This window comes from Pelophylax lessonae (genome assembly GCF_965119305.1).
Source record: "Pelophylax lessonae genome assembly, chromosome: 11".
Taxonomy (NCBI): domain Eukaryota; kingdom Metazoa; phylum Chordata; class Amphibia; order Anura; family Ranidae; genus Pelophylax; species Pelophylax lessonae.
The window spans coordinates 111292012-111362644 of NC_138778.1; positions in this window are offsets into that span (position 1 = coordinate 111292012).

Here is a 70633-nt window from a genome sequence, read left to right on the forward strand (position 1 = left end):
CCCCGGTTGCGTGTCTCCAAGCCCTTCCAGAGGGCCCCGGTTGCGTGTCTCCAAGCCCTTCTAGAGGGCCCCGGTTGCGTGTCTCCAAGCCCTTCCAGAGGGCCCCGGTTGCGTGTCTCCAAGCCCTTCCAGAGGGCCCCGGTTGCGTGTCTCCAAGCCCTTCCAGAGGGCCCCGGTTGTGTGTCTCCAAGCCTTTAAAGAGGGCCCCGGTTGCGTGTCTCCAAGCCTTTAAAGAGGGCCCCGGTTGTGTGTCTCCAAGCCTTTAAAGAGGGCCCCGGTTGCGTGTCTCCAAGCCTTTAAAGAGGGCCCCGGTTGCGTGTCTCCAAGCCTTTTTTTTAGAGGGCCCCGGTTGCGTGTCTCCAAGCCCTTCCAGAGGGCCCCGGCTGCGTGTCTCCAAGCCCTTCCAGAGGGCCCCGGCTGCGTGTCTCCAAGCCCTTCCAGAGGGCCCCGGCTGCGTGTCTCCAAGCCCTTCCAGAGGGCCCCGGTTGCGTGTCTCCAAGCCCTTCCAGAGGGCCCCGGTTGCGTGTCTCCAAGCCCTTCCAGAGGGCCCCGGTTGCGTGTCTCCAAGCCCTTCCAGAGGGCCCCGGTTGCGTGTCTCCAAGCCCTTCCAGAGGGCCCCGGTTGCGTGTCTCCAAGCCCTTCAAGAGGGCCCCGGTTGCGTGTCTCCAAGCCCTTCAAGAGGGCCCCTGTTGCGTGTCTCCAAGCCCTTCCAGAGGGCCCCGGTTGCGTGTCTCCAAGCCCTTCCAGAGGGCCCCGGTTGCGTGTCTCCAAGCCCTTCCAGAGGGCCCCGGTTGCGTGTCTCCAAGCCCTTCCAGAGGGCCCCGGTTGCGTGTCTCCAAGCCCTTCCAGAGGGCCCCGGTTGCGTGTCTCCAAGCCCTTCCAGAGGGCCTCGGTTGCGTGTCTCTAAGCCCTTCCAGAGGGCCCCGGTTGCGTGTCTCCAAGCCCTTCCAGAGGGCCCCGGTTGCGTGTCTCCAAGCCCTTCCAGAGGGCCCCGGTTGCGTGTCTCCAAGCCCTTCCAGAGGGCCCCGGTTGCGTGTCTCCAAGCCCTTCCAGAGGGCCCCGGTTGCGTGTCTCCAAGCCCTTCCAGAGGGCCCCGGTTGCGTGAAAAGCAGAAACTGTTGGCTGCTACAGCAGAAGCAGGTGCCTAATCTCATGCACTAGCCAGGCCCAGGTAAAGGTGGCACAGTGGTGCATTTTGGTTATCCTTACTATTGGGATTACTTGTGTGTGGTTTATTGTGCCTTCCTCTCTAGGTGTCAGGGTAAAGGAAGCCTGCTGCTGAAGTGCGCTACAGCTTGGGGGCAGCTTTGCATTGGTGAAAGTTCTCGGAGCTCCTTCTATTTGCGGTCGGAGCTCCTTCTATTTGCGGTTGATTGACCTTGCATGGGGAGCTTGGGTGGTCACATAGCAAGTGTGGGTCAATTGTTGCTGGAGCCCACTTAAAAAGGGATTGTATTTGTTTCCCTTTGTTATTGTTTAAGGTTAAAGCAAATAAAGCTCTCCTGATAAAAGGAAGTGAAAAAAGCCACTTATAGTAGAACTACAAACAAAACCTTCTTTTTGTATAGCGTAAGCCCATCAGGGATGCCCGTGTCCAGCCTATCAGGAGTGCCCGGGTGCCCGTGTCCAGCCCTTCCAGAGTGCCCGGGTGCCCGTGTCCAGCCCTTCCAGAGTGCCCGGGTGCCCGTGTCCAGCCCTTCCAGAGTGCCCGGGTGCCCGTGTCCAGCCCTTCCAGAGTGCCCGGGTGCCCGTGTCCAGCCCTTCCAGAGTGCCCGGGTGCCCGTGTCCAGCCCTTCCAGAGTGCCCGGGTGCCCGTGTCCAGCCCTTCCAGAGTGCCCGGGTGCCCGTGTCCAGCCCTTCCAGAGTGCCCGGGTGCCCGTGTCCAGCCCTTCCAGAGTGCCCGGGTGCCCGTGTCCAGCCCTTCCAGAGTGCCCGGGTGCCCGTGTCCAGCCCTTCCAGAGTGCCCGGCTGCCCGTGTCCAGCCCTTCCAGAGTGCCCGGCTGCCCGTGTCCAGCCCTTCCAGAGTGCCCGGCTGCCCGTGTCAGCCCTTCCAGAGTGCCCGGCTGCCCGTGTCAGCCCTTCCAGAGTGCCCGGCTGCCCGTGTCAGCCCTTCCAGAGTGCCCGGCTGCCCGTGTCAGCCCTTCCAGAGTGCCCGGCTGCCCGTGTCAGCCCTTCCAGAGTGCCCGGCTGCCCGTGTCAGCCCTTCCAGAGTGCCCGGCTGCCCGTGTCAGCCCTTCCAGAGTGCCCGGCTGCCCGTGTCAGCCCTTCCAGAGTGCCCGGCTGCCCGTGTCAGCCCTTCCAGAGTGCCCGGCTGCCCGTGTCAGCCCTTCCAGAGTGCCCGGCTGCCCGTGTCAGCCCTTCCAGAGTGCCCGGCTGCCCGTGTCAGCCCTTCCAGAGTGCCCGGCTGCCCGTGTCAGCCCTTCCAGAGTGCCCGGCTGCCCGTGTCAGCCCTTCCAGAGTGCCCGGCTGCCCGTGTCAGCCCTTCCAGAGTGCCCGGCTGCCCGTGTCAGCCCTTCCAGAGTGCCCGGCTGCCCGTGTCAGCCCTTCCAGAGTGCCCGGCTGCCCGTGTCAGCCCTTCCAGAGTGCCCGGCTGCCCGTGTCAGCCCTTCCAGAGTGCCCGGCTGCCCGTGTCAGCCCTTCCAGAGTGCCCGGCTGCCCGTGTCAGCCCTTCCAGAGTGCCCGGCTGCCCGTGTCAGCCCTTCCAGAGTGCCCGGCTGCCCGTGTCAGCCCTTCCAGAGTGCCCGGCTGCCCGTGTCAGCCCTTCCACAGTGCCCGGCTGCCCGTGTCAGCCCTTCCACAGTGCCCGGCTGCCCGTGTCAGCCCTTCCACAGTGCCCGGCTGCCCGTGTCAGCCCTTCCACAGTGCCCGGCTGCCCGTGTCAGCCCTTCCACAGTGCCCGGCTGCCCGTTTCCATGCCCTTCCACAGTGCCCGGTTGCCTGTGGTGTGGGTGTGCACTTGAAGCCCCCTGTGTCAAGAAGGTTGACCACCACTGCCTTAAATAATGCTCTTAAAAAGCTGGGGGTCTATCGGATTCAAGCTTCTGGTTCATGTTGTCTCTTCTTCCATTCAGCTCTTTAATAGGTTTCTGCAGTTCATCCATGGACCATGGCTGGAAGGTGTGTGTGCATGGACTTAAGAAGCATTGAACAAATATTGGCATTGAGCTCTTTGTTTTCATCCAGCATCGGGTATCATTAACCTTTTACACTTCCCCATTCGTCTATCAGTACTGCACCTGGAGAGAGAGTTGCTGCACACAAATTCCCAGGAAACACCACAGCAAGCCTTGAAGTTCTACGTCTTCCACTCTTCCACCATGCCCTCGGTTATGGTGTTTCCTCCACTATGGAGGCACTACAGGCAACTTTTGTAGTGGGGGCTATGCTCTCACTGGAGGGGGGGTGGTAGTGGTGGCCTTACCCAGGGTTTTTTCTGACCATCTCTGCACCCTCCCTCCTGTCAGATGATGGGGGTGTTGCAGTGCCTTTTTTTTTCTCCACCAGCCAAGGGGAGCAGTGGCCAGCGTGGTTGTCTGTGCCTGTGTGCTCTACGCTGTTCAGTTATATGGGCATTTCATGCACCCCAGGACTTACAAGGTGATTCCTGCAGTGCAGGGAAGCCGCTGTGGTAGTGGAAGCTTGCCGGGTCCTGGCCACTTTACATTCTCAGTATTCCGCTGCACTGTGCAGCATGGAGAAAGCAGAAACTGACTGCTGCGGCGGAATCAGGTGCCTCATCTCATGCACTAGCCAGGCCCAGGTAAGGGGGGTACAGTGGTCCTTACTATTGGTATTTTTTGTGTGGTTTATTGTGCTTTCTTCTTTAGGTGTCGGGGTGATGGAAGCCTGCTGCTGAAGTGTGCTACAGCTGGGGGGCTGCTCTGCATTGGTGAAGGTTTTCGGAGCTCCTTCTTCTCTCCTCTATTTGCGGTTGTTTGACCTTGCATGGGGAGCTTGGGTGGTCACATGGCGGGTGTGAGTCAATTCTTGTCTTGCTGGAGCCCACTTAATATGGGATTGTATTTGTTTCCCTTTGTTATTAAGGTTAAAGCAAATAGAACTCTCCTGAAAAAAGGAAGTGCTCTTCCTGGAAAAAGCCAATTAAAGTAGAACTACAAGCAAAACTTTCTTTATGTATAGAGTAAGGGGGGGTTTATAACCTCAGTCAGATATTTATTTGCCATCTGTCCATTTGCCAAGATTTTCCTAAACTTCCTGTCCCGTAGCCAAACTTAGTGAGAAGAAATCCCTGCAGATTGAGGGGTTTCCCTGGGGACTGCCAGGTCACCAGAACTAGTGTCCCTACTGTAATATTTCCCGTTTATTTCTTTTATGAGGACAACCCAAACTTTAGGATTTTTTTACTTTCAATGATACCACCTGTCTCCAAGCCCGCCAGAGGGCCCGGGTGCCTGTCTCCAAGCCCGCCAGAGGGCCCGAGTGCCTGTCTCCAAGCCCGCCATAGGGCACGAGTGCCTGTCTCCAAGCCCTTCCAGAGGGCCCCCGGTTGCGTGTCTCCAAGCCCTTCCAGAGGGCCCCGGTTGCGTGTCTCCAAGCCCTTCCAGAGGGCCCCGGTTGCGTGTCTCCAAGCCCTTCCAGAGGGCCCCGGTTGCGTGTCTCCAAGCCCTTCCAGAGGGCCCCGGTTGCTTGTCTCCAAGCCCTTCCAGAGGGTCCCGGTTGCGTGTCTCCAAGCCCTTCCAGAGGGCCCCGGTTGCGTGTCTCCAAGCCCTTCCAGAGGGCCCCGGTTGCGTGTCTCCAAGCCCTTCCAGAGGGCCCCGGTTGCGTGTCTCCAAGCCCTTCCAGAGGGCCCCGGTTGCGTGTCTCCAAGCCCTTCCAGAGGGCCCCGGTTGCGTGTCTCCAAGCCTTTAACGAGGGCCCCGGTTGCGTGTCTCCAAGCCTTTAAAGAGGGCCCCGGTTGCGTGTCTCCAAGCCTTTAAAGAGGGCCCCGGTTGCGTGTCTCCAAGCCTTTAAAGAGGGCCCCGGTTGCGTGTCTCCAAGCCTTTCCAGAGGGCCCCGGTTACGTGTCTCCAAGCCCTTCCAGAGGGCCCCGGTTGCGTGTCTCCAAGCCCTTCCAGAGGGCCCCGGTTGCGTGTCTCCAAGCCCTTCCAGAGGGCCCCGGTTGCGTGTCTCCAAGCCCTTCCAGAGGGCCCCGGTTGCGTGTCTCCAAGCCCTTCCAGAGGGCCCCGGTTGCGTGTCTCCAAGCCCTTCCAGAGGGCCCCGGTTGCGTGTCTCCAAGCCCTTCCAGAGGGCCCCGGTTGCGTGTCTCCAAGCCCTTCCAGAGGGCCCCGGTTGCGTGTCTCCAAGCCCTTCCAGAGGGCCCCGGTTGCGTGAAAAGCAGAAACTGTTGGCTGCTACAGCAGAAGCAGGTGCCTAATCTCATGCACTAGCCAGGCCCAGGTAAGGGGGGCACAGTGGTGCATTTTGGTTATCCTTACTATTGGGATTACTTGTGTGTGGTTTATTGTGCCTTCCTCTCTAGGTGTCAGGGTAAAGGAAGCCTGCTGCTGAAGTGTGCTACAGCTTGGGGGCAGCTTTGCATTGGTGAAAGTTCTCGGAGCTCCTTCTATTTGCGGTCGGAGCTCCTTCTATTTGCGGTTGATTGACCTTGCATGGGGAGCTTGGGTGGTCACATGGCAGGTGTGGGTCAATTGTTGCTGGAGCCCACTTAAAAAGGGATTGTATTTGTTTCCCTTTGTTATTGTTTAAGGTTAAAGCAAATAAAGCTCTCCTGATAAAAGGAAGTGAAAAAAGCCACTTATAGTAGAACTACAAACAAAACCTTCTTTTTGTATAGCGTAAGCCCATCAGGGATGCCCGTGTCCAGCCTATCAGGAGTGCCCGGGTGCCCGTGTCCAGCCTATCAGGAGTGCCCAGGTGCCCGTGTCCAGCCTATCAGGAGTGCCCAGGTGCCCGTGTCCAGCCTATCAGGAGTGCCCGGGTGCCCGTGTCCAGCCCTTCCAGAGTGCCCGGGTGCCCGTGTCCAGCCCTTCCAGAGTGCCCGGGTGCCCGTGTCCAGCCCTTCCAGAGTGCCCGGGTGCCCGTGTCCTGCCCTTCCAGAGTGCCCGGCTGCCCGTGTCCGCCCTTCCAGAGTGCCCGGCTGCCCGTGTCAGCCCTTCCAGAGTGCCCGGCTGCCCGTGTCAGCCCTTCCAGAGTGCCCGGCTGCCCGTGTCAGCCCTTCCAGAGTGCCCGGCTGCCCGTGTCAGCCCTTCCAGAGTGCCCGGCTGCCCGTGTCAGCCCTTCCAGAGTGCCCGGCTGCCCGTGTCAGCCCTTCCAGAGTGCCCGGCTGCCCGTGTCAGCCCTTCCAGAGTGCCCGGCTGCCCGTGTCAGCCCTTCCAGAGTGCCTGGCTGCCCGTGTCAGCCCTTCCAGAGTGCCCGGCTGCCCGTGTCAGCCCTTCCAGAGTGCCCGGCTGCCCGTGTCAGCCCTTCCAGAGTGCCCGGCTGCCCGTGTCAGCCCTTCCAGAGTGCCCGGCTGCCCGTGTCAGCCCTTCCAGAGTGCCCGGCTGCCCGTGTCAGCCCTTCCAGAGTGCCCGGCTGCCCGTGTCAGCCCTTCCAGAGTGCCCGGCTGCCCGTGTCAGCCCTTCCAGAGTGCCCGGCTGCCCGTGTCAGCCCTTCCAGAGTGCCCGGCTGCCCGTGTCAGCCCTTCCAGAGTGCCCGGCTGCCCGTGTCAGCCCTTCCAGAGTGCCCGGCTGCCCGTGTCAGCCCTTCCAGAGTGCCCGGCTGCCCGTGTCAGCCCTTCCAGAGTGCCCGGCTGCCCGTGTCAGCCCTTCCAGAGTGCCCGGCTGCCCGTGTCAGCCCTTCCAGAGTGCCCGGCTGCCCGTGTCAGCCCTTCCACAGTGCCCGGCTGCCCGTGTCAGCCCTTCCACAGTGCCCGGCTGCCCGTGTCAGCCCTTCCACAGTGCCCGGCTGCCCGTGTCAGCCCTTCCACAGTGCCCGGCTGCCCGTGTCAGCCCTTCCACAGTGCCCGGCTGCCCGTGTCAGCCCTTCCACAGTGCCCGGCTGCCCGTGTCAGCCCTTCCACAGTGCCCGGCTGCCCGTTTCCATGCCCTTCCACAGTGCCCGGTTGCCTGTGGTGTGGGTGTGCACTTGAAGCCCCCTGTGTCAAGAAGGTTGACCACCACTGCCTTAAATAATGCTCTTAAAAAGCTGGGGGTCTATCGGATTCAAGCTTCTGGTTCATGTTGTCTCTTCTTCCATTCAGCTCTTTAATAGGTTTCTGCAGTTCATCCATGGACCATGGCTGGAAGGTGTGTGTGCATGGACTTAAGAAGCATTGAACAAATATTGGCATTGAGCTCTTTGTTTTCATCCAGCATCGGGTATCATTAACCTTTTACACTTCCCCATTCGTCTATCAGTACTGCACCTGGAGAGAGAGTTGCTGCACACAAATTCCCAGGAAACACCACAGCAAGCCTTGAAGTTCTACGTCTTCCACTCTTCCACCATGCCCTCGGTTATGGTGTTTCCTCCACTATGGAGGCACTACAGGCAACTTTTGTAGTGGGGGCTATGCTCTCACTGGAGGGGGGGTGGTAGTGGTGGCCTTACCCAGGGTTTTTTCTGACCATCTCTGCACCCTCCCTCCTGTCAGATGATGGGGGTGTTGCAGTGCCTTTTTTTTTCTCCACCAGCCAAGGGGAGCAGTGGCCAGCGTGGTTGTCTGTGCCTGTGTGCTCTACGCTGTTCAGAGTTATATGGGCATTTCATGCACCCCAGGACTTACAAGGTGATTCCTGCAGTGCAGGGAAGCCGCTGTGGTAGTGGAAGCTTGCCGGGTCCTGGCCACTTCACATTCTCAGTATTCCGCTGCACTGTGCAGCATGGAGAAAGCAGAAACTGACTGCTGCGGCGGAATCAGGTGCCTCATCTCATGCACTAGCCAGGCCCAGGTAAGGGGGGTACAGTGGTCCTTACTATTGGTATTTTTTGTGTGTGGTTTATTGTGCTTTCTTCTTTAGGTGTCGGGGTGATGGAAGCCTGCTGCTGAAGTGTGCTACAGCTGGGGGGCTGCTCTGCATTGGTGAAGGTTTTCGGAGCTCCTTCTTCTCTCCTCTATTTGCGGTTGTTTGACCTTGCATGGGGAGCTTGGGTGGTCACATGGCGGGTGTGAGTCAATTCTTGTCTTGCTGGAGCCCACTTAATATGGGATTGTATTTGTTTCCCTTTGTTATTAAGGTTAAAGCAAATAGAACTCTCCTGATAAAAGGAAGTGCTCTTCCTGGAAAAAGCCAATTAAAGTAGAACTACAAGCAAAACTTTCTTTATGTATAGAGTAAGGGGGGGTTTATAACCTCAGTCAGATATTTATTTGCCATCTGTCCATTTGCCAAGATTTTCCTAAACTTCCTGTCCCGTAGCCAAACTTAGTGAGAAGAAATCCCTGCAGATTGAGGGGTTTCCCTGGGGACTGCCAGGTCACCAGAACTAGTGTCCCTACTGTAATATTTCCCGTTTATTTCTTTTATGGGGACAACCCAAACTTTAGGATTTTTTTACTTTCAATGATACCACCTGTCTCCAAGCCCGCCAGAGGGCCCGGGTGCCTGTCTCCAAGCCCGCCAGAGGGCCCGAGTGCCTGTCTCCAAGCCCGCCATAGGGCACGAGTGCCTGTCGATAAGCCCTTCCAGAGGGCCCCCGGTTGCGTGTCTCCAAGCCCTTCCAGAGGGCCCCGGTTGCGTGTCTCCAAGCCCTTCCAGAGGGCCCCGGTTGCGTGTCTCCAAGCCCTTCCAGAGGGCCCCGGTTGCGTGTCTCCAAGCCCTTCCAGAGGGCCCCGGTTGCGTGTCTCCAAGCCCTTCCAGAGGGCCCCGGTTGCGTGTCTCCAAGCCCTTCCAGAGGGCCCCGGTTGCGTGTCTCCAAGCCCTTCCAGAGGGCCCCGGTTGCGTGTCTCCAAGCCCTTCCAGAGGGCCCCGGTTGCGTGTCTCCAAGCCCTTCCAGAGGGCCCCGGTTGCGTGTCTCCAAGCCCTTCCAGAGGGCCCCGGTTGCGTGTCTCCAAGCCCTTCCAGAGGGCCCCGGTTGCGTGTCTCCAAGCCCTTCCAGAGGGCCCCGGTTGCGTGTCTCCAAGCCTTTAAAGAGGGCCCCGGTTGCGTGTCTCCAAGCCTTTAAAGAGGGCCCCGGTTGCGTGTCTCCAAGCCTTTAAAGAGGGCCCCGGTTGCGTGTCTCCAAGCCTTTAAAGAGGGCCCCGGTTGCGTGTCTCCAAGCCTTTCCAGAGGGCCCCGGTTGCGTGTCTCCAAGCCCTTCCAGAGGGCCCCGGTTGCGTGTCTCCAAGCCCTTCCAGAGGGCCCCGGTTGCGTGTCTCCAAGCCCTTCCAGAGGGCCCCGGTTGCGTGTCTCCAAGCCCTTCCAGAGGGCCCCGGTTGCGTGTCTCCAAGCCCTTCCAGAGGGCCCCGGTTGCGTGTCTCCAAGCCCTTCCAGAGGGCCCCGGTTGCGTGTCTCCAAGCCCTTCCAGAGGGCCCCGGTTGCGTGTCTCCAAGCCCTTCCAGAGGGCCCCGGTTGCGTGTCTCCAAGCCCTTCCAGAGGGCCCCGGTTGCGTGTCTCCAAGCCCTTCCAGAGGGCCCCGGTTGCGTGTCTCCAAGCCCTTCCAGAGGGCCCCGGTTGCGTGTCTCCAAGCCCTTCCAGAGGGCCCCGGTTGCGTGAAAAGCAGAAACTGTTGGCTGCTACAGCAGAAGCAGGTGCCTAATCTCATGCACTAGCCAGGCCCAGGTAAGGGGGGCACAGTGGTGCATTTTGGTTATCCTTACTATTGGGATTACTTGTGTGTGGTTTATTGTGCCTTCCTCTCTAGGTGTCAGGGTAAAGGAAGCCTGCTGCTGAAGTGCGCTACAGCTTGGGGGCAGCTTTGCATTGGTGAAAGTTCTCGGAGCTCCTTCTATTTGCGGTCGGAGCTCCTTCTATTTGCGGTTGATTGACCTTGCATGGGGAGCTTGGGTGGTCACATGGCAGGTGTGGGTCAATTGTTGCTGGAGCCCACTTAAAAAGGGATTGTATTTGTTTCCCTTTGTTATTGTTTAAGGTTAAAGCAAATAAAGCTCTCCTGATAAAAGGAAGTGAAAAAAGCCACTTATAGTAGAACTACAAACAAAACCTTCTTTTTGTATAGCGTAAGCCCATCAGGGATGCCCGTGTCCAGCCTATCAGGAGTGCCCGGGTGCCCGTGTCCAGCCCTTCCAGAGTGCCCGGGTGCCCGTGTCCAGCCCTTCCAGAGTGCCCGGCTGCCCGTGTCCAGCCCTTCCAGAGTGCCCGGCTGCCCGTGTCCAGCCCTTCCAGAGTGCCCGGCTGCCCGTGTCCAGCCCTTCCAGAGTGCCCGGCTGCCCGTGTCCAGCCCTTCCAGAGTGCCCGGCTGCCCGTGTCCAGCCCTTCCAGAGTGCCCGGCTGCCCATGTCAGCCCTTCCAGAGTGCCCGGCTGCCCGTGTCAGCCCTTCCAGAGTGCCCGGCTGCCCGTGTCAGCCCTTCCAGAGTGCCCGGCTGCCCGTGTCAGCCCTTCCAGAGTGCCCGGCTGCCCGTGTCAGCCCTTCCAGAGTGCCCGGCTGCCCGTGTCAGCCCTTCCAGAGTGCCCGGCTGCCCGTGTCAGCCCTTCCAGAGTGCCCGGCTGCCCGTGTCAGCCCTTCCAGAGTGCCCGGCTGCCCGTGTCAGCCCTTCCAGAGTGCCCGACTGCCCGTGTCAGCCCTTCCAGAGTGCCCGGCTGCCCGTGTCAGCCCTTCCAGAGTGCCCGGCTGCCCGTGTCAGCCCTTCCAGAGTGCCCGGCTGCCCGTGTCAGCCCTTCCAGAGTGCCCGGCTGCCCGTGTCAGCCCTTCCAGAGTGCCCGGCTGCCCAGGTAAGGGGGGTACAGTGGTCCTTACTATTGGTATTTTTTGTGTGTGGTTTATTGTGCTTTCTTCTTTAGGTGTCGGGGTGATGGAAGCCTGCTGCTGAAGTGTATAAAAGGAATAGGGGTGATGGCGCTGCCTATATAATTTAGATATAATAAAAATGTAATAAGCTGTGATGCAAAGTGCCTTAAGCTAAAAACAATAATGTGTAATATTCAAACAATAATATATTCCATAAAAACTTCAATTAAGTGCAAGTGCAAGGTATAAAAGTGCCTGCAGAAAGATTGGAAAGTGACTGGTGCAATAATTGTATGAGCAATAAATAATATTTAACATGCAATATTAATGTGCTAAAAAATATGGTGCTATATAAAGTGAGCTGTTCCACTCATACCACGTGTTGATATGGGGAATAAAAAAGTGCCAAGAGAGCAAAAAATAGAAAAAAGTTATTATTTTAAAAAAATACAGCTTGCAATGTCCAATAAGGAAAGATCCAGTAGAAAAGTCTATATCATGTGCGGTGACTTCAAAGGCAATAAAGGTGACAGCACTCGGAACAAACCGACACTCAGGTGAAAAGGTGACCCCGTGGTGGGTGGTAAGGTGCTGGGATTCCTTTGATAAAATTGCACACTTACCAGAGACACCCACCCCACACAGGGGTATAGAGCGGGTGTATTTATGGGTCTGGCAACCTAGCGGTATCCTCCTATCCCTGGGTGGAGGGCGTGTGCCGAGGATCAGGCTGGTCCTGGTGTGGATGTACCCTAGGATGGTCCCCTGTGTGCCTTCCTGCCTAGGTATGTTCCGAGGGATCCACTCAGCTCCACTCCCGATATTTAAACCTGTTTCTCCTGATCCTCATTCCTCATGTCTGCATTAAGGACTTACAAGGTGATTCCTGCAGTGCAGGGAAGCCGCTGTAGTAGTGGAAGCTTGCCGGGTCCTGGCCACTTCACATTCTCAGTATTCCGCTGCACTGTGCAGCATGGAGAAAGCAGAAACTGACTGCTGCGGCAATATCGGGTGCCTCATCTCATGCACTAGCCAGGCCCAGGTAAGGGGGGTACAGTGGTCCTTACTATTGGGATTTTTTGTGTGGTTTATTGTGCTTTCTTCTTTAGGTGTCGGGGTGATGGAAGCCTGCTGCTGAAGTGTGCTACAGCTGGGGGGCTGCTCTGCATTGGTGAAGGTTTTCGGAGCTCCTTCTTCTCTCCTCTATTTGCGGTTGTTTGACCTTGCATGGGGAGCTTGGGTGGTCACATGGCGGGTGTGAGTCAATTCTTGTCTTGCTGGAGCCCACTTAATATGGGATTGTATTTGTTTCCCTTTGTTATTAAGGTTAAAGCAAATAGAACTCTCCTGATAAAAGGAAGTGCTCTTCCTGGAAAAAGCCAATTAAAGTAGAACTACAAGCAAAACTTTCTTTATGTATAGAGTAAGGGGGGGTTTATAACCTCAGTCAGATATTTATTTGCCATCTGTCCATTTGCCAAGATTTTCCTAAACTTCCTGTCCCGTAGCCAAACTTAGTGAGAAGAAATCCCTGCAGATTGAGGGGTTTCCCTGGGGACTGCCAGGTCACCAGAACTAGTGTCCCTACTGTAATATTTCCCGTTTATTTCTTTTATGGGGACAACCCAAACTTTAGGATTTTTTTACTTTCAATGATACCACCTGTCTCCAAGCCCGCCAGAGGGCCCGGGTGCCTGTCTCCAAGCCCGCCAGAGGGCCCGAGTGCCTGTCTCCAAGCCCGCCATAGGGCACGAGTGCCTGTCTCCAAGCCCTTCCAGAGGGCCCCCGGTTGCGTGTCTCCAAGCCCTTCCAGAGGGCCCCGGTTGCGTGTCTCCAAGCCCTTCCAGAGGGCCCCGGTTGCGTGTCTCCAAGCCCTTCCAGAGGGCCCCGGTTGCGTGTCTCCAAGCCCTTCCAGAGGGCCCCGGTTGCGTGTCTCCAAGCCCTTCCAGAGGGCCCCGGTTGCGTGTCTCCAAGCCCTTCCAGAGGGCCCCGGTTGCGTGTCTCCAAGCCCTTCCAGAGGGCCCCGGTTGCGTGTCTCCAAGCCCTTCCAGAGGGCCCCGGTTGTGTGTCTCCAAGCCTTTAAAGAGGGCCCCGGTTGTGTGTCTCCAAGCCTTTAAAGAGGGCCCCGGTTGCGTGTCTCCAAGCCTTTAAAGAGGGCCCCGGTTGTGTGTCTCCAAGCCTTTCCAGAGGGCCCCGGTTGCGTGTCTCCAAGCCCTTCCAGAGGGCCCCGGCTGCGTGTCTCCAAGCCCTTCCAGAGGGCCCCGGCTGCGTGTCTCCAAGCCCTTCCAGAGGGCCCCGGTTACGTGTCTCCAAGCCCTTCCAGAGGGCCCCGGTTGCGTGTCTCCAAGCCCTTCCAGAGGGCCCCGGTTGCGTGTCTCCAAGCCCTTCCAGAGGGCCCCGGTTGCGTGTCTCCAAGCCCTTCCAGAGGGCCCCGGTTGCGTGTCTCCAAGCCCTTCCAGAGGGCCCCGGTTGCGTGTCTCCAAGCCCTTCCAGAGGGCCCCGGTTGCGTGTCTCCAAGCCCTTCCAGAGGGCCCCGGTTGCGTGTCTCCAAGCCCTTCCAGAGGGCCCCGGTTGCGTGTCTCCAAGCCCTTCCAGAGGGCCCCGGTTGCGTGTCTCCAAGCCCTTCCAGAGGGCCCCGGTTGCGTGTCTCCAAGTCCTTCCAGAGGGCCCCGGTTGCGTGTCTCCAAGCCCTTCCAGAGGGCCCCGGTTGCATGTCTCCAAGCCCTTCCAGAGGGCCCCGGTTGCGTGTCTCCAAGCCCTTCCAGAGGGCCCCGGTTGCGTGTCTCCAAGCCCTTCCAGAGGGCCCCGGTTGCGTGTCTCCAAGCCCTTCCAGAGGGCCCCGGTTGAGTGTCTCTAAGCCCTTCCAGAGGGCCCCGGTTGAGTGTCTCTAAGCCCTTCCAGAGGGCCCCGGTTGCCTGTCTCCAAGCCCTTCCAGAGGGCCCCGGTTGCGTGTCTCCAAGCCCTTCCAGAGGGCCCCGGTTGCGTGTCTCCAAGCCCTTCCAGAGGGCCCCGGTTGCCTGTCTCCAAGCCCTTCCAGAGGGCCCCGGTTGCCTGTCTCCAAGCCCTTTCAGAGGGCCCCGGTTGCCTGTCTCCAAGCCCTTCCAGAGGGCCCCGGTTGCCTGTCTCCAAGCCCTTCCAGAGGGCCCCGGTTGCCTGTCTCCAAGCCCTTCCAGAGGGCCCCGGTTGCCTGTCTCCAAGCCCTTCCAGAGGGCCCCGGTTGCCTGTCTCCAAGCCCTTCCAGAGGGCCCCGGTTGCCTGTCTCCAAGCCCTTCCAGAGGGCCCCGGTTGCCTGTCTCCAAGCCCTTCCAGAGGGCCCCGGTTGCCTGTCTCCAAGCCCTTCCAGAGGGCCCCGGTTGCCTGTCTCCAAGCCCTTCCAGAGGGCCCCGGTTGCCTGTCTCCAAGCCCTTCCAGAGGGCCCCGGTTGCCTGTCTCCATGCCCTTCCAGAGGGCCCCGGTTGCCTGTCTCCAAGCCCTTCCAGAGGGCCCCGGTTGCCTGTCTCCAAGCCCTTCCAGAGGGCCCCGGTTGCCTGTCTCTAAGCCCTTCCAGAGGGCCTTCTGACCATCCCTGCACCCTCCCTCCTGTCGGATGATGGGGGTGTTGCAGTGCCTTTTTTTCCTCCTCCAGCCCAGGGGAGCAGTGGCCAGCAGGGTTGTCTGTGCCTGTGTGCCCGATGCTGTTAGGAGTTATATGGGCTTGTGTCATGCAGCCCAGGACTTGCAAGGTGGTTCCTGCAGTGCAGGGAAGCCGCTGCAGTGGTGGAGGCTTGTCACATGTGATCTGCAGGTCCTGGCCACTCCGCATTCTCAGAATTCTGCTGCACTGTGCAACATGGAGAAAGCAGAAACTGTTGGCTGCTACAGCAGAAGCAGGTGCCTAATCTCATGCACTAGCCAGGCCCAGGTAAGGGGGGCACAGTGGTGCCTTTTGGTTATCCTTACTATTGGGATTACTTGTGTGTGGTTTATTGTGCCTTCCTCTCTAGGTGTCAGGGTAAAGGAAGCCTGCTGCTGAAGTGCGCTACAGCTTGGGGGCAGCTTTGCATTGGTGAAAGTTCTCGGAGCTCCTTCCTCTCTCGTCTATTTGCGATTAATTAACCTTGCATGGGGAGCTTGGGTGGTCACATGGCGGGTGTGGGTCAATTGTTGCTGGAGCCCACTTAAAATGGGATTGTATTTGTTTCCCTTTGTTATTGTTTAAGGTTAAAGCAAATAAAGCTCTCCTGATAAAAGGAAGTGAAAAAAGCCACTTATAGTAGAACTACAAGCAAAACCTTCTTTTTGTATAGAGTAAGCCCATCAGGGATGCCCGTTTCCAGCCTATCAGGAGTGCCCGGGTGCCCGTGTCCAGCCTATCAGGAGTGCCCGGGTGCCCTTGTCCAGCCTATCAGGAGTGCCCGGGTGCCCGTGTCAGCCCTTCCAGAGTGGCCGGCTGCCCGTGTCAGCCCTTCCACAGTGGCCGGCTGCCCGTGTCAGCCCTTCCACAGTGGCCGGCTGCCCGTGTCAGCCCTTCCACAGTGGCCGGCTGCCCGTGTCAGCCCTTCCACAGTGGCCGGCTGCCCGTGTCAGCCCTTCCACAGTGGCCGGCTGCCCGTGTCAGCCCTTCCACAGTGGCCGGCTGCCCGTGTCAGCCCTTCCACAGTGGCCGGCTGCCCGTGTCAGCCCTTCCACAGTGGCCGGCTGCCCGTTTCCATGCCCTTCCACAGTGGCCGGCTGCCCGTTTCCATGCCCTTCCACAGTGCCCGGTTGCCTGTGGTGTGGGTGTGCACTTGAAGCCCCCTGTGTCAAGAAGGTTGACCACCACTGCCTTAAATAATGCTCTTAAAAAGCTGGGGGTCTATCGGATTCAAGCTTCTGGTTCATGTTGTCTCTTCTTCCATTCAGCTCTTTAATAGGTTTCTGCAGTTCATCCATGGACCATGGCTGGAAGGTGTGTGTGCATGGACTTGAGAAGCATTGAACAAATATTGGCATTGAGCTCTTTGTTTTCATCCAGCATTGGGTATCATTAACCTTTTACACTTCCCCATTCGTCTATCAGTACTGCACCTGGAGAGAGAGTTGCTGCACACAAATTCCCAGGAAACACCACAGCAAGCCTTGAAGTTCTACGTCTTCCACTCTTCCACCATGCCCTCGGTTATGGTGTTTCCTCCACTATGGAGGCACTACAGGTAACTTTTGTAGTGGGGGCTATGCTCTCACTGGAGGGGGGGTGGTAGTGGTGGCCTTACCCAGGGTTTTTTCTGACCATCTCTGCACCCTCCCTCCTGTCAGATGATGGGGGTGTTGCAGTGCCTTTTTTTTTCTCCACCAGCCAAGGGGAGCAGTGGCCAGCGTGGTTGTCTGTGCCTGTGTGCTCTACGCTGTTCAGAGTTATATGGGCATTTCATGCACCCCAGGACTTACAAGGTGATTCCTGCAGTGCAGGGAAGCCGCTGTGGTAGTGGAAGCTTGCCGGGTCCTGGCCACTTCACATTCTCAGTATTCCGCTGCACTGTGCAGCATGGAGAAAGCAGAAACTGACTGCTGCGGCAGAATCAGGTGCCTCATCTCATGCACTAGCCAGGCCCAGGTAAGGGGGGTACAGTGGTCCTTACTATTGGTATTTTTTGTGTGTGGTTTATTGTGCTTTCTTCTTTAGGTGTCGGGGTGATGGAAGCCTGCTGCTGAAGTGTGCTACAGCTGGGGGGCTGCTCTGCATTGGTGAAGGTTTTCGGAGCTCCTTCTTCTCTCCTCTATTTGCGGTTGTTTGACCTTGCATTGGGAGCTTGGATGGTCACATGGCGGGTGTGAGTCAATTCTTGTCTTGCTGGAGCCCACTTAATATGGGATTGTATTTGTTTCCCTTTGTTATTAAGGTTAAAGCAAATAGAACTCTCCTGATAAAAGGAAGTGCTCTTCCTGGAAAAAGCCAATTAAAGTAGAACTACAAGCAAAACTTTCTTTATGTATAGAGTAAGGGGGGGTTTATAACCTCAGTCAGATATTAATAATCTGACTTATTAAAATAAGATTTTCCTAAACTTCCTGTCCCGTAGCCAAACTTAGTGAGAAGAAATCCCTGCAGATTGAGGGGTTTCCCTGGGGACTGCCAGGTCACCAGAACTAGTGTCCCTACTGTAATATTTCCCGTTTATTTCTTTTATGGGGACAACCCAAACTTTAGGATTTTTTTACTTTCAATGATACCACCTGTCTCCAGCCCATTAGAAGTGCCCGGTGCCTGTCTCCAGCCCATTAGAAGTGCCCGGGTGCCTGTCTCCAGCCCGTCAGAAGTGCGCGGATGCCTATCTCCAGCCTGGCAGAAGTGCGCGGATGCCTGTCTCCAAGCCCGCCAGAGGGCCCGGGTGCCTGTCTCCAAGCCCGCCAGAGGGCCCGAGTGCCTGTCTCCAAGCCCGCCAGAGGGCCCGAGTGCCTGTCTCCAAGCCCTTCCAGAGGGCCCCGGTTGCGTGTCTCCAAGCCCTTCCAGAGGGCCCCGGTTGCGTGTCTCCAAGCCCTTCCAGAGGGCCCCGGTTGCGTGTCTCCAAGCCCTTCCAGAGGGCCCCGGTTGCGTGTCTCCAAGCCCTTCCAGAGGGCCCCGGTTGCGTGTCTCCAAGCCCTTCCAGAGGGCCCCAGTTGCGTGTATCTAAGCCTTTCCAGAGGGCCCCGGTTGCGTGTCTCCAAGCCCTTCCAGAGGGCCCCGGTTGCGTGTCTCCAAGCCCTTCCAGAGGGCCCCGGTTGCGTGTCTCCAAGCCCTTCCAGAGGGCCCCGGTTGCGTGTCTCCAAGCCCTTCCAGAGGGCCCCGGTTGCGTGTCTCCAAGCCCTTCCAGAGGGCCCCGGTTGCGTGTCTCCAAGCCCTTCCAGAGGGCCCCGGTTGCGTGTCTCCAAGCCCCTCCAGAGGGCCCCGGTTGCGTGTCTCCAAGCCCTTCCAGAGGGCCCCGGTTGCGTGTCTCCAAGCCCTTCCAGAGGGCCCCGGTTGCGTGTCTCCAAGCCCTTCCAGAGGGCCCCGGTTGCGTGTCTCCAAGCCCTTCCAGAGGGCCCCGGTTGCGTGTCTCCAAGCCCTTCCAGAGGGCCCCGGTTGCGTGTCTCCAAGCCCTTCCAGAGGGCCCCGGTTGCGTGTCTCCAAGCCCTTCCAGAGGGCCCCGGTTGCGTGTCTCCAAGCCCTTCCAGAGGGCCCCGGTTGCGTGTATCCAAGCCTTTCCAGAGGGCCCCGGTTGCGTGTATCCAAGCCTTTCCAGAGGGCCCCGGTTGCGTGTCTCCAAGCCTTTCCAGAGGGCCCCGGTTGCGTGTCTCCAAGCCCTTCCAGAGGGCCCCGGTTGCGTGTCTCCAAGCCCTTCCAGAGGGCCCCGGTTGCGTGTCTCCAAGCCCTTCCAGAGGGCCCCGGTTGCGTGTCTCCAAGCCCCTCCAGAGGGCCCCGGTTGCGTGTCTCCAAGCCCTTCCAGAGGGCCCCGGTTGCGTGTCTCCAAGCCCTTCCAGAGGGCCCCGGTTGCGTGTCTCCAAGCCCTTCCAGAGGGCCCCGGTTGCGTGTCTCCAAGCCCTTCCAGAGGGCCCCGGTTGCGTGTCTCCAAGCCCTTCCAGAGGGCCCCGGTTGCGTGTCTCCAAGCCCTTCCAGAGGGCCCCGGTTGCGTGTCTCCAAGCCCTTCCAGAGGGCCCCGGTTGCGTGTCTCCAAGCCCTTCCAGAGGGCCCCGGTTGCGTGTCTCCAAGCCCTTCCAGAGGGCCCCGGTTGCGTGTCTCCAAGCCCTTCCAGAGGGCCCCGGTTGCGTGTCTCCAAGCCCTTCCAGAGGGCCCCGGTTGTGTGTCTCCAAGCCCTTCCAGAGGGCCCCGGTTGCGTGTCTCCAAGCCCCTCCAGAGGGCCCCGGTTGCGTGTCTCCAAGCCCCTCCAGAGGGCCCCGGTTGTGTGTCTCCAAGCCCTTCCAGAGGGCCCCGGTTGCGTGTCTCCAAGCCCTTCCAGAGGGCCCCGGTTGCGTGTCTCCAAGCCCTTCCAGAGGGCCCCGGTTGCGTGTCTCCAAGCCCTTCCAGAGGGCCCCGGTTGCGTGTCTCCAAGCCCTTCCAGAGGGCCCCGGTTGCGTGTCTCCAAGCCCTTCCAGAGGGCCCCGGTTGCGTGTCTCCAAGCCCTTCCAGAGGGCCCCGGTTGCGTGTCTCCAAGCCCTTCCAGAGGGCCCCGGTTGCGTGTCTCCAAGCCCTTCCAGAGGGCCCCGGTTGCGTGTCTCCAAGCCCTTCCAGAGGGCCCCGGTTGCGTGTCTCCAAGCCCTTCCAGAGGGCCCCGGTTGCGTGTCTCCAAGCCCTTCCAGAGGGCCCCGGTTGCGTGTCTCCAAGCCCTTCCAGAGGGCCCCGGTTGCGTGTCTCCAAGCCCTTCCAGAGGGCCCCGGTTGCGTGTCTCCAAGCCCTTCCAGAGGGCCCCGGTTGCGTGTCTCCAAGCCCTTCCAGAGGGCCCCGGTTGCGTGTCTCCAAGCCCTTCCAGAGGGCCCCGGTTGCGTGTCTCCAAGCCCTTCCAGAGGGCCCCGGTTGCGTGTCTCCAAGCCCTTCCAGAGGGCCCCGGTTGCGTGTCTCCAAGCCCTTCCAGAGGGCCCCGGTTGCGTGTCTCCAAGCCCTTCCAGAGGGCCCCGGTTGCGTGTCTCCAAGCCCTTCCAGAGGGCCCCGGTTGCGTGTCTCCAAGCCCTTCCAGAGGGCCCCGGTTGCGGGTCTCCAATCCTTTAAAGAGGGCCCCGGTTGCGGGTCTCCAATCCTTTAAAGAGGGCCCCGGTTGCGTGTCTCCAATCCTTTAAAGAGGGCCCCGGTTGCGTGTCTCCAATCCTTTAAAGAGGGCCCCGGTTGCGTGTCTCCAATCCTTTAAAGAGGGCCCCGGTTGCGTGTCTCCAAGCCTTTAAAGAGGGCCCCGGTTGCGTGTCTCCAAGCCTTTAAAGAGGGCCCCGGTTGCGTGTCTCCAAGCCTTTAAAGAGGGCCCCGGTTGCGTGTCTCCAAGCCTTTAAAGAGGTCCCCGGTTGCGTGTCTCCAAGCCCTTCCAGAGGGCCCTGGCTGCGTGTCTCCAAGCCCTTCCAGAGGGCCCCGGCTGCGTGTCTCCAAGCCCTTCCAGAGGGCCCCGGCTGCGTGTCTCCAAGCCCTTCCAGAGGGCCCCGGTTGCGTGTCTCCAAGCCCTTCCAGAGGGCCCCGGTTGCGTGTCTCCAAGCCCTTCCAGAGGGCCCCGGTTGCGTGTCTCCAAGCCCTTCCAGAGGGCCCCGGTTGCGTGTCTCCAAGCCCTTCCAGAGGGCCCCGGTTGCGTGTCTCCAAGCCCTTCCAGAGGGCCCCGGTTGCGTGTCTCCAAGCCCTTCCAGAGGGCCCCGGTTGCGTGTCTCCAAGCCCTTCCAGAGGGCCCCGGTTGCGTGTCTCCAAGCCCTTCCAGAGGGCCCCGGTTGCGTGTCTCCAAGCCCTTCCAGAGGGCCCCGGTTGCATGTCTCCATGCCCTTCCAGAGGGCCCCGGTTGCGTGAAAAGCATAAACTGTTGGCTGCTACAGCAGAAGCAGGTGCCTAATCTCATGCACTAGCCAGGCCCAGGTAAGGGGGGCACAGTGGTGCATTTTGGTTATCCTTACTATTGGGATTACTTGTGTGTGGTTTATTGTGCCTTCCTCTCTAGGTGTCAGGGTAAAGGAAGCCTGCTGCTGAAGTGCGCTACAGCTTGGGGGCAGCTTTGCATTGGTGTAAGTTCTCGGAGCTCCTTCTATTTGCGGTCGGAGCTCCTTCTATTTGCGGTTGATTGACCTTGCATGGGGAGCTTGGGTGGTCACATGGCGGGTGTGGGTCAATTGTTGCTGGAGCCCACTTAAAATGGGATTGTATTTGTTTCCCTTTGTTATTGTTTAAGGTTAAAGCAAATAAAGCTCTCCTGATAAAAGGAAGTGAAAAAAGCCACTTCTAGTAGAACTACAAGCAAAACCTTCTTTTTGTATAGAGTAAGCCCATCAGGGGTGCCCGTGTCCAGCCTATCAGGAGTGCCCGGGTGCCCGTGTCAGCCCTTCCAGAGTGCCCGGGTGCCCATGTCAGCCCTTCCAGAGTGCCCGGCTGCCCGTGTCGGCCCTTCCAGAGTGCCCGGCTGCCCGTGTCGGCCCTTCCAGAGTTCCCGGCTGCCCGTGTCGGCCCTTCCAGAGTGCCCGGCTGCCCGTGTCGGCCCTTCCAGAGTGCCCGGCTGCCCGTGTCGGCCCTTCCAGAGTGCCCGGCTGCCCGTGTCGGCCCTTCCAGAGTGCCCGGCTGCCCGTGTCGGCCCTTCCAGAGTGCCCGGCTGCCCGTGTCGGCCCTTCCAGAGTGCCCGGCTGCCCGTGTCGGCCCTTCCAGAGTGCCCGTGTCGGCCCTTCCAGAGTGCCCGTGTCGGCCCTTCCAGAGTGCCCGTGTCGGCCCTTCCAGAGTGCCCGTGTCGGCCCTTCCAGAGTGCCCGTGTCGGCCTTTCCAGAGTGCCCGTGTCGGCCTTTCCAGAGTGCCCGTGTCGGCCTTTCCAGAGTGCCCGTGTCGGCCTTTCCAGAGTGCCCGTGTCGGCCTTTCCAGAGTGCCCGTGTCGGCCTTTCCAGAGTGCCCGTGTCGGCCTTTCCAGAGTGCCCGTGTCGGCCTTTCCAGAGTGCCCGTGTCGGCCTTTCCAGAGTGCCCGTGTCGGCCTTTCCAGAGTGCCCGTGTCGGCCTTTCCAGAGTGCCCGTGTCGGCCTTTCCAGAGTGCCCGTGTCGGCCCTTCCAGAGTGCCCGTGTCGGCCCTTCCAGAGTGCCCGTGTCGGCCCTTCCAGAGTGCCCGTGTCAGCCCTTCCAGAGTGCCTGGCTGCCCGTCTGCATGCCCTTCCAGAGTGCCTGGCTGCCCGTCTGCATGCCCTTCCAGAGTGCCCTGGTGCCCGTCTGCATGCCCTTCCAGAGTGCCCTGGTGCCCGTCTGCATGCCCTTCCAGAGTGCCCGGGTGCCCGTCTGCATGCCCTTCCAGAGTGCCCGGGTGCCCGTCTGCATGCCCTTCCAGAGTGCCCGGGTGCCCGTCGGCATGCCCTTCCAGAGTGCCCGGGTGCCTGTCGGCATGCTCTTCGAGAGTGCCTGGGTGCCTGTGGTGTGGGTCTGCACTTGAAGCCCCCTGTGTCAAGAAGGTTGACCACCACTGCCTTAAATAATGCTCTTAAAAAGCTGGGGGTCTATCGGATTCAAGCTTCTGGTTCATGTTGTCTCTTCTTCCATTCAGCTCTTTAATAGGTTTCTGCAGTTCATCCATGGACCATGGCTGATAGGTGTGTGTGCATGGACTTAAGAAGCATTGAACAAATATTGGCATTGAGCTCTTTGTTTTCATCCAGCATCGGGTATCATTAACCTTTTACACTTCCCCATTCGTCTATCAGTACTGCACCTGGAGAGAGAGTTGCTGCACACAAATTCCCAGGAAACACCACAGCAAGCCTTGAAGTTCTACGTCTTCCACTCTTCCACCATGCCCTCGGTTATGGTGTTTCCTCCACTATGGAGGCACTACAGGGAACTTTTGTAGTGGGGGCTATGCTCTCACTGGAGGGGGGGTGGTAGTGGTGGCCTTACCCAGGGATTTTTCTGACCATCCCTGCACCCTCCCTCCTGTCAGATGATGGGGGTGTTGCAGTGCCTTTTTTTTCTCCACCAGCCAAGGGGAGCAGTGGCCAGCGTGGTTGTCTGTGCCTGTGTGCTCTACGCTGTTCGGAGTTATATGGGCATCTCGTGCACCCCAGGACTTACAAGGTGATTCCTGCAGTGCAGGGAAGCCGCTGTAGTAGTGGAAGCTTGCCGGGTCCTGGCCACTTCACATTCTCAGTATTCCGCTGCACTGTGCAGCATGGAGAAAGCAGAAACTGACTGCTGCGGCAATATCGGGTGCCTCATCTCATGCACTAGCCAGGCCCAGGTAAGGGGGGTACAGTGGTCCTTACTATTGGGATTTTTTGTGTGGTTTATTGTGCTTTCTTCTTTAGGTGTCGGGGTGATGGAAGCCTGCTGCTGAAGTGTGCTACAGCTGGGGGGCTGCTCTGCATTGGTGAAGGTTTTCGGAGTTCCTTCTTCTCTCCTCTATTTGCGGTTGTTTGACCTTGCATGGGGAGCTTGGGTGGTCACATGGCGGGTGTGAGTCAATTCTTGTCTTGCTGGAGCCCACTTAATATGGGATTGTATTTGTTTCCCTTTGTTATTAAGGTTAAAGCAAATAGAACTCTCCTGATAAAAGGAAGTGCTCTTCCTGGAAAAAGCCAATTAAAGTAGAACTACAAGCAAAACTTTCTTTATGTATAGAGTAAGGGGGGGTTTATAACCTCAGTCAGATATTTATTTGCCATCTGTCCATTTGCCAAGATTTTCCTAAACTTCCTGTCCCGTAGCCAAACTTGGTGAGAAGAAATCACTGCAGATTGAGGGGTTTCCTTGGGGACTGCCAGGTCACCAGAACTAGTGTCCCTACTGTAATATTTCCAGTTTATTTCTTTTATGGGGACAACCCAAACTTTAGGATTTTTTTACTTTCAATGATACCACCTGTCTCCAGCCCATTAGAAGTGCCCGGGTGCCTGTCTCCAGCCCATTAGAAGTGCCCGGGTGCCTGTCTCCAGCCCATTAGAAGTGCCCGGGTGCCTGTCTCCAGCCCGTCAGAAGTGCGCGGATGCCTATCTCCAGCCTGGCAGAAGTGCGCGGATGCCTGTCTCCAAGCCCTTCCAGAGGGCCCCGGTTGCGTGTCTCCAAGCCCTTCCAGAGGGCCCCGGTTGCGTGTCTCCAAGCCCTTCCAGAGGGCCCCGGTTGTGTGTCTCCAAGCCCTTCCAGAGGGCCCCGGTTGCGTGTCTCCAAGCCCTTCGAGAGGACCCCGGTTGCGTGTCTCCAAGCCCTTCCAGAGGGCCCCGGTTGCGTGTCTCCAAGCCCTTCCAGAGGGCCCCGGTTGCGTGTCTCCAAGCCCTTCCAGAGGGCCCCGGTTGCGTGTCTCCAAGCCCTTCCAGAGGGCCCCGGTTGCGTGTCTCCAAGCCCTTCCAGAGGGCCCCGGTTGTGTCTCCAAGCCCTTCCAGAGGGCCCCGGTTGTGTGTCTCCAAGCCCTTCCAGAGGGCCCCGGTTGCGTGTCTACAAGCCTTTCCAGAGGGGCCCCGGTTGCGTGTCTCCAAGCCTTTCCAGAGGGGCCCCGGTTGCGTGTCTCCAAGCCTTTCCAGAGGGGCCCCGGTTGCGTGTCTCCAAGCCTTTCCAGAGGGGCCCCGGTTGCGTGTCTCCAAGCCTTTCCAGAGGGGCCCCGGTTGCGTGTCTCCAAGCCTTTCCAGAGGGGCCCCGGTTGCGTGTCTCCAAGCCTTTCCAGAGGGGCCCCGGTTGCGTGTCTCCAAGCCTTTCCAGAGGGGCCCCGGTTGCGTGTCTCCAAGCCTTTCCAGAGGGCCCCGGTTGCGTGTCTCCAAGCCTTTCCAGAGGGCCCCGGTTGCGTTTCTCCAAGCCTTTCCAGAGGGCCCCGGTTGCCCGTCTCCAAGCCCTTCCAGAGGGCCTCGGTTGCCCGTATCCAAGCCCTTCCAGAGGGCCCCGGTTGCCCGTCTCCAAGCCCTTCCAGAGGGCCCCGGTTGCGTGTCTCCAAGCCCTTCCAGAGGGCCCCGGTTGCGTGTCTCCAAGCCCTTCCAGAGGGCCTTCTGACCATCCCTGCACCCTCCCTCCTGTCAGATGATGGGGGTGTTCCAGTGCCTTTTTTTCCTCCTCCAGCCCAGGGGAGCAGTGGCCAGCAGGGTTGTCTGTGCCTGTGTGCCCGATGCTGTTTGGAGCTATATGGGCTTGTGTCATGCAGCGCAGGACTTGCAAGGTGGTTCCTGCAGTGCAGGGAAGCCGCTGCAGTGATGGAGGCTTGCCACATGTGAGCTGCTGGTCCTGGCCACTCCGCATTCTCAGAATTCTGCTGCACTGTGCAACATGGAGAAAGAAGAAACTGTTGGCTGCTACAGCAGAAGCAGGTGCCTCATCTCATGCACTAGCCAGGCCCAGGTAAGGGGGGCACAGTGGTGCCTTTTGGTTATCCTTACTATTGGGATTACTTGTGTGTGGTTTATTGTGCCTTCCTCTCTAGGTGTCAGGGTAAAGGAAGCCTGCTGCTGAAGTGCGCTACAGCTTGGGGGCAGCTTTGCATTGGTGAAAGTTCTCGGAGCTCCTTCCTCTCTCGTCTATTTGCGGTTGATTGACCTTGCATGTGGAGCTTGGGTGGTCACATGGCGGGTGTGGGTCAATTGTTGCTGGAGCCCACTTAAAATGGGATTGTATTTGTTTCGCTTTGTTATTGTTTAAGGTTAAAGCAAATAAAGCCCTCCTGATAAAAGGAAGTGACAAAAGCCACTTATAGTAGAACTACAAGCAAAACCTTCTTTTTGTATAGAGTAAGCCCATCAGGGGTGCCCGTGTCCAGCCTATCAGGTGTGCCCGGCTGCCTGTGTCAGCCCTTCCAGAGTGCCCGGGTGCCAGTGTCAGCCTTTCCAGAGTGCCCTGCTGCCCGTGTCAGCTCTTCCAGAGTGCCCTGCTGCCCGTGTCAGCCCTTCCAGAGTGCCCGGCTGCCCGTGTCAGCCCTTCCAGAGTGCCCGGCTGCCCGTGTCAGCCCTTCCAGAGTGCCCGGGTGCCCGTGTCAGCCCTTCCAGAGTGCCCGGGTGCCCGTGTCAGCCCTTCCAGAGTTCCCCGGTGCCCGTGTCAGCCCTTCCAGAGTGCCCGGGTGCCCGTGTCAGCCCTTCCAGAGTGCCCGGGTGCCCGTGTCAGCCCTTCCAGAGTGCCCGGGTGCCCGTGTCAGCCCTTCCAGAGTGCCCGGGTGCCCGTGTCAGCCCTTCCAGAGTGCCCAGGTGCCCGTGTCAGCCCTTCCAGAGTGCCCGGGTGCCCGTGTCAGCCCTTCCAGAGGGCCCCGGTTGCCCGTGTCAGCCCTTCCAGAGGGCCCCGGTTGCCTGTCTCCAAGCCCTTCCAGAGGGCCCCTGTTGCCTGTCTCCAAGCCCTTCCAGAGGGCCTTCTGACCATCCCTGCAGCCTCCCTCCTGTTGGATGATGGGGGTGTTGCAGTGCCTTTTTTTCCTCCTCCAGCCCAGGGGAGCAGTGGCCAGCAGGGTTGTCTATGCCTGTGTGCCCGATGCTGTTTGGAGCTATATGGGCTTGTGTCATGCAGCGCAGGACTTGCAAGGTGGTTCCTGCAGTGCAGGGAAGCCGCTGCAGTGGTGGAGGCTTGCCACATGTGAGCTGCGGGTCCTGGCCACTCCGCATTCTCAGAATTCTGCTGCACTGTGCAACATGGAGAAAGCAGAAACTGTTGGCTGCTACAGCAGAAGCAGGTGCCTCATCTCATGCACTAGCCAGGCCCAGCTAAGGGGGGGCACAGTGGTGCCTTTTGGTTATCCTTACTATTGGGATTACTTGTGTGTGGTTTATTGTGCCTTCCTCTCTAGGTGTCAGGGTAAAGGAAGCCTGCTGCTGAAGTGCGCTACAGCTTGGGGGCAGCTTTGCATTGGTGAAAGTTCTCGGAGCTCCTTCCTCTCTCGTCTATTTGCGGTTGAATGACCTTGCATGGGGAGCTTGGGTGGTCACATGGCGGGTGTGGGTCAATTGTTGCTGGAGCCCACTTAAAATGGGATTGTATTTGTTTCCCTTTGCTATTGTTTAAGATTAAAGCAAATAGAGCTCTCCTGATAAAAGGAAGTGAAGAAAAAAGCCACTTATAGTAGAACTACAAGCAAAACCTTCTTTTTGTATAGAGTAAGCCCATCAGGGGTGCCCGTGTCCAGCCTATCAGGAGTGCTTGGGTGCCCGTCTCCATGCCCTTCCAGAGTGCCCGGGTGCCCATCTCCATGCCCTTCCCGGGTGCCCGTCTCCATGCCCTTCCAGAGTGCCCGGGTGCCCGTCTCCAAGCCCTTCCAGAGGGCCCCGGTTGCCCGTCTCCAAGCCCTTCCAGAGGGCCCCGGTTGCCCGTCTCCAAGCCTTTCCAGAGGGCCCCGGTTGCGTGTCTCCAAGCCTTTCCAGAGGGCCCCGGTTGCGTGTCTCCAAGCCCTTCCAGAGGGCCCCGGTTGCGTGTCTCCAAGCCCTTCCAGAGGGCCCCGGTTGCGTGTCTCCAAGCCCTTCCAGAGGGCCCCGGTTGCGTGTCTCCAAGCCCTTCCAGAGGGCCCCGGTTGCGTGTCTCCAAGCCCTTCCAGAGGGCCCCGGTTGCGTGTCTCCAAGCCCTTCCAGAGGGCCCCGGTTGCGTGTCTCCAAGCCCTTCCAGAGGGCCCCGGTTGTGTGTCTCCAAGCCCTTCCAGAGGGCCCCGGTTGCCTGTCTCCAAGCCCTTCCAGAGGGCCCCGGTTGCCTGTCTCCAAGCCCTTCCAGAGGGCCCCGGCTGCCTGTCTCCAAGCCCTTCCAGAGGGCCCCGGCTGCCTGTCTCCAAGCCCTTCCAGAGGGCCCCGGTTGCCTGTCTCCAAGCCCTTCCAGAGGGCCCCGGTTGCCTGTCTCCAAGCCCTTCCAGAGGGCCCCGGTTGCCTGTCTCCAAGCACTTCCAGAGGGCCCCGGCTGCCTGTCTCCAAGCCCTTCCAGAGGGCCCCGGCTGCCTGTCTCCAAGCCCTTCCAGAGGGCCCCGGCTGCCTGTCTCCAAGCCCTTCCAGAGGGCCCCGGCTGCCTGTCTCCAAGCCCTTCCAGAGGGCCCCGTCTGCCTGTCTCCAAGCCCTTCCAGAGGGCCCTGGTTGCCTTTCTCCAAGCCCTTCCAGAGGGCCCCGGTTGCGTGTCTCCAAGCCCACCAGAGGGCCTTCTGACCATCCCTGCACCCTCCCTCCTGTCGGATGATGGGGGTGTTGCAGTGCCTTTTTTCCTCCTCCAGCCCAGGGGAGCAGTGGCCAGCAGGGTTGTCTGTGCCTGTGTGCCCCATGCTGTTTGGAGTTATATGGGCTTGTGTCATGCAGCCCAGGACTTACAAGGTGGTTCCTGCAGTTCATGGAAGCCGCTGCAGTGGTAGAGGCTTGCAACATGTGAGCTGTGGGTCCTGGCCACTCCGCATTCTCAGAATTCTGCTGCACTGTTCAACATGGAGTAAGCAGAAACTGCTGGCTGCTACAGGAGAAGCAGGTGCCTCATCTCATGCACTAGCCAGGCCCAGGTAAGGGGGGTACAGTGGTGCCTTTTGGTTATCCTTACTATTGGGATTATTTGTGTGTGGTTTATTGTGCCTTCCTCTCTAGGTGTCAGGGTAAAGAAAGCCTGCTGCTGAAGTGCGCTACAGCTTGGGGGCTGCTTTGCATTGGTGAAAGTTCTCGGAGCTCCTTCCTCTCTCGTCTATTTGTGGTTTGACCTTGCATGGGGAGCTTTGGTGGTCACATGGCGGGTGTGGGTCAATTGTTGCTGGAGCCCACTTAAAATGGGATTGTATTCTTTTCCCTTTGTTATTGTTTAAGGTTTAAGCAAATAGAGCTCTCCTGATAAAAGGAAGTGAAGAAAAAAGCCACTTATAGTAGAACTACAAGCAAAACCTTATTTTTGTATAGAGTAAGCCCATCAGGGGTGACCGTGTCCAGCCTATCAGGAGTGCCCGGGTGCCTGTCCCCAGCCCTTGCAGTGTGCCCGGGTGCCTGTCCCCAGCCCTTGCAGTGTGCCCGGGTGCCTGTCTCCAGCCCGCCAGAAGGGCCCAGGTGCCTTTGGTGTGGGTCTGCACTTAAAGCCCCATGTGTCAAAAAGATTGACCACCACTGCCTTAAATAATGCTCTTAAAGAGCTGGGGGTCTATTGGATTCAAGCTTCTGATTCATGTGGTCTCTTCTTCCATTCAGCTCTTTAATAGGTTTCTGCAGTTCATCCATGGACCATGGCTGGAAGTGGTGTGTGCATGGACTTGGAAGCATTGAACAAATATTCGCATTGAGCTCTCTTCTTTGTTTTCATCCAGCATTGGGTATAATTAACCTTTTACACTTCCCCATTCGTCTATCAGGACTGCACCTGGAGAGCGAGTTGCTGCACCCAAATTCCCAGGAAACACCACAGCAAGCCTTTAAGTTCTACGTCTTCCACCATGCCCTCGGTTATGGTGTTTCCTCCACTATGGAGGCACTGCAGGCAACTTTTGTAGTGGGGGCTATGCTCTCACTGAAGGGGGAGGGGGGGAGTGTTTTTTTACCCATGTTTTTTTCTGTTCATCCCAGCACCCCCCTCCTGTTGGATGATGAAGGTGTTGCAGTGCCTTTTTTCCTCCACCAGCCCAGGGGAGCAGTGGCCAGCAGAGTTGTCTGTGCCTGTTTGCCCAACGCTGTTCGGAGTTATATGGGCTTGTCATGCAGCCCAGGACTTACAAGGTGGTTCCTGCAGTGCAGGGAAGCCGCTGTAGTGGTGGAGGCTTGCCACATGTGAGCTCCGGGACCTGGCCACACCACATTCTCAGCATTCCACGGCACTGTGCAACATGTAGAAAGCAGAAACTGTTGGCAGCTACGGCAGAAGCAGGTGCCTCATCTCATTCACTAGCCAGGCCCAGGTAAGGGGGGTACAGTGTTCCTTTCGGTTATCCTTGCTATTGGGATTTTTTGTGTGTGGTTTATTGTGCCTTCATCTTTGGGTGCCTGTATCCTGCCCGCCAGAGGGCGTCCGGTTGCCTGTGTCCAGCCCGCCAGAGGGCGTCCGGTTGCCTGTGTCCAGCCCGCCAGAGGGCGTCCGGTTGCCTGTGTCCAGCCCGCCAGAGGGCGTCCGGTTGCCTGTGTCCAGCCCGCCAGAGGGCGTCCGGTTGCCTGTGTCCAGCCCGCCAGAGGGCGTCCGGTTGCCTGTGTCCAGCCCGCCAGAGGGCGTCCGGTTGCCTGTGTCCAGCCCGCCAGAGGGCGTCCGGTTGCCTGTGTCCAGCCCGCCAGAGGGCGTCCGGTTGCCTGTGTCCAGCCCGCCAGAGGGCGTCCGGTTGCCTGTGTCCAGCCCGCCAGAGGGCGTCCGGTTGCCTGTGTCCAGCCCGCCAGAGGGCGTCCGGTTGCCTGTGTCCAGCCCGCCAGAGGGCGTCCGGTTGCCTGTGTCCAGCCCGCCAGAGGGCGTCCGGTTGCCTGTGTCCAGCCCGCCAGAGGGCGTCCGGTTGCCTGTGTCCAGCCCACCAGAGGGCTTCCGGTTGCCTGTGTCCAGCCCGCCAGAGGGCTTCCGGGTGCCTGTGTCCAGCCCGCCAGAGGGCGCCGGGTGCCTGTGTCCAGCCTGCCAGAGGGCGCCGGGTGCCTGTCTGCAGCCCATGCCTCAAAGATTGTGTTAGGGTGTTTTGCTTTCCAAAATGGGGTCATTTTGTGGGTGTTTCCATTGTCCTGGTCCTCCAGGGCCTTCAAAGTGTGATTGGTTGTAATGAAATTAGATGTGCAATTCTCCTAGAACGCCTGAAGGTGCTACTTAGATGTTGGGCCTCTCACACCTGGTATCGCCTTACTCCGGAGGAGTAGCAGAATGTATTTTGGGGTGTAATTTTTGCTGTGTACATGCTATGTGTTAGGAATATCTTTAAAATTGACAGCTTTGTGTAGATAAAATAAATAAAAAATGTTTATTTTTCTTTCCACAGTTTCTAAAAATTTGTGGAAAAAAGACATGGAGAAAAGACTCATAATGCCTCATAGAATATACATTGGGGTGTTTTTCAAATGGGGTCCTTTTGTTTGTAATTCGATTGTCCTGGTGCTCCAGGGCCTTCAAAAGTGTGTTGGGTCGTTATGAAATTGCGTGTAATTTATGCTCCTAGAACACCTGACGGTGCTCTTTGCATGTTGGGCCTCTGTATGTGGCTAGGCTGTGTAAAAGTCTCACACGTGGTATTGCCATATTCAGGAGGAGTAGCAGAATGTATTTTGGGGTGTAATTGCAAGTATGCCTATACTGTGTGTGAGAAATAACTTGTTATTACAATTTTGTGTAAAAAATAAAATATTTATTTCCTCAAGAATTGTGGGAAAGAATTACAACTGCAAAAATCTCACTATGCCTCTGTAGCACCACCCCCACAGGAGCTGCTGATTATATTATTGGGTCTACACCCTGCCTAACAACCCAATCAAATTGGCTCGATCCCTCCTCAGGCACAACTAACCCAGAATAGGACTGGACTATCAAATGGATACACAGATTGGAATACAATACTTCACTATGCAACAATACCTTGTTACCTTCTTGAATAGTAGTCCTTCTGGGTGACACAATGGAACAGCACACAGGATTATAATTAACCAAACTTAGTTTACTATATATCAAATTGAATAGGGGAGATACAATACAATACAAGTCCATAAAAGGTTATTTAAAACCGCTTTAAAAAAGGTAAAAGAATACCCCCACACTCCTCCTGCATTAAGGCTAGACACAGTACCAGATAGGTAGGCCTATCTGAGTCCCTCCCCCAGAGTTCTCTTCTTTCTTGTTAATCTTCGCTAGCAAGGTTATTGAACAGAGCTCATTTGTAATCCAAATTAGGAATGAAGATCAAGAGAGAGAAAAACAACGAGCTGTTGTCACCACAGGGTGTCTGCGTAACTGAGCAATAACTTCTGCGAGAGAGATAAGCCTCTGGCGACTCCTTTACAGACCTTATTGTTTGTCTATGAGTCTCCTGAGAGAGTATGCTGATAAACCCCGGGGTTTTATCACCTCCTGTTGCGCTACCGCTATCTGTAGATAAAACGATCTCTTTGGCAGATAGTCAGTTATTGGGCATGTGCCCTCTCACCAACAGAAGTTTCTCCTTCGCGCGCTTCCACTGCGGTCTCAGTCCTTTGGCTATGTGCCCACCGCGCGAGGTCCTTCTGGCGGATGACTTCCGGTCTCTGCAAACAGCAGTATGACCTCCAGGAATGTGCCTCGTGCTTGAGATGGGACGGTTCCACGTCGTCCCTCCAGGCTAAGAGGCTTTGGCCCAATATCCAGTATCACTCCTTCACTCTCGCTCGCTGGTTTCTCAAGAGTCCAGCGCAGAAAGGCGCCCCCCCGGCTTAGCCTCTCTCTTCCTTTAAATAACTTCCCCCATAGTGCCGTGCGGTGCAGCCGTGCACCCTGGATCTTGCAAAGCAGCATGGGAGATGTAGTTTCTTCATCTTGCCAAAAGGAAGTCACAGCCCGGGAAATTCCATGCAGCTACCACTAGAGGGAGCCTAGTTCCTTCCCACATATCAAACAATGTCTTTAGGCATATTTAACCCCGCTACACCTCTTACTAAATACCCTGCAATGTCTACTTTCCAAAAAGGGGTCATTTGTACTGTCCTAACATTTCAGGGCCTCAAGAAATTAGATGGGCCCGTCGGTACATCTGATGTGATTAGGTGTGATCAATTTTTAATGATTGGCACCATAGACTCTATAAGGCCCTTTTCACACAGACGGACCGTTCAGATCCGCCTGTCAGTTTTTTTTGTGGATTTGAACGGACACCCCATGCATATCTATGGGGCATCGGGTGTCGGCGGAGACATGTCCGCTGACATCCCATCCGATCCATCAAATCTGGATGGATGGAAACCCTATTTTCCATCCGTCGATCGGATGGGATCGAATGAGAATGGACCGACGGTCCGTTCCCATCCAATTCCCCCATAGAAGATGCATGGGGACCTGACAGCTGTATCTCCGCACACAGCGCAGAGAACAGCTGTCATCCGGCTGCTCAGCGGGGGATCGACGGATCGATCCCCCGCTGAGATAAACGGAGTCCGTTTGACGGAATCCTAGTGTAAAAGAACCCTAACTGTCACACATAATAATACCCAGTAATGTTGGGTTATTTTTACCAAAGATATGTAGCAGTTCAAATTTATGAGAAAAAAAAAATTACTTATTTGCAAAATGTTATAATGGAAACTAAATAAAAATGTGTTTTTTTTCTACATTTTCGCTCTTATTTCACTTTTTTCGCAAATAAAATTTGATTAAATACCACCAAAAGAAAGCGCTATTTGTGTAAAAAGGATAAAAAATTTGGGTACAGCATTGCATGACTGAGTAATTGTCATTCAAAGTGTGAGAGAGCTGAAAACTGAAGATTGGCCTGGGCAGGGGGTGAAAGTGCCCTTTTATTGAAGTGGTTAAATAAGAGTTGCTTGTTCAATATTACTTCTGTAACTTTACCATCTGAGACTAAAATGCTGTCTTGCAGTGCATGAAAATGTTTAAATGCAAACAAAGCAATACATGTTCTTTTTTGGTTGGCTAGAATTTCATGTGTCAAGGCATCTTGCGGTTTTGATAGAAGTAACATAAGAAAACATGGAGGCTTCCCTCATGGGTTTATTCAACTGGAGACTGCTGATTCTCTTGAAAAACTAAAACTTGCTATAGATGGATCACAATTCAACCAGTTCAGCAGCGACTGGGCTGCATTTTCAGTTAATCTATGGCTGTTCCTATTCCAGAAATGTAGATCTAATGATAGGACTTCTCTCGAGCCAGCTTGTTGTTCCCTTCCATAAGTGATGATCAGTGTATTCTGACAGCGGAGCAGTCTAAAATTCATTAACAAAATTGGAAGGACATCTCTTTCCACCTTGTGTGGATGGAGAAATCTGTTCATTTAAACACTTCCATGTATGGCCAGCCTTAAAGTAACTAAACTGTGACATGTATTCAGAAAGAGTTGTAACTTCCTTAAGCTGGCCATACATGGATTAAAATGTGGCTGGTTCAGCAGGGCCCAGCTGAATTTCGATCCATGTGTGGCCAATGTGGTTTACAGAAGTCAGTATATTCCCGCTCGATCAGTGCAGTAGGCTGCAGAGCTGATCTGTATATTTTGACAGCAGGGGAGTCTCCTCGCTGTCAGAATACAATGCCACAGCAGGGAAGCCAGATTTATTATAACAGCCATGCAGCCAGCATTTTAGGTTCAAGGCGAAAGTCTTTCTCATGACATGGTTTACATTTTGTGTTTTTAACCCAAATCTCATATTTCATTATCTCTGAAAGCATAGGCATGATGCCGTTGTAAATTTTATCTTTTCCATTAATAGGTGGAAGCAATGAACAGCAAAGTGAGAAGCCATGAACACTCCAAGCAAAATGGGAAGCCATGAACACTCCAAGCAAGATGAAATCCCGCTCCTGCGGCATTGGCGGGTGGTGGGTATCAATGTAACTCATGGCTTAGGTTAGCCTCTCAATTTTGTGGACCGAAAAATATTTAATGTTTTGTTATGCTGAGTAAGGAAGGAGATGAAATGAGCTATGAGCTTTCATTCTAACTCGTTGCTTGGGTTTAGCCACTCAGTTTTGTGGACCCAAAGCTTAACATATTTTTATTATGCCATTATTATGCCATTAATTGTTGCTCATTTATATGCCCACCCTGGAGCAGTGTAGAATGCATTGCAAATGATTTCCCCTTTCGCATATGCTCTTTGTGGTCCCAACAAAGCAGAGTTCATAGGCAATGCATATAGTGATTGGCTGCTTTACTAGAGCAGTGTTTCATTCATCTGAAATGCAAATGATATGTTGTGTAATCAAGCCCTCTCTAGCATTGTTTGTATACAATGCCAGTAATTCCCCTTCCCTGCTGATTTATGCCCAGCCTCTTTTCTAAATCTCTTTGCGGATCAGAATGAGCAGCATGGTTGGGCTCTGGCAAGACTTTGCTGTTTGGGTTAGTTTGGTAAATTGGTAAGCATACAATTTAGTCGTTGGAATATGCAACCTATGTTGTTTTTTATATTTAGAGGAAAATCTAGGAGGATCATGGGATATAAGGAAAGGGTACACACTTTTTTTTTTTTCCTGCAATAATATGTGCATTTTACAATTTTTTTTTTCCACCCTCAAGGGTAAACTTTGCTTTTAATTGTATGTGCGTCCCTTTGGTGGTGTGGGTCTGCACTTGAAACCCCCTGTGTCAAGAAGGTTGACCACCACTGCCTTAAATAATGCTCTTAAAAAGCTGGGGGTCTATTGGATTCAAGCTTCTGGTCCATGTGGTCTTTTCCTCCATTCAGCTCTTTAATAGGTTTCTGCAGTTCATCCATGGACCTCCTATGGTTGGAAGTGGTGTGTGTAAGGACTTAGAAGCATTGAACCAAATTTTGCACTTAGCTCTCCTTTGTTTTCATCCAGCATCGGGTATAATTAACCCTTTACACTTTTCCCAATCATCTTTCTCGACTGCACCTGGAGAGAGAGTTGCTCCACCCAAATTCCCAGGAAACACTATAGCAAGCCTTTTTGTTCTACCCCTTCCACCATGCCCTCGGTTATGGTGTTTCCTCCACTATGGAGGCACTGCAGGCAACTGTTGTAGTGGGGGCTATGCTCTCACTGGAGGGGGTGGGGGGGGAGTGGTGGCCTTACACAGGGTTGTTTCTGATTTTCTGACCATCCCAGCACCCCCTCCTGTTGGATGATGGGGGTGTTGCAGTGCCTTTTTTCCTCCACCAGCCCAGGGGACCAGTGGCCAGCTGGGTTGTCTGTGCCTGTGTGCCCGAAGCTGTGTGAAGTTATGTGAGCTGGTGTCATGCAGCCCAGGACTTACAAGGTGGTTGCTGCAGTGCAGGGAAGCCGCTATAGTGGTGGAGGCTTGCCACATGTGAGCTCCAGGTCCTAGTCACTCCGCATTCTCAGTTTTCCGCTGCACTGTGCAACATGGAGAAAGCAGAAACTGCTGGCTGCTACAGCGTAAGCAGGTGCCTCATCTCATGCACTAGCCAGGCCCAGGTAAGCGGGGTACAGTGGTGCCTTTTGGTTATCCTTACTATTGAGCTTTTCTGTGTGTGAAATTGTGCCTTCCTCTCTGGGTGTCAGGGTAAAGGAAGCCTGCTGCTGAAGTGCGCTACAGCTTGGGGGTTGCTCTGCATTGGTGAAGGTTCTTGGAGTTCCTTCCTCTCTCCTCTGTTTGCGGTTGTTTGACCTTGCATGGGGAGCTTGGGTGGTCACATGGTGGGTGTGGGCCAATTCTTGCTGGAGCCCACTTAAAATGGGATTTTATTTGTTTCCCTGTGTTATTGTTTAAGGTTAAAACAAATAGAGATTACCTGATTAAAAGGAAGTGCCCTTGCTGGAAAAAGCCACTTGAAGTATAACTACAAGTAAAACTTTCTTTTTGTATAGAGTAAGGGGGGGGGGGTTATATCCTCAGTCAGATATTTTTTCACCATCTGTCCCATTGCTGATGTTTTCCTTCACTTTGTGTCCCATAGCCAAACAGGAAGTTAGAAGAAATCCCTGCAGATTGAGGGATTTCCTTGGGAACCGCCAGGTCACCAGAACTAGTGTCCCCATTGGAATATTTCCCCTCTATTTCTTTTATGGGGACAACCCAAACTTTGGGATTTTTTTACTTTCACTGATACCACCTGTCTCCAGCCCATCAGGGTGCCTGTCTCCAGCCAAGAGCATGTAACTATTTTAAGCAAATAAAATGCATGTAAAAAGGCAATTTTTTTAAAGTTTGAAATAATGCTATGTTAATAGGAGCATCTAACAATATAAAGTACATGTTACATTCCACTTTGGCTCCAAAAGTGGAAATATGCTTTAAGGACTGCTTTACAAATGTTTTGTCTCTAACCCTATACCTCTCCTCTTTTTTAGCTCCTGCCTTCATTTCAACGAGTCTGCCTAACTGGACTAGCAGTGCTCGTCAGCAAGGTCGAGGTGAACTGCAATCAACGATAAGATGTCATCTTCATCAATTTGCCCGACTTGCTTCGCAATTTTGTTCTGTAATGTGCATGAAGATGTAGCCCCTTTCTGATGACTTGAAGGACTGTCCTCTACCATTCTTTATAACATGGAGTCATTGAATATACCAAAAAAATAAACGTTGACCTGATTTTTGAACCTTAGTTATGTCTTCCCATTTTTTCTCGGTGTTTCTAACCTGGATCGTAGTTCCAGCTGAGGTATTGTAATTCCTGCTGAGGTATTGTATTCTGATGGTGGGGAAAGTTCCCTGCTGTCAGAATACACTGATCAGCACTGCCGGATGTCACTTCAGTGTTGATCGTGCAGACTTTTTCAAATAGGCTATTGTACAACCAGCCCACCCTTACATGGGTCGACACTTGGCTGGTTCCTGCGGAACCAGGGTGGGGGGGGGGGGGCGCGCAACTGGGCAATTGCCCCTCAAAAAAGTATTACTCCCAGTACCAAGTCCAAACTGAGCGGAGCCGCCACCTTCCTCTTCCACCGCACGCCTAGTGGGTGTTGGCTCCACCCACCTCCTCCCTTAAGCGTCTCAAGGCTCCAGCACTGTGAAAGATGAAAACATCTGTGTGATGCTGGCTGCCTCCTTATCTTAGTCTCTTTTCCTCTTCCATGGGAGCCCCCCACCAAAGTATTACCTATAAGTGCATACAATAATACATGTCTAATATCACAGAATACAGTCAGGTATGGATGCCATTAGTTATGAAAAAAAAGTGCTGCCCTTTTAGTATTGACATTATTGTCTAGTTCAATCTTAACCACTTAAGGACCAGGTCTATTTCTGACACTTGTTTACAAATTAAAATCAATATTTTTTGCTAGAAAATTAAGTTAGAACCCACAAAACATTATATTTGTTTTTTTTTTTTTTTTTAGCAGAGACCCTAGAGAATAAAATGGAGATTGTTGCAATATTTGTCACACCGTATTTGCACAGCGGTCTTACAAATGCAATTTTTTTGGAAAAAATACAGTTATGTGAATAAAAAAAATATGAAAACAGTAGTTGGCCCAATATTTTTCTCTAATGTGAAAGAGAATGTTACGCCAAGTAAATTGATACCTAACATGTCATGCTTCAAAATTGCACACGCTCGTGGAATGGTAACAAAGTTTGGTACTTAAATGTCCATAGGCGTTGCTTTAAACATTTCTACAGGTTACCAGTTTAGCGTTTCAGAGGAGGTCTAGTGCTAGAATTATTGCTCTCGCTTGAACAATCGTGGCGATACCTCACGTGTGGTTTGAAAACCATATAAATATGTGGGCGCAACTTGAGTATGTGTTCGCATTTGCGCGCAAGCACAGAGGGACGAGGTGCTTTTTTTTTTCTTTTTCTTATTTTTTCTTCTTGTATTTTTTTACACTGTCCCTTTAAAAACGTTTTTCTCTCCCCGTCTTCCAGGACGGCCCAGCAGTGAGAGATGAGAGGCTCCTCCTACCGAAAACACAATCAATTAAGATTAGTTAAAAGGCCCCACCCTTCCCTCAGGCCCTCAGTTTAGATTGCGTTTCTTCCTACAAGATACGTGCGTTATTACTAACCTTCAGACTTATGGAGTCAAAAGGGAACCCTGTGAGCCAGGTTCAGCGGAAGGCCATGGGTTCCCCCTGGGGGACCCCACGAGCGGAGCTTTACCTGCTGCCCCATCCAGGCTTCTCCCAGGTCGCCCAATGTGGTGCAAGCCCTCGGTCACCTGCGGGATGTTTCCAGGTCTTGCGATCCGGCGCCAGCAGCTCTCCTCCACCGAAGGTTTTTGAATTTCCCGCCGGACGGGCACTTCAAGCCTCATCTTCAAAACCGGAACTTCCGGCGCAGCGTCATACACGCCCGACACGGGAAAGCGGAAGAATGTGGAGGAGATGCCGGAGCCACTTACGAGCGGCAAAGCAGAATCCAAGTCTATCGGAGCTCGGATGTCTGCTGTGGAAATTAAGCCCTCCACGACTCATCCTCCGGGGAAGGAAGAGGAGAGGCAGCTCCAGGTGTCGGCAGCCAAACCCAGGCCTGAGCAGGGTAAGTGCTGAACATGTAACCCTTATTGGGTCTATGCATTTTTTAAGACTGCTGGTTACCGACATAAAAAATACCTGGAAGTTGTATCATTTCCTTGAACTTATTGGAACCCACCATGTTCTTTCTATGGTCCTCAAGTGGACAAGGGGTCCCCCTGGGTTGCGGGATTTTAGCGGTGATACACTTCCACAAGAAAGTAAAATTTAAATCATTTTATTAACAAAAACATATTAAAATCGATCTGTAAAAGATCTAGAATGTAGACATATTACAATATATACAGAGAGTGTGTATGGATGTAAAACCAGGACAATAAAGATGATAGTGGTACTTATACTCAGTGGCATATGTTTGCTTTGAAGGAAATCCTCCAACCCGACGCGTTTCAGGCACGCAGGCCTTTTTTCAGGGGTCTGGATGCGGAGAGATTTTGATTTCCTACATAACATAGCATATAGTAGTTTTGTTAGTTACACAGGTTGTGGTATGTTAAATATATGTTCATATACAGATATAACAGAGTAGTTAATCATTACATGTGTGAATATCATTTGATGTACAGAAATGCATACCAGTAGAGTGATCCGAATGTGACGAGAGTCACAGCTGATAAAAGCAGAGAAGGGAGAGGTCCGCTGCATAGGGTGCCAACAGTGCACCAAGAGGGGGTCCTAGGGGTACCGATCCTCCCGCATGTGGTCCCAGCGAGGATACCCAGTGGAAGGTCGCAATGGCGTCTGTGTTGGTATATATAGGGGGATATGTAGAGTAGTTACTTTATTTGGAAATATCCTGCGAGTTATAGGTGAAATATATACTATGGTAAGAGAGGAGGTATACCTTGTGGAAACATTAGTACGTCTATGGAGGCGAGATCCTGTATTAAGCGGGTCCGAGTGCAGGAGAGAGTATGTTTCCAATTGGAATCACCTTCCTGCGATGTATATATCCTTATATGAGAGCTGGTCTAGGGGTAACATAATTTTAAGTTGTAGGATCTGTGTTACATCGTACCTTGGTATGTCAGTGGGTGAATGATGGGGTGATTGGGTCCTCCAAAAAGAAGCGTTATGGGGGTCCAGTGTTCCCCCAAATAAACAACATGTGTGTAGGGATAGGGTGGTCCAAGGATAGGTACTGAAATAGGAACATATGTTGTTATATATCACTGTTAATCTTGTCTTCATCTATATATGGAGTTAATTGGTGCGGATATACCTGAGGAGTAGAGATTCAAGCGTATGCAATTCTTGAATTGAGTAGTTGAATCATACACCTGGAAAAATAGCATAGTGTTTATGAAATCATAGTGTAATGTAATCATTGTCTAAACAGAGGAGGGTATAAAAATGGGGAAAAGTAGCTGGACCTAGATAGTAGGAGTTATAAATAGGGTGCAGCTTCCTGTTAGGTTCCTAGGATAGCAAATTTCTAATCGGATGCAGTGAAATGATTCAAAAACAGATGGTCCTCATGTCATAATTTATTATATACTTACTGTATACTATCTTGTATCCTGTCTTCCAGAGTCCTTGAGCGGTCCACAAGAAACCTCTGTCTCTACACCAGCATTGTCAGGGCACATTGTTCATAGGAAGTGTGGTAATTGCTCAGATAAGTTGCCCAGCTCCCACACTAAGGCCTTTTGCTATAAATGCCTTTATAGAATGACAGCAATGGAAACTTCAGGAATGATGAAAGACTTTTTTAAGACAATGCAGGAGGAAATGCTGTCCACTATGATGACAGTTAGGTCCACTCTAGGAGCTAATAGAGTGGACCCTATAGATCCCTCTTCAATGGAAGGGACTTCTTCTAAAGGAAGAGCTCTATCAAGAGCAGGACAGTCAGGTATTACTCCAAACTACAGAAAACCTTCCCCCAACTCGAGTCAGGACAGAAGGTTTATCTCCAGAGGAGAGCCGCTCAGATTCACCATCCTGCTCAGATGCTGAAGGGAATAAGGACTCAGATGCCCCAGACGAGGCAGAGTCAGCAAAAAACCTTTTTGGGTTAGAAAATATGCAGGTTCTCCTTCAGGCCATCTATGCCTCAGAAGAGATACCTGGTTTGCCTAGAGAAACCACGGCACAGGATAAACTCTACAAAGGGACAGGGAAGAGTCCCTCTAGAGTTTTTCATGTTCACCATTCACTGAAGACTTTGATTCTTCAGCAATGGCAATTACCTGAGAACAGGTTAAATAAAGGGAGCTCCTGGAAGAGGAGATTCCCCTTTGAGGAGGATACAAGTAAAATTCCTAAAAATACCAAAACTGGATGCTCCCCTGGCACAAGTTTCTAGAAAATGAGATCTCTCCTTTCTAGACGCTGGTAGCATCAAGAATGCCATGAGCCGAAAAGCAGAAACTTTACTGGGAAAAGCTTGGGATGCCAATGCAGCTACTATGGCTTCAGGTCTAACAGCCTCCTGTGTGGTCAGAAATGCCTTTTCCTGGGTGGATAGACTCAGTAAAAGTCTGTCTCAGACAAAAACCCAAGAAATCCAGGACTCCCTGTCGGTGATGAGTAAGGCATTGGCCTACCTGGCAGACGCCGCACTAGAATCAGAAGCATCTGCCAAAACAGGAGCTCTCCTGAACTCAGCCAGAAGAGCTATTTGGCTTAAGGAGTGGGAAGGTAACCTCACATCCAAGACCAAGCTTTGTGGTCTTCCATTTGAGGGGACCCTTTTGTTTGGTTCAGGTTTGGACGATGTCCTTTCCAGATCTTCAGAAAAAAGGAAGAAATTTCACACAAAACCTAGAGAGGCTAACAGGAATTTTTTTCGGAAGGAAAGATCAAGAAACAGTGCGTCCTTTCCTTCCACCTCAGCTGTAAAGGATTAAAAATGAGTTAAAAGTCAAAGTAGGGGGCAGACTGAGTCAATTTCTTTCCGGCTGGGAAGAGATAACAGTCTGCCCATATATCTGCAGCACCATAAAAGGCTACAGACTTGAATTTGCATCAATACCACCTCCCAACAGTAACCCTTACACATGTCCCCAAGGGAACTCAAAAAGGCCAAGCCCTACTATTAGAGATTTAGGAACTGGCGGAACAACTGGTAATCATCCCAGTACCAAAGGAACAGTTTTTCCAAGGGTTTTACTCCCACGTGTTTGTGGTCCCAAAACCCTCAGGGAAACATCGGATGATAATAAACTTGAGAAACCTCAACAAGTTCCTTCTATACAAAAAATTCACTATGGAGACCATCTACTCAGTAAGAAAAAACCTACTGAAAGATGTGTTCATTATCACCCTGGACCTAAAAGATGCGTACTTGTATGTTCCTATTCACCAGGATCATCAGCCGTTTCTGAGGTTTGCAATAGTGACAGAGAAAGGAACCTCTCACTGGCAGTTCAGGGCACTACCATTTGGACTAACCTCCAGTCCAAGAATCTTTACCAAGATCCTAGCGGAAGCAGTGGCTTGGTTACACGATCAAGGGATAGCTCTAATCCCTTACCTGGACGACCTAATGGTTTTTGCAAAAACAGAGGCCCAACTAAAGACAGACACCCAGCAAGTTATAACCCCCCTACAAGAGTTAGGATGGCTTCTAAATTGGGAAAAATCGTCCCTGGTGCCAACACAGGTACAATCCTTCCTGGGATTTCAGGTGGACTCTGTGTCACAAACTCTTTCTTCCCAAAGAGAAGAGGGAATAAATAGTTTCGGCAGTCTTAGACTTAAAGAATGCTCAATCTTGCCCCAGGAGAAAAGTATTAAAAGTCTTAGGCCTTATGTCAGCCAGTATCCCAGCCATTGTGTGGGCACAGCTGCATGCAAGAGAACTACTGTTCTTCCATCTGTCCTCTTGGGACAGAAGAATAGAGTCGCTAGACGAAATGGTTGTCCTCACTCCACAGGTTCAGACCTCCCTGGAATGGTGGACCAATTCAAACAACCTAGCGGAAGGTAGGCCATGGGGTCAGTGGGACCCACTAAGGATTACCACAGATGCCAGTACCAGAGGCTGGGGAGCCCACCTAGAGGAGGCACAAACCCAGGGAATATGGGGCAAACGAACAGCACAAGCCTCATCCAACTTCAGAGAACTGAAGGCAGTAGGAAAAGCCCTAAAAGCCTTTCGGAAACTCATATGGAACAGAGAGGTTCTGATATTATCAGACAACACCACAACTGTGGCCTATCTGAACCGACGGGGAGGGACCAGATCGAGATCTCTCCTTACCCTAACCCAAGACATCTTGGGATGGACCGAAGGGAGGATAATCTCACTAGCAGCTGTCCAGATCAGGGGAAAGGACAACCTGCAGGTGGATTTTCTCAGCCGCTACAGCATCAAAGAAGGGGAATGGGAATTGAATCCCAAAGTCTTCCAGTCTGTAGTAGAGAGGTTTGGGCAACCAGAGATAGACCTATTTGCCTCTGCTCTGAACAAGAAGGTGAAGAACTTCTTCTCCCTAACCAGGTCCAAAGAAATGGTAGGGCTGGATGCCTTAGCTCAGCCCTGGAAGTTCAATCTGGCCTACGCCTTTCCACATCTGATGCGAATTCCCAGAGTGCTCCAGAAATTGAGCAGGATGCAGGATCTGAATTTAATTCTGATCGCTCCCTGGTGGCCCAAAAGGCCATGGTTCCCAATCCTGAAAGCCATGTCCATAGCCTGTCCTTGGCATCTCCCAGTCTCCCCAGACCTTCTGTCTCAGGGACCAGTAGTGTGTCAGAACCCAGGTTTCTTCCACCTGACGGCCTGGTTACTGAACACCAATTGCTTAGAGCAAAGGGATGCTCCGATAAAGTTGTAGATACTCTCTTACTGAGCAAAACCCAATACTACCTAATGGCCAAACCTTTTTTCCGAAACATTTTGCAAACTGCCGCACCCACGGAGTGGTATATTTACTCCTCTGTGGGTGCGGCTGTTTCTACGTTGGCAAAACCAAGCTGCCATTTTCTAAACGTGCGAATAGACATGTGAAAAGCATGAAAACTTGTAACCCTGACTTACCTTTAGGACGTCATACCAGCCTTGTACACGCAGGAAAGTTTCCAAGGATCAAGTTCTTGATTTTAGATAGAATTCACCCCAGTCCCCGAGGAGGGGACTGGAATAAAATTCTTCTACAGATGGAACTTTGGTGGATCTATTCTTTAAGAGCTACAGATCCACCAGGACTAAACAAAATGGTTTCTTATAAACCCTTTTTAGAGGGGTTCACATCAGGAGGCATGGAACAATAGGCCTTTTTCTGACATCTTTTTGTCTATTTCCTACTCATTCACATCTTTCCTCTTTTTTCTTTTCCTCCATCAGGAGCCAGTTTACTGTTCACCATTTACCGAATCCAAAATCCCCAAACCTGCCTTATATTCTCTTGGTATGCAGATATGAAACAATGAATGTTCATTACTGAGTGTTATTCGATATAATGATGTTTTCTGTTTTACACTATTAAACATTATAATTTGTCATATTTTCTCTTTTCTCTGTTATCTCTCTAGGTTTCCTTAAAACCTTATTGTATAGCCCAAGGGAGGATTCCTTTGTTCTGTACTTTTGCTACATATGGCTGGCTGGCTATCATCCCTGCCTGGGATTTATTACTTTCTTGGGAAATTTTTCCTAAATTGAATTACACTCATCTCATTATCTTTTTCCCTGCAAATATTTCAAAAGATTGTTTATGATTTTTTTTGGAGCAATCTAAATGTTTTATATTTTGGCAACTAAGTATCATCTCCCATGTGTACATCATGCCCGGGGGACATGCCCGGCACGGGGGGCGGACACCCATGTGGTAGTCCGCCTCTTGGACGTAGACTATTGGTTCTCTTTGAGATCCTCCTGACTCGCCCATTCACTTCCGCTTGCGACTCACGCCGGCAGGAAGTGACCGTGCCGGTGGAACGCATCGGCCGTGCGGGCTTCCGCTGCACCATAGATGTGCGCATGTGCGGTGGGGAACCTGTACGGCGGCTGCGCACCAGGAAATCCAACAGGGAGCTACCAGCTTGATGAATACCAAGTACGTACAACTAGCTGATCTGTATTAAACTCAATTACCAGCCTTCTTATAACAGCTCCCCTTTAAACAGTGAAACACATCATTCACTCGCTGAAGGTGGAAGCTCGCTGCATAACTTTATATCAGCTCATCAAACTAACAAGGTAACGAAACTTGGATTTATTTTTTGAAACTGCTTGCTCTGTCATCTATCCGTCAATACCGCTGTGCCTGCCCGAGTCACTTGGTTTGCTGTTTAAATGCGGTTTCAATTTCCTTTTTAAATCGGCATTAGCTTCATCTAGCGGCTATACAAGCCATTACAAATGGGCCATGCCTAATGAATGGTATATTCTTATGCATTTTTACTATTTAAGAATACCAGCATTGGAGACAACTATGATCAAGGACCATCTACCCTTTATTTCATAGGACATTTTTTATAGGTCAGGCATGCACAGCAAACCTTGGCAGATTTGATTCTTAGCAGAGCAAGTAGCCGTCTTGCTATCAAACAATTTCAATTGTACAACCCTATACAACCCACTCTTTTTTCCTCATCTGGCAGATCTCCCATTCTTTTTGGGTTTCAGCTGTCCCCAGTCAGCTTCACAGCTGATGGGCACACACAATTGGAAGGTGCTTACAAGAATATCTTTACCTACTAAATTGCCTACTTTCCCCAACGAAGTACCCCAATATCATTGGCAGGCATACACTCTAGGCAGCCATACGGCAGACCCTGTAAGTGTTTTTTTGAACCTTTTTTGACATATAGACACTTTATTTGGATGGCTTTACTCTGTAATGAATGTCTACCACAGTACTGTATGATTTTTTGTACAATCTACATATTTGTAAATACTTTCCATATATTATCTATATGGTTGATCATTTACAGACCGCTATTTTAAGGTTGCCCCTGAAGAAGGAGTTGTGACTTATATCTTTGAAACGCGTTGGGCATTTACCTCAATACAGCGGTATCCCCTTGTCTATTGACTGCATGAATTGTATCAAGCTTGCCAACTGTTTTTAATAATTTGTATCTGTATATGTATATGTTATCATTTTCAATAAATTAATTATTATTATATTCTTTTTGTATTCATCCACGTGCCTTAAAAGTCCCACCCCAAGGGGAATTTCCATTTTGTTCTTACTGAGCAGAAAAACAGTCACTAGAAAAATGTATTTGAAAGTATGGAAAACATTCTGTGTCTGGAAGAAGCAAAAGGACTTTGCTGCTACCTCTACTCCCATGATCCTGGAATTTTTGCAAGATGGAGTAGATAAGGGTGTGGCGGTGAACACCCTTAAGGTACAGATAGTGGCTCTTTCAGTTTTTTTGGACTCCAGTCTGGCAAAAGAGCCGTTAAAAGATTTTTGTTGGCTAGACAAAGGGTTACCCCTATTACTAAAGACAGGTTCCCTCCTTGGGACCTGAACAGGGTCCTAGAGGCGTTATCTAAGGACCCTTTTTGAACCTTTAAAGGAAATCTCATTAAAATTTCTTTCTCTAAAAGTAGCCATCACTACAGCAAGAAGAATTGGTGATCTACAGGCTCTTTCCATTAAAGAGCCCTTTATGGACCTCAAATCACTGAACCGCTTTGTGCGGGTGCAGAACTTTCAATTTGTGGCTATCCAGACTGTCAGGCAGTGAACTTTCTAGCAGATCCTGTTCGGACTCCTGTTGCCGTGGGGAGGTTAATCTCTTTCCTGTACCCCTCACACTCAGTCACAGATAATGCCCAAAAGGAGAATAAAACAGGCAATAGTGCATTACCTCTTATAAGACTTTATTAGTAAAGGTAGAACACTTACATTTAAAGTTGGATAAATAGGCGAATGTTATTTCAATCGTGGCCGCTCTGCAGCGCGGACCACAGGTGGTGACAGCGCAGGCTTCTCCCCCGACGCGTTTTCCCTGATGAGGCATCGACTGGGAATGGAGATAGGGGCCGCACCGTCACATTGCACAAATTATTTTTTTATAATTGCAGTTGCCTGGCCCGCCAGTGAGTGTCAGGTCCACAGAGTGTACTGTGCCCACTGCAGTGCCCACCACTCATATATATACGGTGGCACAGCACCTTGCAAATTAAAAAAATATTTTTTATAATTGCAGTTGCCTGGCCTGCCAGTGAGTGTCCGGTCCACAGAGTGTACTGTGCCCACTGCAGTGCCCACCACTCATATATATACAGTGGCACAGCACCTTGCAAATTAAAAACAAAATTATTTTTTATAATTGCAGTTGCCTGGCCTGCCAGTGAGTGTCAGGTCCACAGAGTGTACTGTACCCACTGCAGTGCCCACCATTCATATACATAAATGGATTTTTGTAAAATCTTACCGTAAAATCCTTTTCTCTTAAGCTCATTGACAGACGCAGGCCTCTTGATTAATAACACATTGGGTTATACTGCCCTCTACAGGAGTAGGACACTAGACGGAAGGAAAACGTTCTGGCCACACCTTAGGGGCAGTCCCAGAGGGTATATCCTCTCTCTCTCTGCTACAGGAAGTCAGTTATGTCACAAAGCAGTGTCAGAGAATTTAACCAAACCCCACTCAAAAAAACCGAGGGGCGGGTACTGCGTCTGTCAATGAGCTTAAGAGAAAAGGATTTTACGGTAAGATTTTACAAAAATCCATTTTTCTCTGTCGCTCATTGACAGACGCAGTCCTCTTGATTAATAACACATTGGGACATCCTAAAGCAGTGCCACAAATGAGGGGTGGGATAACAGAAAAATTCAAATCTAGAAGGCCCAACCGGTACCGACTAGAAGTCTTAAAGGCTCATTTAAATCAAATGATGAGACTCAACTGAAAATCCAACGGAAAAAAACCCTCGAGGTAGACCACCGGTCTCCTCAAATTGCAGCCTGCAGAACCTTGCGGCCAAAAGAGGCATCCGACGATGCCATCACATCAACTTTATAAAATTTTGTAAAGGCATGAACCGACGACCAGGTAGCCGCCTTGCATACCTGGACCACTGACGCCTGATAGGCGGAAGGCCCAGGAAGCACTAAGCGCCCGAGTGAAGTGCGCCTTGACAGGGAACGGAGGATCCCGACCCTTAATAGAATAAGCCTGCACCACCGTCTGTCTGATCCATTTGGAGATAGTCGCGGCAGAAGCAGGCAACCCCTTTTTGGGGCCATCCGTGTTCACAAAAAGTGAATCCGTTTTACGAAACTGGTCCGTAGTCTTCAGGTATACCCTGATTGCCCGAAACACATCCAAGGAGTGTAATGCAAACTCCCGATGATGGCTGGGCTTAGGACACAGGGAAGGCAATACAATGTCTTCATTCAGATGAAACTCTGAAACCACTTTAGGAAGGAAGGATGGATTCGGACGAAGAACCACCTTATCCCTATGAATCACCAGATATGGGGAACGACAAGATAATGCGGCCAGTTCTGACACCCTGCGTGCAGAAGTGATAGCCACCAAGAAGGCCACCTTCTGGGATAATGTAAGCAAGGGAATCTCCCTAATATCTTCAAAGGGAGGTTTCTGAAGAACCAACAACACTAAATTAAGATCCCAGGGCGGTAAGGGTGCCTTCTGCTCAACCCCCTGTTGCAGAAAGGCCAAGATTCGGGTCACCAAATAGGTACGTGGGGGAAATCCAAGCGATTCACTCCACGCAATATAAGACCTCCATGTGCGATAATAGACTTTGCTGGAAGTCGCCTTCCTTGCTTTGATTAGAGTAGGAATAACTGAAGCTGACAAACCCTTGTCCTTCAGTACCTGAGTCTCAATGGCCAGGCCGTTGAAGCCAGCAATTGTAAAGCAAGATGGAAGATCGGTCCGTGAGACAGCAGATCCTCCTTGAGAGGAAGTCTCCAAGGAGCGTCCGCGACTAGCCTCACCAAGTCGGTGTCCCAGGCTCGATGAGGTCCGTCCAGAGTTCCCAGGATAACTGGAATTCCCTCCACCTCTATCCTGCGAGGAAGTTCCCGCAGTAACCTGAGAGGATGGAAGGCATACCGTAGCTGATACTGCCCCCACGGGACGATCATCGCGCTTTTTGCGTCCACTAGAGGATCGCGGGCGCGTGCTATAAACCTCCGCACCTTCCTGTTGAGCCGAGATGCCAACAGATCCACACCCGGGGTGCCCCAATGAAGGCACCGCTGTTGAAATACCTCTGGATGAAGGGACCATTCCCCTTGATCCAGAGTCTGACGGCTGAGATAGTCTGCCTGCCAATCCCCTAGGTGATTGACCTAAGCCACAGCCGTGGCCAACTGGATCCGAACCGGGCTGCCCTGGAGCTGCTCGGTCCAGTAAATCAGACAAAGTCTGATCATTCTCAGTTCCCACACATTTATCGGAAACCTGGATTCTATCGGAAGGAGTAACTTCCCCTGGGTGAGCATTGGAGACTGAAGCCCCCAGACCAGAGACTCGCTGGTCCGTTCGCTCAACCGGATCCGATTGTCCAGGGAATCGGGATTCCGATTCCATTCGAAAAGAATCTCCTTTAGAAGAATTCTCCTGGAGGGAACTGGAAATGACCTTTGAAAAAAGTGAAGAAAACGTTCTGCTCAAGGAACGGGAACTACCGCTCCCTGTAGCATACGAATGTTGGAAGGGAAGAATCGCACCGGTAGAAGTGATCGAAACTCAATCCTGTATCCCGACCGCACGGCCTCCTGAACCCCTTCGTCCGGGCTTCAGGAAGGTCATGGATCTGGAAACCGGTGAAGACGCCCCCCCCCCCCACCCCAGAGATGGGTGGGGGCGCACCTTCAGGCTGTATTGGTTTTATCTTCAGGATTGGCTGAGCCGGACTTTAGTTTACCCGACCAGTGTCCTTTGAAACACCCTGAAGGAGTTTTGCCCTTCTCGCTCGTCCCAGCGAAACGAACAAACCTTTTATGAGCGGTAAAGGAAGGTCCTCGTCTGCTGCGAGGTCCTTTCCCCTTAGCAGTCTGTGGCAAAAAAAGTGCTCTTGCCCCCAGTGACATCCTTTATAATCTCATCTAAGATGGCCCCAAACAGGCGATCCCCCTGAAAAGGGAGATTAGTCAAAGTTTTCTTGGAATCTAGATCCGCCGATCAGCACTTTAACCACAATACACGTCTGAGGACCACTGCTGACATAGATGCATGCCCTAACAGGGGAGTGGCATCAAGGGCGGCGTCACAGATGAACTGTAGTCTTTGTATGATTTGTTCCATCAAATCAGATGCTGCCGGGGGGATGCTTCTCCCCTTTAAGTCACGGCGTAACAATTTGGCCCATTCTGTTAATGTTTGTGAAACTAAACCAATGGCAACCACTGGCCTAAAGGTTGACCCTATCAGGGAAAAAATGGTGCGGGACTCCGCTTCTACCTTTCGATCCACCGGATCCTTAAAGGACGGAGCATCCTCCAACGGGATAACAGAAGTTTTATTTTGTGACGGGAGACACTTTGGTTGGGGGGCTTGTGGAACCCAAATTGCTTTAGGGAGGTTGGGAGACTCCTTGTCCCGCATCCCCAGTCCTTCTTATGTGTAAATCACCCTGTGTCTATAAGGGGCACAGGGTGACCAAAAACCCCAGTCAGGCCGGCTCTGCACTAATCAGACTCTTGCTAGTGGGGGTGGGGGTTTGTTGTTGAATACCCTCATTCCATTGTTATATTGTTATTATGGGAAGGGTATGTTGAGTGGAGTGACTAAGGGGGAGGGGTTGTCCCTGAAGTGTTCATCTCCATGTGCTGTGTGTTTGATTAAACAGTTTGATTCTGGATGACTCCAAAGCTTGTACTGTCTAGTTATTGGGGTAACTATAGCCAGAATCACGGATCCCGTGTTCCAGAGCTTAGGAAGCAGGTTACTGGCAGAGATACCCAGTCGGTGGTGTCCGGATTCCGTCACATTGGTGGCAAGCGGTGGGATGCTTCCTGCAGTCTGGGACATCCAAACCTCCACCGGGATCCAAGATCGGGATAGCAGACTTTGGTGGCTACAACGGAGATATGGACCTGGCATCAGAGTTCGAGGGGGTGCTGCGGATTTCCCTTTCTGTATACCCCAGGACAATATCTGCGGATCAATACCTGGAGCTCAGGCAGCAGATTCGGGTGGGGCTCTGGCTTGGAGCCCTCCAGCTTGCTGGTATATACCAGGGAAAGTGCTTTCCAACCCCAGGGGAACGGGCCAGTGACCAACGGAAGTTGCGGATGGCATTCCTGGGAGAGCGGCCCCAGGAGCAATGGGTATCTGAGTTGGACAGGCTGGTCCAGCAGGAGATGGAGCTGGACAATCAGGATCGGGCTCTGCAATGGCACGCAGAGCAGAAATATTTAGGAGAGACATAAGAATTCTCTCCCGAGGGATATGACTTGGGTGGCCCTGGATTGCTGTGGGAGAGCCTTACAGATGTGTTTGGGGATGAAGGGGAACCTGCGAGAATACAGAGAGGCTATGCTCCATCTCATAGGGGTCTCAGAGCTTGAACCTGATCTAGAACACTTGCTAAGGAAAGAACAGCATCTGGAAAGGGCATACAGGAAACTGCTAGGACACGTTCAGCAGCATGCCTATGAGTCGGCAGTGGAAACTCCGGAGATTGCTGTTCCCAAAGCTAAAGTGCTGACAACAGGGCAGAGCTCTGCTAGCCTCTGCCCAGCACCAGTAACATCTTCTGGATTCCACAGAAAGGAGATGGTGAATCTCAATCCCCAGACACCACCAGAGACTGGGGATTTAATAGACTTTTCTATTGAGGAGGAACAACCCGGTGAGACTCCTGCAGAACAGCTGACTTCAGAGCATGGCACTGTGGACCCCTGCATACAACAATCGGTGCCCCTGAAGGATGTGTGCAAGGTCACCGATGTTTCAATTTACTTCCCAGTGGAAAAGCTGGAAGCTGGGCAGAACGCTACTGGCCTCCGCCCACAACAGTCTCCCCTTGGTTGGAGAGACAGTACAGACTGGGGGTACTGTGAAGACCCACCGATGGCAGGTGGAGATGGGACCGAGGTCTTTCTACCGGCCCTACAGGGAGGCTGGGCAGCCGGCCCAGGTCCCCAGCTACAGCAGTGTACCTTCCAGGGACAAGAGACAACTAATCCTTCTCCCCAACCACAGGGAGACAACAGACCTGACCCCAATGGTGGAGATGAGACCGCGGTCTCTGCACCAGACCTACAGGGATGCTGGACGGCCGGTCCAGATCCCCAACCTACCCCGCAGGAATACCAGGAGGAGGAGGTAAGCAGTCCCTCCTCTCTACAGCAGACCCCCAACCAGGTTCTGGGGGTAGTATTCGCCAACCCCAACCCAGCAGAAGGGCTGGCAACAGAGCAGAGCGCTGCTGGCCTCTGCCCCCAACTAATTGAAGATGGATTCCCTGTGGTAGTGGATGAGACTTTGGTTCCCACTTACACAACCCCAGAAAAAGGTCTGGCATTGGGACAGGAGGATGTCAGCCTTGTTGTACATGCATTGACGGATTTTCATAGAGAAAAAGTATATGAGACTACTGTCTCCTCCTGTGTACCCCAGGGATGCTGGGCAGTCGGCCCAGATCCCCAACAGCATGATGGAGTGATCCCAGTCACCCTGTCTTCTCTCCAGCGGCTAAATGGACTCCAGGGAGAAGGACCAGTCCACACGTCTCCCCAGCAGGGGTTATATTCTGCAAGAGAGGCAGAGGTTGGCTGGGTGAGTAACGATCTGTTCCGGACAATTTGTTTGGGGTACTTTGTGGGTGCAGACATTGGGGGACTGGAACTACGGACTAACTTCAAAGTCAACCCGTTTGGGGTCTCCTTCTATGTTAGTCTCCTGCCGAAAGGGGAGATATGTGACGGGAGACACTTTGGTTGGGGGGCTTGTGGAACCCCAATTGCTTTAGGGAGGTTGGGAGATTCCTTGTCCCGCATCCCCAGTCCCTCTTATGTGTAAATCACCCTGTGTCTATAAGGGGCACAGGGTGACCAAAAACCCCAGTCAGGCCGGCTCTGCACTAATCAGACTCTTGCTAGTGGGGGTGGGGGTTTGTTGTTGAATACCTGCATTCCATTGTTATATTGTTATTATGGGATGGGTATGTTGAGTGACTAAGGGGGAGGGGTTGTCCCTGAAGTGTTCATCTCCATGTGCTGTGTGTTTGATTAAACAGTTTGATTCTGGATGACTCCAAAGCTTCTACTGTCTAGTTCTTGGGGTAACTATATCCAGATTCACGGATCCCGTGTTCCAGAGCTTTAGGAAGCAGGTTACTGGCGGAGATACCCAGTCGGTGGTGTCCGGATTCCGTTACATATTTAGTCTGGAAATCGGTGGGTCCACCACTGGTGGTACCGTCCATTTCTTAATGAGGGATTCCTCAAACGGATAGCGCCTAGCAATGCGTCTGGAAACAGCCAGAGCTCGTTTCGGATGATCCCATTCCTCTTTAATCTTATTGCCAAAACATTTGGGTAAAGGAAAAACCTTCGCCATTTTGGCACGTTTACTAGTACCAAAAGGGATTTCCATCTCGGTTACCTCTGCCGGTATAACCTCAAGCCTTAAGGTTTCCCGGACCGACCCAACTAGTGCGTCCACCAACGCTTCTTCTTGTGCTATGGCGGAGGCAGGAACGTCCTCCTCACTGTCTGAGGAGACATTACCTGAGACCGCAGCCCCAGAAGAGGGACCTGCAGCTGCCGTGACCGGCTCAGAATCCGAATCTGAAGTATCAGATGAAATAGGGGTAGGCGGGGTCGCTTTCTTGACCCCCGTCCCTGACAGGCCACCTCCACCCGGGATACCAAAGACTCCAAAACTGTTGATAATGCATCAATTACAAGTGGGGTACTGGAGGGTCCTGCGGCCACCTCGAGGGGATCAGGTAGGGATACATGTGTGGCAGGGTCCATGATTATACAAGACACTTGCCAGCGACAAAAAAATTGCCAAGTAAAAAAACTTTTTTTTTTTTTCGGTAATCCCCCAGCGCAACAGCGCCCCTCAGTGTTACCTGCTTTTTTTGGACCCCACAGAGAGAGAGAGAGAGACCCCAAGGCTGACCACCTGATGCACAGAAGTTTTCCATCAACTTGCCTCAGCGCTGTCCTGTTAGACAGGAAGTCTTTGGCCCTTTTTCCCAGGTAAAGGAGGCGGCTCCGCCCCTTTACACGCCTTCCAGGACCTCCCATGTTTCTCCACGAGGTGGCTGATCATCTCCAAAATGGCCGCCCCCATGCTGGAGACACGAGGCTACGCCAAGATGGCGGCCCCGCGCGACCTGCGGGAAAATGGCGTCGGCCTGTGGAAGATGGCAGCGGCCTGCTGCGGCCTATGAAAGAGCTATCGGCCTATGCGGCCTGCGGGAGCCTGTGGGAGGATGGCGGCCTGCGGATGGCGGTAGTCCAGGCACAGGCATCGGCCTGTCTTGCAATCTTATCAGGTAGAATGCTCTTTGTATATGGCCATCATCACAGTATTGCCACTGACCTTAGTCATAGTCCCTTAACAGTGCCCACTATACAGTGACTTTAGATAGTCTGCTCCCAAACCAAGCCTCCTGGTCTTTTATTCACACAATCACACTCAATTGGGGGATCTGTGACCTGTGATAGGATAGAGGGGAGACCCAGGATCCTGAGCGTCCGACCATCCCAGGGAGGGGCCCGCGTCCACCAACAAATCCGTCAGGGGGAGAGGGGGGAACATTCTACTCACCATACCGGAAACCAGGCGGGCGCCAACTCTTGACAGAACCCCTCTCCACCGAAGTGGGGGGGCTATTGACCAATACGGATGCCGTGACTCAGTTTCCAACTGGTCGTTGGCGTCCAGGCGAGACGTTTAACTCGCAGGGTCAGTCCCCGTCCAGTGGGACTATGTCGCGGCCGACCCAGCGTGGAGCTAGGGCCTGCACGTGCTCGCAGGCTGACTGGGGTGACCACTGGATCTCAACATCCAGCCCGTCGCCCAGTTCAGGGTACTTGCTTGAAGATCTCACAGGAACAACTGGAGAAAAAAAGCTGTCTATTAAAAAAAGTCTTTCTAAAAAAAAAATCTTGCCAGGACCAAGGATCCCAGCAAGGAACTTAGGTCCTTACTCCTAACTAGACAGAAAAAAACTGACTTCCTGTAGCAGAGAGAGAGAGAGGATATACCCTCTGGGACTGCCCCTAAGGTGTGGCCAGAACGTTTTCCTTCCGTCTAGTGTCCTACTCCTGTAGAGGGCAGTATAACCCAATGTGTTATTAATCAAGAGGACTGCGTCTGTCAATGAGCGACAGAGAAACGGTGGCACAGCACCTTGCAAATTAAAAAAATATATATATTTTATAGTTGCCTGCCAGTGAGTGTCAGGTCCACAGACTGTACTGTACCCACTGCCCAACACTCATATAGGGTGGCACAGCACCTTGCATGCATAGTACCACAAATCTAAAAAAAATCACAGGCAGAGGCAGGCCACCCCTCAGGGGCCGTCGTGGTCATGGTGCTGTGATGCCAATAATTGGCCCTAGAATAATGCCCAGTGTTCAGAAGCCACGTACCCTGAACTCAAAAAATTCTGAGGACATAGTTGACTGGCTTACACAGGACACCCAATCTTCTACAGCTTCCGCTCGGAACCTTGATGCACCATCATCCTCCAGCTCAGCTTCGGGCACCTCTCAATTTACCGCCCGCCCGCCGGCACCGGCACCAACACTAGCACCACAGCCGCTTCACTTGATCTGTCAGAGGAGTTATTTACACATCAGTTGGAAGAAATAAGTGATGCGCAACCATTAGTGCCAGAGGATGTAGATAACGGGGATATGTCTCAGTCAGGCAGCATTATACACATGGACGTACATTGTGATGATGATGATGTTGTACCTGCTGCTGCTGCTGCCTTTGCTGAGTTGTCAAGTGAAGCGGCTGATGATGACGATGTGTCCATGGATGTCACCTGGGTGCCTGCTCAAAGAGAAGAAGAAGAGGGGGAAAGCTCAGATGGGGAGACGGAGAGGAGGAGGAGACGAGTTGGAAGCAGGGGGAGGTCATCGCAAGGAGCTAGTGGTACAGTCAGACAGCATGTATCGGCACCCGGGGTCAGCCAGACAGCACGCCAATCAACGCAAGCTGTTGCCACCACCAGAATGCCGTCATTGCAAAGCTCAGCAGTGTGGCATTTTTTTTGTGTGTCTGCCTCTGATAGCGATGCCATTTGCAACCTGTGCCAAAAGAAACTGAGTCGTGGGAAGTCCAACACCCACCTAGGTACAACTGCTTTGCGAAGGCACATGATCTCATATCACAAACGCCTATGAGATCAACACATGAGTACAAGCAGCACACAAACTCAAAGCCACCATCCTCCTCCTGGTCCAGCATCTTCAGTCACATCAACCACTGCTGTCCTTCTTGCCCCCTATCAACAACCCGCCACTCCGCCTCTCACCAGTTCCTGCTCATCTGCCCACAGTCAGGTGTCTGTCAAGGAAATGTTTGAGCGTAAGAAGCCAATGTCACAGAGTCACCCCCTTGCCCGGCATCTGAAAGCTGGCTTGTCGGAACTCTTAGCCCGCCAGCTTTTACCATACAAGCTGGTGGAGTCTGAGGCCTTCAAAAAATTTGTCGCTATTGGGACACCGCAGTGGAAGGTACCCGGCCGAAAAAAATTTTCACAAAAGGCAATCCCCAACCTGTACTCTATTGTGGAAAAGGAAGTCATGTCATGTCTGGCACACAGTGTTGGGGCAAGGGTCCATCTAACCACTGATACCTGGTATGCAAAGCACGGTCAGGGCAGGTATATCACTTACACTGCGCATGGGGTAAACCTGCTGGCGGCTGCCAAGCATGGAATGCGTGGCTCTGCAGAGGAGTTGGTGACACCGCCACGACTTGCAGGCAGGCCTGCTGCCACCTCCTCTACTCCTCCTACTCCATCCTCTTTGCTAACCTCGGCTGAGTCCTCTTCTGCTGTTGCGTCTTGCTCCACACCAACTGCACCCCCCAGATCCCCAGGGGCTATTCCACATGCCGGATATGACAGTGTCACGCCGTCTTGGGGTTGGCTTGCCTGAAAGCAGAGAGTCACACCGGACCAGCACTACTGTCCGCCCTGAACACACAGGTGGATCAGTGGCTGACCCCGCACCAACTGGAGATCGGCAAAGTGGTGTGTGACAACGGAAGCAATTTGTTGGCGGCATTGAATTTGGGCAAGTTGACACATGTACCGTGCATGGCACATGTGTTGAATCTGATTGTACAACACTTTGTGCATAAGTAGCCAGGCTTACAGGACGTCCTCAAGCAGGCCAGGAAGATGTGTGGCCATTTTTAGGCTTTCCTACACGGCCATGGCGCACTTTTCAGATATTCAGCGGCGAAACAACATGCCAGTGAAGCGCTTGATTTGCGACAGCCCGACATGTTGGAATTCAACACTCCTAATGTTCGACCGCCTGCTCCAACAAGAAAAAGCCGTCAACGAGTATTTGTATGACCGGGGGGGGGGGGGGTGCTAGGACAGCCTCTGCAGAGCTGGGTATTTTCTTGCCACGTTACTGGACGCTCATGCGCAATGCCTGTAGGCTCATGCGTCCTTTTGAGGAGGTGACAAACCTAGTCAGTCGCACCGAAGGCACCATCAGCGACATCATCCCATATGTTTTCTTCCTGGAGCGTGCCCTGCGAAGAGTGCTGGATCAGGCCATAGATGAGCGTGAAGAGGAAGAGTTGTCACCATCACCACCAGAAACAGCCTTATCATCGCTTGCTGGACCTGTGGCAACGCTGGAAGAGGAGTCTGAGGAAGAGGAGTCAGAGGAGGAATGTGGCTTTGAGGAGGAGGAACACCAACCACAGCAGGCATCCCAGGGTGCTCGTTGTCACCTATCTGGTACCCGTGGTGTTGTACGTGGCTGGAGGGAAGAACAGACCTTCAATGAGATCAGTGAGGACAAGGAATTGGACATGAGTAGCTCGGCATCCAACCTTGTGCAAATGGGGTCTTTCATGCTGTCATGCCTTTTGAGGGACCCTCGTATAAAAAGGCTGAAAGAGAACGACCTGTACTGGGTGGCCACGCTACTAGACCCCCGGTATAAGCAGAAAGTGTCTGAAATGTTACCGAATTACCGGCAGTTGCAAAGGATGCAGCAGTTACAAAACAAGTTAAAAAGTATGCTTTACACAGCGTATAAGGGTGATGTCACAGCACAACGGGAATCTAACAGGGGAAGAGGTGAAAGTAATCCTCCTCCTACTACAACCACGCCGGCAAGGAGAGGACGCTTTACAGACATGTTGTTGATGGAGGACAGGCAGAGCTTTTTAAGTCCCTACGCATCGCCACAGCCCTTCGGGGTCCACCTTCAGAGAACGACTCGACCGACAGGTAGCAGACTACCTTGCCTTAACTGCAGATATCGACACTCTGAGGAGCGATGAACCCCTTGACTACTGGGTGTGCAGGCTTGACCTGTGGCCTGAGCTATCCCAATTTGCCATAGAACTTCTGTCCTGCCCCGCTTCAAGTGTCCTGTCAGAAAGGACCTTCAGCGCAGCAGGAGGTATTGTCACTGAGAAGAGAAGTCGCCTAGGTCAAAAAAGTCTAGATTACCTCACCTTTATTAAGATGAATGAGGCATGGATCCCGAAGGGAATGACAGTGGGGGATGCATTTGACTAAAAAAGGCCTGATGAGATGCCTTGAGCTAAAAATGGTCCACACGCTGCTGTATTTAATCTCTGCATGCCGGATGACTTACGTGACTTCTCCGCCACCAACTACGGTTCAAGCCGCAATGTTTTAGTGAACTTTCTGCCTGAAAAACTTCAATTTTTCTGGCCGCTGCTACAGCAGCAGCTGCAACAATACCTACTTTTTCAGGCATGTGTACATGCTTAATTTTTCTGGCCTCTGGTGCTACACTGTGGCTGCAAAAAACAAAAAAACGCCCATACATGTGTCAATTCCCCTTCGTGATCGTTACCTTGTTGTGGTGAAGGGGCTTGCTTATCACAAGCGTTCACCTCTAGGAGTGTGCTGGCAATGTTGGCACACCCCAGATGATAAGGTCGTTGCTTCATTATGAACAGACCAAAAGCGATCCGCTGGATAATTTTTCATAGAAAATACATTAATTTTCTTTATGATCATCTTGGGTGATCATTAAAGCCTACTAGGCCAACAATGGGCCCACACTGCAGAATCATTGTTTTCTGGGTCACTTAATTGTCACTGAACTACCTCAGCACGACCATAAGCTTTGAAAAACCGCCATCGCCTGCAATCTCCCAAACGTGCGCATGAGCACAGTCATCACTACAGCAAGATTGACGCATAGAGGAATAAAATTTATGTCATGAGTGTGTCAACTATTGACAACTCTTTGCAGTTGTCTAAAATCCATTCGATACACGTCCCCTGATAGGGGACGTAACAGGGATTAAACTGATAAGAATAGTACCACTTAACACACCACTCATATAGGATGGCACAGTACATTGCACGGCGCACGCGCAGTGCCCAAAATTGGAAGTAAGAGGACAGACCAACCATCTTTTTCCATCTCCCGGTTACTAAAATCTATTCCGTACACCGGCCCCTGATAGGGGACGTAACGTAACAGGGATTAAACTGATAAGAACAGATTTTTTTAATTAAAAAAAAAAAAAAGAGTACAGCCTCTGCAAAGCTGGGTATTTTTTGGCCGTGTTACTGAATGCTCATGCACAATGGCTGTAGGCTCATGCGTCCTTTTGCGGAGGTGACAAACCTGGTCAGTCAAACCCAAGGCAACATCATTGACCTCATCCCATATGTGTTTTTTCTGGAGCGTGCTCTGCGAAGAGTACTGGATCAGGCCGTAGATGCGCCTGAAGAGGAAGAGCTGTGGTCCCCATCACCACCAGAAGCAGCCTTGTCGTTGTCGATTGCTGGACCTGTGGCAACGCAGAGAGAGGAGTCTGAAGAAGAGAAGTCAGAGGAGGAAGGTGGCTTTGAGGAGGTGGAAGACCAATCACAGCAGGCATCCCAGGGGGCTTGTTGTCACCTTTCGGGGACCCTTGGTGTTGTACGTGGCTGGGTGGAGGAAGAAACCTTCAATGACGTCAGTGAGGACAAGGAACGGGACATGGCTAGCTTGGTATCCAACCTTGTGCAAATGGGGAGTTTGCGGTTGTACAAATGGACTGACTGACTGTTAAACGGGGAGTTTGGTCTGTCAGAATTTGGTCTGTCACTGTTAAGCGGGCGTAACCCTTACACTACCTGATTGATACAACATCATACCTGATCGTATACACACACTGAATGTTTTAAAGCACGTTATTCCAAACAATTTAGGAATATTAGGAGATTTATGCCCTTTATGGATTAAAACCCGACTCTGCGTCAACTACGTAATTTTCCATGGGAGTTTTGCCATTGATCCCCCTCCGGCATGCCAAAGTCCAGGTGTTAGTCCCCTTGAAACAACTTTTCCATCACTATTGTGGCCAGAAAGAGTCCCTGTGGGTATTAAAATTCGCCTGCCTATTGAAGTCTATGGCGTTTCGCCCGGTTCGCGCACATTTGCGGAGGTTCGCCGTTCGCGAACGGCAAATTTTAGGTTCGCGACATCACTACTGTAGAACCTTATAAAGTTCAGGAGATGCATAAAAGTTTTCCGTTGTTACACAATAGCCCTGATTTAGCAATTGCTCAATTAGTGAAAGCACAGAAGATGTTGCCATTCCATAATTGCTGTATTTTTCATCAAATTTTGTTCCTTTTCCAGTGTATATCACTGAATTCCAAATGTAGCCCATTGACGATTCGCATAGCATGTAGGATTTTTACGCCAAATCGTGCCCTCTTTGATGCAATGTATTGCACCCAGCTGAGCCTTCCCTTGTAGGCCATTAGACTTTCATCTATGCTGGGCACCGCTCCTCAGGAAGGATGTGCTGGAACTGGAGAGAGTCCAGAGAAGGGCAACAAAGCTAATAAAGCGACTGGAGGATCACAGCTCTGAGAAAAGACTACAAGCATTGAACTTATTCTCTCTGGAGAAGAGACACTTGAGAGGAGATATGATATCAATGTACAAATACAGTACTGGTGACAAACTATTCAATGAAAGGGAATATAAAAGGACTCACGGCCATTTGGTAAAATGAGAAGAAAAGCAGTTCAACCTAAATTGCCTAAAGCAGGGGTGTCAAACTCAATTTCATCATGGGCCACATCAGCAATGCGTTTGCCCTCAAAGGGCCGGTTGTAGCTGGGTTGCATCAGCAATGCATTTGCCATCAAAGGGCCAGTTGTAGCTGGGTTGCATTATGTACACGGTGCAGAGTTCAGTATTACCTCAGGATTATTCTACGTACAGAGTGAAGGGTTCAGCAGCTCACTATGTACAGATGTCAGGGGTGCGCTACATACAGAGAGCAGGGTTCAGGGGTCCGCCATGTACAGAGTGCAGGGTTCAGAGGTGTGCACTACGTACAGAGAGCAGGGTTCAGAGGTGTGCGCTACGTACAGAGAGCAGGGTTCAGGGGTCCGCTACGTACAGAGAGCAGGGTTCAGTGGTCCGCTACGTACAGAGAGCAGGATTCAGGGGTCTGCTACGTACAGAGAGCAGGGTTAAGGGGTCCGCTACGTACAGAGAGAAGGGTTCAGGGGTCTGCTATGTACAGAGAGCAGGGTTCAGGGGTGTGCGCTACGTACAGAGAGCATGGTTCAGGGGTCCGCTATGTACAGAGAGCAGGGTTCAGTGGTCCGCTACGTACAGAGAGCAGGGTTCAGGGGTCCGCAACGTACAGAGAGCAGGGTTCAGGGTTCCGCTACGTACAGAGAGAAGGGTTCAGGGGTCCACTATGTACAGAGTGCAGGGGTCAGCAGCACGTTATGTACAGAGGGCAGGGGTGCGCTACGTACAGAGAGCAGGGTTCAGGGGTAACGACGTACAGAGAGCAGGGTTCAGGGGTCTACTATGTACAGAGTACAGAGTGCAGGGTTCAGAGGTGCGCTGTGCCCACTGGTGCAACATCTCATTTCCACTGCTGATCCTGGGTTCGGACATCTGCACCCAGCACTTTGCCCCATCCCCCCCACCTATAAACACATCTTTCTATAAACCTCTTTAGCTCTCCTCCCTCCCCCCCACCTTCCAAAGAAAACCACACATCTGTACTCTCTCCTACCTGATTTAAGATGGCATTTACAGAATGCTTTCATGGCCACTACTGCTACAAGTCCTCAAAATCCTGCCCTCAAGATGCAGCTGCTTGATGCAGATTAGAACACACAGCCACTGGAGCCGCCAGGTACCTCTGCCACTGACAGACTATGCTGAATCAACAGCGCATGCGCTCAGCTACACACAGCCAGGGAGAGGAGGAGAGTGCAGGAGAGTGTGTTTACTCCTGTTGCCAAGGAGACTTGTTCCGTGACAGCAGAAAGCAGCTGGCGGCTGGGGGCCGCTCCTCGGGCAACATCACAATACCCGGCGGGCCGGATTCAGCCCACGGGCCTTTTGTTTGCCACCTGTGGCCTAAAGGGTTCTATACCATCAGAGCGGTAAGGATGTGGAATTCTCTTCCACAAGCGGTGCAAAACTATTAGATGGGCACCTTAACGACCACAACATACAGGGGTATACAATGTACTATTGACATAGTAACTTATACACACACTCATCATAGGTTGAACTGGATGGACTGGTGTCTTTTTTCAACCTCACTAACTATGTAACTATGAAAACCTCCAGATTTTTAGAGAAATTTTTAAGTACGTTCATTTTTCACCATTTTGCAAAAAAGGCGCAATGTAAAATTTACAAAGATTTGTTATTTATTAACTCAACACAGGATAAGACTTTATATTTAGTAGGAATTCAGCAGGAATTTTGTAAAATTAGCTGTGTTTTTATCTGCCAGTAATGCTTTTAGTGTATTTTTTACAAAAATATTGCTTTGATAAACATCTGCGCAAATTCTGTGTGGCCTAAAAAATCAGTAGCACCTTCTTTTTATTCTAGACCTCGTATGCTTTCAGAAAATGTATAGTTTTGTAGATCTTTCACAAATTCTGAAAGCTGTAGGAGAAAAATGAAAACCTTCAGATTTTTAGAGAAATTTGGATATTTACACTTTTGCGTCTGTTCGATTTTCAATATTTTGCAAAAGGCGCAAATTTAAAGTAACAAATATTTGTAATTTATTACCTTAATACAGTTTAACCACTTAAGCCCCGGAGGATTTGGCTGCTAAAAGACTAGGGGGCAGCGGGGACTCCGATGCACTCCGATTGCCGCCTGACACCCGCGATCACTCCCCGCTGAGAGAGAAGGACTGGCAGCTGTTGTGAACACAGCTGACCCTTCTTTTCTCTGCAATGATCACAGAGCTCCTGTGATCCTTCTATATAGGATCACAGGTCTCTGTGATCATTTCACAAGCCACGCCCCCCACAGTTATACAAAAACAAGGAAGCTGATACAGTCTAAATACTCAATATATGTATATATACACATTACTTACACTATGATTTTACTTAATAGATGCATGATGTGCATCCACCCCTGAGGAAGCGAATTATACTTTTTATATGATGCAGGGCTTTTATCATGGTTTTCATGTATATGCCTATGTAGCGGCCAGAGGAGTAGGGGACTGCAATGCAGAATTCAAGTATGGTACAGCAGACAATGAGGCTGAAGCAGAAACCGGCTTTATTAACCAACAGAGTATAATGGCCGGAGAATGATGTTAACAGATTACATAGGTTTACAGCAAAGTTAACTGCAACGTGATACATAAAATGGCGCTCCCGCCAACGCACACACAGGAATACAGGCTACTCTGCTATATGATCCTATCTGATTCCCGCTAACCGGGACACGTTGCTGCAACGCTCTGTCTACAGAAACCTACTCTATGCCCTGCCACAGGTTAGCACCGGTGCACACTCACAGTTCTGTAGGTACAGCTGCTTTATCTCAGTCTCCGTGATGGTGGATGCAGTAAGGTCTCTGGATCTGTTCCTTGCTGTCTGTAGCTGCAGTCTCTTATGCACTGGTCTGGGTTTCTTTGCAGGTTGTTTATCTTGTTCTGTCACTTGGAGGTCACTGCAGTCTGGCCCCTTGCTCTGTAATTTGCTTGAGGTGCTCTGGGATGTTCTCTCCTCTCTTTCTCTGGTTCTCAGCTGCAGTCCGTAGTACCACAGTTCAGCGCTGTCTCCTCTGGCAAGATCCTGTTGCTCTGTCCCTGGATTATACAGTCTAGATGCCCCCTCAAGGCCACAGCATACCGTCCCTTTTCTCAGCTCAGCACAGCCATCGAGACACGACACCACACCATCCCAGGAACTTCCTGCTTCCTCTTCCTGTCCAGAAAGATTCCCTCACTTAAAGCAACAACAACTGTGGATTATTCTCAGGATCCTTGAGGCAAACTCCTCATTTTCCACCCGTACTTCGTAGACCGGGCCATTGGGGTACACTCTCCTGATCACTTTGTAAGGTTGTACCTCCCAACGCTCACTCAACTTGCCTCTGGGACGTTTCTCCCGCACCAGTACCCGGTCTCCAGGTTGCAGCGGAACCTCCTGGAGGGGAGGACGGTCAGTATGAGTTCTCTCTTGCAAACGCTGGCCTGCTAACCGGCGGATGGTCTGGAGCCGCTGACGGTGTTCTTTCAACCATGAGGTGGTCGATCGTTCTATTAAGTCCTGTGGTTGTTCTAAATTCAGTTCAACAATTTCCCGGCCAGCTCTGCCGAACAATAGCATGTATGGAGTATACCCGGTTGTGTTGTGAACCCGATTATTGTAAGCCCAGACTAATTCATGGAGGTAGTCTGGCCAGTGCATCCTTTTGTCTTCCTCTAATGTCCTCAACATCTGAAGCAAGGTCCGGTTGAAGCGCTCGCAGGCCCCATTCCCTTGGGGATGATATGGAGTTGTCCTGGATTTTTCAATGCCATACAGTCGATGTAGCTCCTCCATCACTTTCCCTTGAAAGCACGCTCCTTGATCTGAATGGATCCGCTTCGGACACCCGTAGACTCGGATGAAATCTTGACAGATGGCCCGAGCTGCAGACTCTCGAGTTGGGGTGACCACTGCAAATTTAGAGAAGTGGTCAATCATGAACAGGCAGTATTGTGGACCTCTGGCGGATTGTCCCACGAGAAGATAATCTATCATCAATACTTCCAGCGGTTCTTTGGTCTGTATGGGCTGCATGGGTGCCCTCTGTTCGATGCTTTTGGTGAGTTCACACATTCGACACTGTCGGCAGACTTCCTCAACCGTGGTCTCCAGTCGTGGACAATATACATAGCGTTGCAGCCACTGGAAGGTCTTAACTGGCCCGAAGTGCGCTCCAAATTCATGAGCCTCCTTGGCTACCTCTCGTGCCATGCTTCTGGGTATTACTACCTGCCACCTTGCCTCTATATCAGCAGGCTGCTGCCACTTGCGGTACAAAACAGCTCCATGAACTTCCAGTCTATCCCATTGGTGTAGAATGGACTTCATCTCGGCATCAAGCTCAGTCCTTTCTTCTCTGTCAGGTTTTCTTCGCTGGGAAACCCAACCTTTCATCTGCCGCAGTCCGACATCTTCATCCTGTATTCGGCCCCATTCTTCATTGGTTCTTCCTAATGCCTTGGGTAGCACTCGGGCCTCCCCACTTGTCTGTGTTGCAACTGCTGGAGGTGTGAACCTGCGGAAGTCTGGAGTTTCATTCTCTTCTTTTTGTTCATCCAGATCCCCTACTGGAGTCTCAAAAGTAACCCTCGACAGACCATCGGCATTAGTGTTCTCTGTAGCAGAGCGGTAGCGCATCGAGAAGTCATACTTGGCAAGGCGAGCTGCCCAACGCTGCTCCAGGGCTCCCAGCTTGGCAGTATCCAGGGGACACTTTGACCCTTGGGCCTCCCAGCTGTTCCTCTCTGCAGCTCATTCAGAGGACCCGCTATCTTTGCGTAGTCTTTGATGAATCGCCGTAATATCCGGTCAGACCGAGGAAAGCCTTCAACTCCCGTGTTCTGGGCGCTGGCCAATGTTGTATTGCAGCCATTTTGTCTTGAGATGGCAGCACCCCATCTTGGGACACCGTATGGCCTAGGTACTCTATCTTCCTCTTGAAGAGATGACACTTCTTTGGCTTTATTTTCAGGCCATGGGATCGCAACCGCTTGAGTACCTGTCCTAGTCGGTCTAGGTGTTCTTGAAAAGTAGCGGAGTATACAATGATATCATCCAAGTATATCAAGGTTGCTTCGAAATTCAGGTCTCCTAGACACTTCTCCATCAGCCGCTGGAAGGTGCTCGGGGCATTGGATAGCCCGAATGGCATTCTGATTGTAGGAACACATGACTAGCGTAGAACAGATGTCACTATAAAACCTGGCTAAACGGCCAACCCACGACCCACTTGCACCCTTTCACCTTTACCTTATCCCAATAATCGAGACGACACCGTAAGTGGAATAAAATTGGCCATAGCAGCCCTTTTATTAACCAATTTCAAATTAAATTAACATAAAGGAAAAACCATTCCTTAAAACAGAAACGTCAAAAAACAGTTAAAGCTTTTGTTGGTCTTTGAGGCCCCCCATTTTAATGTTCAACTAAATACTACACTGCGGGCCCATTTAAACATACTAGGCCTCCAGCCGCAAAACTCCAGCTCTGAGACAACACTCTACCCGCAGTGTACCCATGTTTCCTTCCAGTCAAACTGACCTCAACTGGAACGCACCAGTGGGTCCCGAACCATTATCTTGACTTAAAGGTTCTTGCACCTGCCAGCAAAGACCAACAAAAAGACGCCACCGCACGCCAAGGGTGAAACCTTACCCTTGAGTGCCCCTCCACACCCCCAACGCCCTCTGTATACCGTCCTGCAACCCCAGAGCCCACAGGTCAGTCTCCACGGCATTTAGGTGCACCCCATAGCCCCGCAAGTACCTCCAGGTCTCAACCTCCAACTCCAGGTGCCTAACGACCACGCCCCCATTGCGACAGACAAATTTCCCCACTGCTTTGTTAACTTTTATGCGGGCCCTGTTGACATGCTCCACCGACCTGGCCAAACGCCAGGGAGTACGGGCGATTGTCAGACCAGACGATGATCAGGTCCGGGAAGGACACATGGAGACGCAGGAAATCCAATTGTATGTCCCGTATAAGTTCCCGCATGGATCTAACCACCAGATCATTACCCCCCACATGAAGCACCAGCCCATCCGATGCCTGCCCCACTGAGCAAATTTATAGACCTCAGGCACCACTCTGCTCCACATCATACCTGGCACCCCCAGCCAGCGGACGCAGGCTTCCTGTCTGGTAAATCCTAGCTGTCTACCACCGGGACGGACATCTGCTTGCCTGGCACCCCAAATCACATACGAGTGTCCCAATATCCAGACGAGGCACGGTTCACCTGAAAGAAACAAAACAAAAGGCAAAATAACAGCAAACCCCCCGCAGGTTCCTTGTACAAACACAGACGCACATACCAAATCCCCAACGACAATCACAACAGATGAGGACAAACATACAACGAAAACCTCTTAGAATCCCACCTACCAATGCGCTTAACCACATCCTCATCCAACCTCCGTGGCCGCCCCAATGCGGAAGGAGTGTGAGGCATAGCATTTTGCATCCAAACCCAAGACCCTCAAACACTTACGGAACACCCCGATGAATTGATATCTGGACAAGGAAGCCCCATCAGCGTGCACTAAAAATGAGCCACCCACCTGCGGCTGGACAGCCAAAAAAGCACTCGCATTGCTAACCGGGCACAAAGGCGATGCCGGCATTGCAAACAACCGGACCCGCACGCCCCTACCCAACTGATCCGTTTTGGACCGACAGAGCAAAATGTGAACTTCCTCCCCCAGGCGGACACATCCTGCGCCAACAGGCCCCCCGAAACACCCTTAGAGGGGCTCACCAATTCCCCAATCCGAAAGGCCCCAAAAAACGCCAGGCAGAACGCTGCCCGAAAAAGGAGGACTTCATAAGCAGTTAAACACAGCGTACCCAATGTAGCTGAAATATCCTGCAAGAGGGGAAAGGATACAGGGCGCCTACCGTCCTTACGGCGATGGGCCCGCCCATACCCCTTCAGAGCTTGCCGAACAACGAAGTCCTTCGTAAAATCGTAACTACCCTGCAACTTAAACAAGAAGGCCAGGCCGGCCAACTTGCGAGCCACGGCAGACGCCGACCCACCCTTCTCAAACTGTCGCGCCAGAAAATAAAGAACCACCCACCAAACCTCAGGATCCCCGCTATCCAGCTCTGCCAAACGCAGCACCTCCCACCACTCGAGCCATACTTTGGAATATGCTGACCACGTAGCCTCACTCACAGAACGTTGGATCCAGCCGGCGAGGACCCCAAGGCAATCTCCCACAGCCACTCGGGACATGGGACCCCTTGTTGCTCCGCCTCCGGCGCCAGCTCTTGAAACCGGTCCCACTGAAAACGAGACAAGGCGTCAGCTAACGTGTTGACCACCCCCGGAATGTGCACAGCATAAAGAAAAACGTTCAATTTAAGGCAACGCAGCAGCAATTGTCGCAGCAGCCGAACCACCGGCTGCGAGGAAGCCGAGGATCGGTTAATCACCTGTACCACTGCCATGTTATCGCAGTGCAGACGAACCCTCAAATCCCGGAATGCGTCCCCCCAAATCTCCATGGCGAGCGCCACCGGAAACAGTTCCAAAAGGACCATGTTCCGAAGGAGACCTGCCACCGACCATGACGCAGGCCAAGGCGCCGTGCTCCACCGCCCACGATAAAAAGTCCCATACCCAGTGGAACCCGCCGCGTCCATGTACAGCTCCAGGTCAAAATTGCTGACTGGCCCCGACATCCATAAAGCCCTCCCATTGTAGTCGACCAAGAAACTGTGCCACAGTCGCAGGTCCTCTCTATGGTCCTTGTTGAGGCGGATAAAGCGCGGGCGATGTTACTCCCGCCGTGGCCTCCGACAACCTCCTACAAAAAACCCGACCCATTGGCAAAATCCGGCACGCAAAGTTCAGCTTGCCCAACAACGACTGCAAGGAGCGAAGCTGGATTTTGTGAAGGCCCAAGACAGCCTGAATCTTCGACTTGAGCCCAAAGCTTGTCCTCCGGCAGGCGACATTCCATAGCGTCTGAATCCACCACAATGCCCAAGAAGCTAAGCACCGTGGTAGGGCTGGCACAAGCGGAATCCCAAACTGAGCCGCGATGTGCTGCAACGTAGCAAGAAGCACGGCACACACGTTGGAGGAAGGCGGACCCACGCAAAGGAAATCATCCAAATAATGAATGAGGGAATTCGTCCCAGACACGTCCTGCACCACCCACTCCACAAAAGAGCTGAACGTCTCAAACAATGCGCAAGAAATGGAACAACCCATAGGGAGGCAGCGATGTACATAATAAGCCCCCTGCCACCGGCAACCCAACAGGTGAAAACTATCCGGGTGAACCGGAAGCAGCCGAAAGGCGGCTTCAATATCAGCCTTCACCATGAGTGCCCCCCGCCCATAGCGCCGAACCCAAAACACAGCCGCATCGAAAGGCGTATAAGCCTCCATGCAGGCTGCCGAATCAATCGCATCATTCACCGACCCCCTCTTCGGGAAAGAGAGATGGTGAATGAGACGAAACTTATTGACCTCCTTTTTGGGCACCACACCCAGCGGAGAAACCACCAAATTAGGCAATGGAGGAGCGGGAAACGCTCCACCCATCCGACCCAACGCCACCTCCTTCGCTAGCTTGTCGGACACCACCGCAGTATGCTGCAGTGCGGACCGCAAATTCCGCGCATGAGGGGGAATGGTAGCCATGGAGCAAGGAATACGAAAACCATCTGAAAACCCGGCCTCTAGGAGTTGAGCCGCTGCCCTATATGGGTATCTACTTAGAAAAGGCAGCATCTTTTCCAAGATCACCGGCGTCGTCCCTTTTTTGACCAGGCTCCCCGGAGCGTCCCTTACCCCGCTTGAAACAGCGGGACAACGGATGGGCACCTCCGCAACCCGAGCATTCGTGCTTGTAGCGACAGGACCCCCCGAACTTACAGGAACCATCGTTGAATTGCCAACAGCAACCCCGCCGCTTATTGACCGACTGCCCGGGGGTAGAAGAACCGCCACCCCCCCCTGGAAAAAACTGCGGGGAAGCCCGCGCCGACGACATAAGCCGCATCCAGAGGCTAATGTCTTTGTGGTCCCAGCGCAGCGACTGTCGAATGGCCTTCCGTTGACGGAACTGCTCATCATACCGCAGCCACGCCGTACCCCCATACACCCTGTACGCCTCACCAATAGCATCCAAGTAAAAGAAGAGAGCCGAACAAGGTTCGGGGTTCTTCTCCCCAATCACACTAGCAAGAATCGCGAACGCCTGCAACCAGTTAGCGAAAGTGCGGGGGATTAACCTATACCGCCGCTTCTCCTCATTCTTCTTCTTGTTCTCCTCCAGCTTGATCCTATCCAAGTTAAATTTTTCCAGCGGCAAAAGAGTAAAGATTTCCACGTACTCACCCTTGACAATCTTCTCCCTGACCTCCGCATTCAGATGCGCACCCAACGGTCCCTCGAAGCAAACATAGACTTCGCACCTCACCGAGTCATCCAACTGGACCGTGTCCCCCTTCTTAGCACTGTCCCCAGCCGCAGCCCCCTTTTCCGACCCCCCTGCCGCATCCCCCACCGCTGTGGAAGCGGCCTCCGGGGATGGCACGACTGCCGCGGCCTGTACGCCAACCGCCCCGTGGGCCCCAGGCGCCGGCACAAGCCCCGCCGTCACCCCCCCAGAAGCGGGCAGGACCCACGCCACCACTGGCGAGGGGCTAGCACCCCCCTGCGTGTCGAAGCGCCCGACCAGCTGCCCGCAGCCCAGACAGCAAGGAAACTAATGCCCCATCTGACCCAACAGCAGCAGGCTTACCACCCGCCAACTGGACAGATGCCACCTCCCCCCTAGTGGGCAACCGCGACCCCGACGCGCTGCCCCCACCTAGACCCAACAGTTCACGTAAAGAATCACAGACAGACACAGAAGTCTCACACTCACCGGGTTGCCCAGGGGTGGTACCACCAGCCGCTGCTCCGGAAGCCCTCTCAGCTGGGCCGCTTGAAGTCGCCTCCTCATCCGAACCCGACAGCTCGCCTTCCGACCGATCCATCGCAGGTGGAGATGCCTCCGTGGAGGGCCATAAAGGGGGCCTGCCCCCGGATGCCCGCAAACTGTGTGGCCGTCCCGTGGAACCCCGCACAC